This window comes from Pinus tabuliformis, chromosome 2_2 (assembly GCF_031772625.1).
Source record: "Pinus tabuliformis cultivar Carrire ecotype Pingquan chromosome 2_2, CPIR1, whole genome shotgun sequence".
In the NCBI taxonomy this organism is placed as follows: domain Eukaryota; kingdom Viridiplantae; phylum Streptophyta; class Pinopsida; order Pinales; family Pinaceae; genus Pinus; species Pinus tabuliformis.
In genome coordinates, this window is record NC_142300.1 from 1088226651 (window position 1) to 1088298739 (window position 72089).

Consider the following 72089-nt stretch of genomic DNA (forward strand, 5'->3'; position numbering starts at 1 on the left):
TTATATTAAGAATAATTTATATTCTTCTATCTAAATAAATTATATTTCTAAGTTGGTATATTTTATTAGTTTTAGAATAATGAGTCATTGTTCTAGAAAATATATGGATGAGTGATCTGTTATCGATAAGGAAAAAGAAAATCTACATTAAAAAAAGCATGGGAGATTTATGGATGATTTAGTGAGTAAATTTAAAATTTAGAAAAATATGATTTATGGAGTGATTTGTGGATGATTTATGGAGTGATTTTAGAAATTAGATAAAATATGATATATGGAGTGATTTATGGATGATTTCTGAAGTGATTTTGGAATTTTGAAAAAATCTTATTATGGAGTGATTTATGGAATGTTTTTAGGATTTAGAAAAGCTATTGGATTTTCTTAATTCTACTTATTGTAATTCTATGGGAAAATATGAGAACTAGTGACATAATACATGTAGAATCAAGCCAAGAGAGAGGAACGACGAATTCCAAGCATGCATTAAAAGATATGTAATTGTGCTCTTTGAAAATTATTATTGTGTTTCCATATGGTGCATGAAGAATAAGAATTAAATTTATTTTATTCAAGAAAATCATATGATAAAGGGTCGAGATTATTTTATTGGGAAAACCTCCATGGACTTTCATGCATAGACGAATAATTGTTTTGTTCATTGAATTATTAAAATATTTCTTGTGAGTTGAATTCTCAGAAGATGTTCATGGCTAAATAGTTGTGTGAATTGCATGAGTTATTGGAAAATGCGTTCCAAATATGTCTTCGTATCTCCCCAACCGTAATAGATATATAAAACATGAAAGAGATTTTTATAAATGCACTCATTCTCTCCAAAATTCTTATACATATTTGAAAAAATAGTTTTCAATTTCTTGAAAACTGTGTCCAAATTTGATGACTAAAACAAAAAATTATTTAATATTTTAAATTTGAAACAATGAGATGCAAATAGTCCACAATAATTATTTTATTCCTATGATAATAAATTATTTTTGGATTTATTATTGTTTTATGATGGAAAAACACACAAAAAAATACCCCACAATTCACAATTACTCGCGTGCCAGATTGTGTTCAAACAGTCTACTTAAGAAACCAGTGAGGAATAAATATTTGTGTAGCAGAAATTTTACATTGATTTTCAGATTTTAAAAAAACTAAAATCAATAAAAATTTTCTCTTTTGAACAAAATTTTGACAAATTTCATACCAATTGCTGAGCACTTCAACGGAGTTGAGTTTTTCCAGGATCTGATAGAGCTGGAATCTCCTCCTCAAATCAACTGCTGGAATCTCCTTCTCAAATCAACTGCAGCATTACCATAGCTCTGATACCACAATAATGGCAGAAGTGTCCTCAGACACGTAATTTTATTAATCAGAAAAAAAACAATTACATAATTGATTTGCAAGAGCTTACACCCGAACAACCAAACACTCTTGCAATGAGCTATTTATAAGCTCCATGTCCTAACTACCTCTAATTATGGATCACTTACAAGTGTCCATTTATAATAAATGTTATTCAAACCAACTAGCTAACTAATCTCCTATAATAGAGCCTAAGATACGACACATTTGGAGAGTCATATCTAGTTACAACAATATGCTAATTCTAAAAATCTCCATTAAATAATTAAACATTCTAGAATAATAATTATTAATTTAATATCTTAAATTAATAATTATTTTATTCCTATGATAAAAATTGTATTTTTGGATCATCTAACAATTCGAATCTTCCAAAACGTGACACCTCTATAAAACCTAAGAGAGGTTTCCTTAATGAACTCGTTCCCAACAAAAACCTCTTTGTTTTTTCAAAAAAGTGTTTCTAGATGTTCGGAAACCGCGTCCAACATTGATGACTAAAATAAGAAAAACACAGTAAAATAGAGTGCTTCCATTTGATTATTAAATGAGATAAGAATAGTTGTTTATGTACACACAGAGATAAATATTGTCCTAATGTTCTTCAAAGAAAATAAATCAATTGCATGCACAAACAAATAACTATTAAGGTTGATATTTCTTGAAAAGAAATAAGTTATTCACGTGAACACAAATAGAACAATTATGTTGATATTTCTTAAAAAGAAATAAGTTATTCGCGTGCTTAAAAAAATAGAGCAATTATGGTGATAATCCTTGAAAATAAATTAAGTTATTTCAGTTAAAATAATACCAAGGATGTTTTCATGATGCATATGCATTAAAGTTTTTAAGAGAAATATTGGACTCTTGAAGAGAATGCGTGTTTATGTGCATAGGAATAATGACTTGTATATTGGATATACCGGAAATGAATATTTGATTTTACATTCATGGGAAGCTTGAGTCGTGTAGAAAGATATAAGTAACCTTTTTGAGAAAGACTTAACATAAAACATCACATAAAATTCAATTGGTTGTGTTATTTGAGAAGGATTTGTTATTCATGTCATTTGTTGATGAAATATTACAAATTTGTCTCATGTGTTAAATGATAAGAGAATATTTTGTATTAAATTCATAATAGCTAGTGAGTTATCTAACTTTTGGAAAATGAATAAGTAGTGTGTTAAATTCCTTGGAAAATAACTATATATATTTGTATGCAAAGAAGTACTTCTTGTGTTAGAACTCTTCAAAAAGAAGAGAAGAGAAAAACATCTCCTTGTAGGAATTATTGAATTATATTTTTGTAGAGGAAAATTGGTAAGCGCATGTTTTATTTTGTTAAGGTTCCTTTGGAAGATTATTTAGAGAAACATATACACTTGCACGCATGGTAAAGTATAGTTTTGGTATTAGATTTCTGGAGAAAAAGAAGAATCAATCACATAAGATTGATTTTGTTAACCTTCTTTTGAGAAAAATAATATGCATTTGCACACCTAAAGGGATTAGCTATGGTATTAGCTTTCATTTGGGAGAATATTATGTATAGTTAGTGGGCTAGATATTTTGGTAAGAATAAAAAGTCTATTTTCATGCATGAAAGAATAAGTGTTATGTGTTTGATCCCTTGGAAAAGAAATGTGTATTTTCCATGCAAGATTTAGTTAGTTCCCTTTGGAAAGAAATATATGTTTCATGTTGAAATTTGATGACTAAAATGTTTCCTGCAATCCCAACCTGGTTTCAATTTCACCTTATCACTCCCATTCAATTAAATTCCCTTTCCCATAAACATACATTCAACATATAGAATTCTGGAATATAAATTTTCAGCTTAAAACACATGGGATTGTCAACACATGCTAAAAATAAATATGTACATAAATAGGCCAATACCACACATAAAAATACACACAAATTTTTGGTAAACTTAGACCAAGTAAAAACCCATTCAATCTTCTCGAGGGAAAACTTGTTAGAGAGTTCTTCAAATTTATTTATGTTTCAAGTTCAGGAAAAATACATTTGTAGACAAAACAAAACACAACTTATCTCTTCAGCCCAAAACTCCTTGAAAACTGTGCCCACTTTGCCTCGATTTCCATTCCCACTTGAAGCTGAAAAAATGTATTGTACAGATACAAATTGTACTGTATAGATTCCTATGGACTCTATGGATTTCTGTACCATTGTAAGGATTTATTTTTAGCTTTTTTTTCTCAAAAACCTCTTTTGAATGACGTGCAGCTCACAACACTAAATGTTGTTCGTACTATACCTTCTTATGTCCTCTATGACTCGATTTTTGTGGCCATCTTTGCCCATAAATCACTCCTTCAGCTTGTTGCAACAAATTTTTCCTTCAGAACTTTTCTCCAACTCTCAGCCTCCTTTCTCCAATCTGCTCATGAAGAATGAATGCAGCCTCTCTTTTCCTTTCCCCCTTTTGTTTCCCGAAATGACTTTTGGGCAACCCTAAGATCTAATGGCTCAGATTGATTTTGATCAAGGGATGAGAATAAATGTGCATTTAATTCTCACTTTTTATTTTTTAACTCACCATTAAATAAAGTACCCACATTGTACTTTATGTCTAAAGTCACTTTTCACTTTATAATTTAACATTGACTTTACCACTTATAAAGTCACTTTGATTTTATAAAGTCACACATAGGAAAATAATTATTTTCGACGCTTTTCCCTAGGTAGAGACAAACCCATGGGAAACCACTTGTCCAAGGTACATTAAAATAAGCAGTCCCTCTTACCAAGGAAAGTGTTTCTCACCACACACATCTTGTCCCTGAAATGGACATGCTTGCCTCTTGGAAAGGACTTTGTGAGAACATCAACCACCTACTCATCTGTTGATGTATACTCCAGCTCCATTTCCCCCTTCTAAATATAGTCCTTTATGAAATAATATATGATGTCAATGCATTTTGACCTGTCATGAAACACTGGATTCTCTGTGAATTTAATGCAACTTTGATTATCACAGTGAATAATTGTTGGTGTCTACTCCTAATAAAATATTCCATACAACAACTTGTAAAGCCAAATGGCCTCACAACTATCCTACCTAGCATCCATATACTCAACCTCAGAAGATCTCAAAGAAACTAACTTTTTCTTTTAACTAAACCATGGAACAACTACCGAACCCAATCTGAAGAAGCACCCTGAAGTGCTTTTCTTGTCATAAGCACAACCTGTCCAATCTGCATCTGTGTAACCTACAAACCTCACTCCATCTCCCCGCCTATAGTCCATACCATAATCAACAGTCCCCTGCATGTAGTGAATAATGTGCTTTGCAGCTACCCAGTGCACCCTCCTAGGCTCAACCATCAACTGCCTAAGCGTGTTCATTGCAAAGCATATATCTGGCATAGTGTTGACCAAATACTCAAGGACCCAATAAGTTTCCTATATAATGTGGGATCGACCAAACTAGAATCTGAAGCATGAAGCTTCTTCCATTTTGTGATCATAGGTGTAGACATGGGTATACAGTTTTCCATCTGAAATCTGCTCAACACATCCACACCTTACTGCCCCTGCACCAGAAACATATGCCCCTCCTCCTGCCACACCTCAAGCCCCAAAAAGTAATGCATCAACCTAATGTCCTTCATCTCGAACTCCATAGCAAGATCCTCCTTGCAACCAATAATCAATCTCTTTTCCCTAGTAATGAACAAGTCATCAACATATAGCATAAGAATGAGTGGATCATCCCCTACAACAATGTAGTATAGGTTCAGAACTACATCTCTTCGTGTAACCCATCTGCTGCAAGTAAGTATCAATCCTCGAATACCAATCTCTCGATGCTTTCTTAAGTCCATATAGTGCTCACTTCAACCGGCATATATGGGTCTCCTGCCCAAGTACCCTAAATCCATGTGGCTGCTCAACATACACCTCCTCCTCTATAACTTCATTTAGAAATGTGGTATTCACATCCATCTGATGGATCTGCAAACCCATTTCTGTAGCAATAGAAATAAAGGATCGGATATAAGTGTACCAACTGACGGGAGCAAAGGTCTCATCATAGTCAACTCCCTCTATTTGTGAGAACCCTCTAGCCACAAACCTTGCCTTGAACTTCTCAATATTTTCATCTGCAACATGCTTGATCTTGTAGAGCCACCTGGAAGTCACAAATGACTTTCCCTCAGGCCTAGGCACCATTTCCCATACATTTTTCTTAATGATAGAGGCATACTCCTCCACCATAACCTCTCTCCATACCTCCTAGCTGGCAGCCTCCTCATATCTAGTAGGCTCGGAGTCAACAATGTTGGTAGCCTTGGCTACATAACTGAAAAACCTCTCAGTTGCCACACTCTCCATGTACACCCTCTTCGGAGGACCAACAGACTATGCTTTCTTGAAGGTGTCTTTAATCCACTTGGGCCTCCTCTTCTGTGAAGAAGCTTCTCCATAGGGAACCCCATGCTCTGTCCCCTAGTCTCGCGAACCTAAAGGTATGCTAACTAACCCTGGCGTGCCTGTACTACCACCTATCCTCGAAGAACCTATACAAGAACATGTGCCTATGTCAGCTGAACTTTCATGTGAACTCTATACCAGTGGGCTCCCTAAATAAGTGCTCGATGAACTTGCCACTAGTGCCCTAGATGTCACTAACACTGAAGTACCTCCTCTACCAGTCGATCGAGAACCTTGAGGTCCTGCTCCCTGTACCGGACCTCCCTGTTGAGGAGAAGTATGTGACTCTCTCTCATCACACTCCCATGATCTCCAATAGGCCCTCTCCTTCTTGAACTTCACATCCCTCCTAATCACCACTCTCCTTTTAGACTGAATGAAGATTTGATCGACCTTCGAAGTCTCGATGTAACCCATAAAGATACTATTCTCTGCAATGGGTTCTAGCTTCATCCTCTGCTCCTTGGAGACAAAAGAATATGTGAGACATCCAAAGATATGAAGATGTCCCACATGAGGCTTCTCTCCATTGAAACCTTCCTCTGGAGTCATATTCCCCAATACTCTGTGAGGACTCCTGTTCTGAAGATAAACAACATTATTGCAAGCCTCAAGCCACAAAAATAAAGGCAACCCCTAATCATCAATCATCGCTCTAGCAACCCCAACAATAGCTATGTTATTCCTTTCAGACACCCCATTCTATTGGGTGTTGTAAGGAACCATGAACTCTCTCCTAATGCCCTCGTGTGCACAAAAGTCAGAAAACCCACCATCGGTGTACTCACCACCATTGTCTGACCTCAAGACCTAAATATTCCTACATGATTGCTTTTCCACAAGAGCTTTGAACTCTCTAAAGTGACTGAAGACCTCACCCTTGGTCTTCAAGAAATATGTCCAAATCCTCTTAGAGTAGTCATCAATCAATATAACATAATACTCATAACCACCCAAAGACACATGAGACATATGACCACTAACATCAGTATGGATCAAGTCTAGTATACTTGTAGATATTTTTTCGCTCGCTTGGAATGGTAACTTGGTGTACTTTCCCAAATCACACCCACTGCAGACATCATAATGCTCAACACTAAAATTGGGAACTCCAATAGTGATCTCCATTAGTACTCGCAAAGCTCCATGATACATATGCGCCATCCTCTGGGGCCATAAATCGCACAAGTCTCTACTGCTGGTGGTACTAGCGTGAGTGTTACCAAATGTGCTACTCACCAATTCTCATGCCGACTAAAAAATGAACCTATATAGTTTCCGAGAGAGGACTCCAATCACTTTGGCCGAAGTGATGGAAGCTCCCCTGGGATGCAACAATACCTTCCCTCTTGAGAAAGTGACTTCAAACCCCTTCTCCTCCATAACAGACACTAAAATCAAGTTCTTCTTCATCCTCACAACATACAAAACATCCATGAAATTCAAAGGAGTGAAAGCCTCCCTCTCAAAGGTCATATTCCCTACAACAACATCTCTCATAGTGTGGTCATCTCCTAGTACAATCTGAATATCAAACGCCCTCTCTACAAGCTATGAAAATAACTTTCGTGCACCTGTCATATGGCGGGAAGCCCCGTTGTCTATGTACCACACATAGGATGATGTAATCCTACTAGCTGTAGAAGTAATAAATGTAAATTCATGGTCAAATTGTGAAGCACTGATCCACCTTTGCTGAAGTTGCAGTACCCTTCTTCCCCTTATTCTTCCTCTCAGGACACGCAGCAGCTAATGTCCCATCTTCTGACATTCCCAACATTTGACTCTGGAGATATCCATATCTTTCTTCTTCTTCATCTCCTTTCCATTAGCCCAATTTGATGAGGCCCCTTTCTTGGCCTTACCCTTTTTCTCCCCCCTGACTGTCAAGGCTACATCCTCCTCATCTATTATCTTCACCTCACCATTGATAGTCTTATGTGTCTCATGTTGCACACAATCATCCCAAAATCTGTCCCAATTCGAAAGATTCTCCCTATAGGTAACACCATCTCCAAATACCTCCCAGGACTTAGGAAGTCCCGCTATTACTATCCTGACTAACTTTGTGGGTCCAACTGCCTCACCAATAACAATCGAATCATCATGTACCTGTTTGACCCTGCCAAGATAATGAACTACACTATAAGCCCTTGTCATCCAAATGTTCTTCAATTGTTCTTTGAGTACCATATTCCTGCTCTCATTGGTACTATCATAGAGAGTGGTTAGAGATGTCCACATCTGATATGAATACATGTTTCCTCTCACCTGAGGAACCACATGATCCTTCACACTGTCCATCAAAATCCTTTTTTCCTTTGCATTATTTTTTGTGAATTGAGCAAGTTCATGTGCAGCAGTAGGAGTTACAACCTCTTGCCGCACTATGTCCCAAATTGTTGCCTCCTCAAACACTATCTAAATTTTGTCCTTCCAAACGACATAGTTGGATATCCCATCCAATATGTCCTCTCTCCTTCACAATATGGCCATGACTACTATCCAAAATTTATAAAACCAAGAAAATGGAGAAATGAACTTTCCAGCACACCTTTCTATCCCAAAAGTTTAGTTTGTGTGAAATTTGACCTTTCTGTTAAAACTGAGTTTATTGTCAAAAAATTCAGTTTGTTTTCCAAATGGCTGTTTGTTGTCCCAAACTACTGTGTGTTGCTCAAACTGCAATTTTCAGCATGTAGCTCTGATACCATGTTGAAATTTGATGACTAAAATGTTTCCTACAATCCCAACCTAGTTTTAATTTCACCTAATCACTCTCATTCAGTTAAATGCTCTTTCCCATAAATATACATTCAATATATAGAATTCTGGAAATGAAATTTTCAGATTAAAACACATGGGACTATAAACACATGCTAAAAATAAATATGGAAATAGACAAACTAGCAACACACATAAAAATACACACATATTTTTAGTCAACTTAGACCCAGGAAAAACACCTTCAATTTTCTCTGGCGAAAACCTGTTATAGAGCTATTCAAAATTTATTTATCTTTCAAGCTTAGGAAAAATACATTTACAGAAATAACAAAACAACAAAATAAAACTTATCTCTTTAGCCCAAAACTCCTTAAAAATTGTGCCCACTTGAAGCTGAAAATATGTAGTGTACAGATACAGACTATACAGACTATACTATAAGGATTTTGTATGAACGCTATGAATGGCGTGCAGTTCACAACATTAAATGTTTTTCGTACTTAACCTTATGATGTCCTCTATGCCTCGATTTTAGTGCCCATATTTTCACAAAATCACTCCTTTAGCTTGGTGAAACAAATTTCTCCTTTTGAACTTTTCTCTAACTCTCAACCTCCTTCCTCCAATCTACTCATAAAGAATGAATGCAATCTCTCTTTTCTTTTCCCACTTTTGTTTCCCTAAATGAATTTTGGGTAACCGTAAGATCTATTGGCTCAGATTCATTTTGATCAAGGGATGATAGTAAATGTGAATTTAGTTCTCACTTTTTATTTTTTAATGCAATCATTAAATAAAGTACCCACATTGTACATTATGTCTAAAGTCACTTTTCACTTTATAATATAACATTGACTTTACCACTTATAGAGTCACACTAAGGAAAATAATTATTTTGGACAATTTTCCCTAGGTAGAGACTAACCCATGGGAAACCACTTGTCCAAGGTACATTAAAAATCAACATTTCACATACAAGAAGAAAAAAATATCACGTCATTTTTCCATTGGACATGACAAGTAGTTTCATGCAAGAAATTATAACTATTATGTTAACTTTGTTTGAAATAGAGCATGGATTTTTATACATAATAGTCATTGTGAATAGCTCTACCATGGAAAAGATGTTTTTCGAAAAGAGCATGCATTCATATGCATAATTATATAATCTGTTGTGTTAATTTCTTTGGAAAAGGAAACATAATAGTATGAACAAAGAAAATTGTTTGTTGGGTTAGTTCTCTTGAAATATTCTTATGCATTTACATGCAAAAGAATAATATCTAATATGCTAGCTTTCCTTTGGAAAGAATATGAAAGTTCATGCAATATTTTGTTAGCATTTCCTTAGAAAGATGACGTTTGATAGTGATTTGTCTTTTATTAATGCATGCGCAATGATGTTAAAGAAGACATCTCATGACTAACCCATGGGAAACCACTTGTCCAAGGTTGCATTAAAAATTAACATTTCACATGCAAGAAGAAAAAACTATCATGTCATTTTCCATTAGACAAGACAAGTAGTTTCATGCAATAAATTATAACTATTATGTTAATTTTGTTTGAAATAGAGCTTGCATTTTGATACATAATAGCCATTGTGAATAGCTCTCCCATGGAAAATATGTTTTTGGAAAAGAACATGCATTCATATGCATAAGTATATAACCTATTGTGTTAATCCCATTGGAAAAGAGAACATAATAGTATGAACACAGAAAATTGTTTGTTGGGTTAGTTCTCTTGAAAGCTTCTTATGCATTTACATGCACAAGAATAATATCTAATATGTTAGCTTTGCCTTGGAAGAATATGAAAGTGCATGCAATATTTTGTTAGCGTTTTCTTGGAAATATGGCATTTGATAGTGTTTTGGTTTTTATGAATGCACGTGCAATGATGTTAAAGAAGGCATCCCATGACTAACCCATTGGAAACCACTTGTCCAAGGTACATTAAAAATGAACATTTGACATGCAAGAAGGAAAAACTATCATGTCATTTTCCATTGGATACGACAAGTAGTTTCATGCAAGAAATTACAACTATTATGTTAGCTTGGTTTGAAATAGAGCTTGCATTTTCGTACATAAAAGACATTGTGAATAGCTCTCCTGTGGAAAATATGTTTTTGGAAAAGAGAATGGATTCATATCCATAAGTATATAATCTATTGTTCTAATCCCTTTGGAAAATGAAACATAATGCTATGAACAAAGAAAATTGTTTGTTGGGTTAGTTCTCTTGAAATCTTCTTGTGCACATGCAAAAGAATAATATCTAATATGTTAGCTTTCCTTTGGAAAGAATATGAAAGTTCATGCAATATTTTGTTAGCATTTCCTTAGAAAGATGAAGTTTGATAGTGATTTATCTTTTATTAATGCATGTGCAATGATGTTAAAGAAGACATCTCATGACTAACCCATGGGAAACCACTTGTCCAAGCTTACATTAAAAATCAACATTTCGCATGCAAGAAGAAAAAACTATCATGTCATTTTCCGTTGGACAAGACAAGTAGTTTCATGCAATAAATTATAACTATTATGTTAACTTTGTTTGAAATAGAGCTTGCATTTTTATACATAATAGCCATTGTGAATAGCTCTCCCATGGAAAATATGTTTTTGGAAAAGAGCATGGATTCATGTGCATAAGTATATAACCTATTGTGTTAATCCCATTGGAAAAGAGAGCATAATAGTATGATCAAAGAAAATTGTTTGTTGGGTTCGTTCTCTTGAAAGCTTCTTATGCATTTACATGCACAAGAATAATATCTAATATGTTAGCTTTGCTTTGGAAAGAATATGAAAGTGCATGCAATATTTTGTTGGCAGTTTCTTGGAAATATGGAATTTGATAGTGTTTTGGTTTTCATGAATGCACATGCAATGATGTTAATGAAGGCATCTCATGACTAACCCATTGGAAACCACTTGTCCAAGCTACATTAAAAATGAACATTTCACGTGCAAGAAAAAAAAACTATCGTGTCATTTTCCATTGGACAGGACAAGTAGTTTCATGCAAGAAATTATAACTATTATGTTAACCTGGTTTGAAATAGAGATTGCATTTTTATACATAAAAGACATTGTGAATAGCTCTCCTATGGAGAATATGTTTTTGGAAAAGAGAATGGATTCATATGCATAAGTATATAATCTATTGTGCTAATCCCTTTTGAAAAGAAAACATAATAGTATGAACAAAGAAAGTTGTTTGTTGGGTTAGTTCTCTTAAAATATTCTTGTGCATTTACATGCACAAAAATAATATATAATATGGTAGTTTTCGTTTGGAAAGAATATGAAAGTGAATGCAATATTTTGTTAGCATTTTATTGGAAAGATGATGTTTGATAGTGATTTATTTTTATTAATGCATGTGCAATGATGTTAAAGAAGGCATCTCGTGACTAACCCATGGGAAACTACTGGTACAAGGTACATTAAAAATCAACATTTCACATGCAAGAAGAAAAAACCATCATGTCATTTTTCATTGGATAGGACAAGTAGTTTCATGCAAGAAATTATAACTATTATTAACTTTGTTTGAAATAGAGCTTGCATTTTTATACCTAATAGCCATTATGATTAGCTCTCCCATAGAAAAGTTGTTTTTGGAAAAGAGCATGCATTCATATGCACAAGTATATGATCTATTGTGTTAATCCCTTTTGAAAATAAAAAATAATAGTATGAACAAAGAAAATTGTTTGTTGGGTTAGTTCTGCTGAAAGCTTCTTATGTATTTACATGCACAAGAATAATATCTAGTATGTTAGCTTTTCTTTGTAAATAATATGAACGTGCATGCAATATTTTGTTAGCATTTTCTTGGAAATATGACGTTTGATAGTGATTTGTTTTTTATTAATGCATGTGCAATGATGTTAGATAAGGCATCTCATGACTAACCCATGGAAACCACTTCTCCAAGGTACATTAAAAATCAACATTTCCCATTCAAGAAGAAAAAACTATCATGTCATTTTTCGTTGGACAGGAAAAGTGGTCTCATGCAAGAAATTATAGCTATTATGTTAAATTTGTTTGAAATAGAGCTTGCATTTTTATACATAATAGCCATTGTTAATAGCTCTCCCATGGAAAATATGTTTTTGGAAAAGACGATGCATTCATATGCATAAATATATAATCTATTGTGTTAATCCCTTTGGAAATGAAAACATAATAGTATGAGCAAAGAAAATTGTTTGTTGGATTATTTCTCTTGATAGGCTCTTATGCATTTACAAGCACACGAATAATATCTAATATGTTAGCTTTCTTTTGCAAAGAATATGAAAGTGCATGCAATATTTTGTTAGCATTTTCTTGGAAAGGCGACATTTGATAATGATTTTTTCTTTATTAATTCATGTGCAGTGATGTTAAAGAAGACATCTCATGACATTATGTTTATGTTTTATGCGTGCACACAAAATGATGTTGATGTGTCATTAATAAATATAGATTATTGGTTAATTAATATTTTATGTTTTATCTAATCATGATATTAGTTGTGCTGACAGTCATCAATGGAAGGAAAGGATGGTACTTGTGCAAATGATAGCTCATGTTTAACATTGTGGCAGATAAAGATTTGTTTATCCATGCGGATTGAGGAATTCCAGCTGTAGGATGATCGAATGATGGAAACAGCGACCACAAAATTATAAAAATTGATGATTCGCAGGTAAGTGATATCATGATGATTGTAATAGCTTATAGCTATTTATGTTGCATCTAAGATTATTTTTATATGTAATATTTTATGAAAATGGTCAAGGGGTGGACTCCAGTATAACCATTGAGTGTGAGGTGAACACCCTTACGAGTGTTTAATAATAAAATTAAAGGTTTGTCGGTTTGCACCCTACAGGTTTCGAGGACATATCAATGTCTAATGATGTGATTGTTCATTGTGTCATTTTTATGATGTTAATTTCTTTCATGATGTGATGTTTATATTATCAAGTATGTGATTTACTAATTGAGGTAAAATAATCATGGAATCTATGCATAGTTATAGTAGGAAATTTAAGTTAATATGCTACAACAAAGAAATTTAATGGTTGTGTAACTCAGTATGTTTTTATTAAATATTTCTCTTTGTAATGATGATGGTTATTCTAGTGATCATTGAGGGAATATAGAAAGTAATTTAGGAAGTTACATGTTTTTAAATGCTGAACAAATTTCCTAACTCCATGCATTTTCCTGCGAGGCTACCAAGGGATGTTACATCTAATTCTTCATAGCACCACATATTCTCATAAATTTTAGATTTAATGATAATTTTAATATTATTTATTTTAGGCATACTTCCTTTATTCTCCAATAATTTAACCCATGCTTTCAATATTTATTCCATTTCTATTTGGAGAGTCTTTCTTTATGTGTTAATTATATTAAATACCTAATCATAACTATACTTATAATGAAAGAAATTTACTAAAAAGAAAAATAAAATATGATATATTATTTTTCATTTTCAAATTATAAATTATAAAATTCTTTTAAACTACTCCTTAAAAAAATAAACACCTCCTTCGTAATTTTCATAAAAACAAATAAAAAACCCTTAAAAAAAATTCATTTACTATTGATATTATTTTAAACTACTCCCAAACAACAAATACACCACTTCAAAACCTTCAAAACCTCACAACTTCTTTTTGAGTTAATACTAGGCTTTCAATCTCTAATATCTCTATCAATATATATACTAAAATATTTCCCTTACCTTATTATTATCAAGGAACCTATGACCTAACCTTTTAAGTGAGATTAAAACCTAATATAATTAAAATCCGTGAACTATCCCCTAACCATGGCCATCAACCATATACATTAATTTGGAACAACATTAAATAACACATTTTTCAAAACTCCACTCACTGCCATTCTAATTGATTTGCATAGCATTGCCTGAGCATCACTAAGAAAATGTCCCGAATCCATTTTAAAAATCCATATCGGACTCCACATTTTTCATGAGTTACGCTTAATGAATATTGCAAGTGGAGCGAATGATTAAATTGTCTATTCGAAATGTGTACAACATAAACTCTGATGACGAATACAATTGCAAATATGTTGCTGCAGCAGAATTAGTCTCCATACAAGAAAGCAACATAATTTATTTTTCATAAGCATGACAATGAATTATTTTATGGATTATACCAAAGCCTACTTATCAGAGAAATACAACATCCTAATTATCCCTATTTTCAATCGCTTTGGTGCAAGCTTTATTAAATCTTCCTCTAAACTTGGTGTTGGTAAATTAAATATTAACTTCACCCTATTTTCAATCGCTTTGGTGCATGCTTTATTGAAGCTTCCTCTAAACTTGGTGTTGGTAAATTAAATATTAACTTCTCCCTAGTTCAAAAGTCTGATATCCATCTTTAAATTTTTCAATCCTTAGCCTCGGGGACGTGAGAACATTTTTTATTGCGTCTGACAATATAGATTTGGTCACCTACGCTTCCATATGCATCTTGATTCCGGAGCCATGTCCACAACGCATGTGTTGAATTGTGTACCTGCAACACATATCAATTCATTTGGGAGTAGTCTACCCAGGCATAAGAATGGCCCGGTTTCCGTCACTGCCCAGAAAAACCTCCGGCTCCAGCCACGGGCAATTCCTCCACCGTCCGCGGCCTCTGCCCTGCTCCGCCACCGTCCGCATTAATGTGGACGACTGACAGGTTCCTGACAGACATTCCGATTTTCGGATTTCCATCGCGTCTTGTCGGGAAGTTAATTCACCATATTCACCTGCGAAAGGGGACGGACGGGCTCAAGATCAGAAACTCTTTGCCGGGAAGTTAATTCACCATATTCACCTGCGAAAGGGGGCGGACGGGCTCAAGATCAGAAACTCGTTACATACAGGAGCACGACCATGGCAGCTGGAGGGCTCTGCCGGAGAAAGCTGCTGATTAGGAATTTATATTTAGTGCTAGAACTTGCAAGAAATTCTCTGTATTTTTGTTTTTTTGGGTAGTTTTCATGGGGTGATTTTTATGCAGGGTTGCTGAGATGCGGGAAGAGCTGCAGATTGCGTTGGGCTTACTATCTAATGCCAGATGTTAAGTGGGGAAAGTTGACTGTGCAGAAGAGCAGACTATTATTCACCTTCATGCGCTACTGGGAAACATGTCAATTGGCCTGACAAACAAAACAACGTTGGATGAATTAGTTTTTTGTATCTTGATTCTGTCACCTGTGCACTGCACTGGGAGCTGATCTTGATTATAATGTGACAGGTGGTCCGCCATTGCTACTCACCTTCCCAAGCAAACCGACAATGAAATCAAGAACCACTGCAATACCCACCTAAAGAAGCGCTTGCTGCAGATGGGAATCGACCCCATGACGCACAAGCCCAAAGCCGAATCGATTATGGCACCTGGTGTTCAGTCGTCCAATGGGTTCTCGAATCTGAGTCATACGGCGCAGTGGGAGAGCGCGCGCCTGGAAGCCGAATCGAGGCTGGGGCGCGAGTCCAAGCTCAGGGCCAGGGGCCTCTGGTTTGCCCAGTTGAGAAACGTTAATGCGAGCTCAGATTTATTCAGCCGATTGCAGAGAGCCAGTCCAGGGTTCGAATCCGATAGAGAGGAATCAAAGATTCCCGGGTTGAGCTCTGTTCTGGGCTTTGATTGTATGAAAATGACACAGAAATGGGACAAGTTCCAGGATTCGAGGTCGGGAACCAAGTTAGACCAGTGCAATTTGTCAGCCTTGGGAGGTTCACTGGGAGTTATAGTCCACTGGAGAATGAGGAACGAGCTAGTAAGACGAGCTATTTGGGCCTTCTGCAACAAGCTATGTGCCATGCTGGAATATTTTATATTCTATGCCAGTTTAGACCTGAATGTCTGTGAAATCTCAACTCTCTTTGAATTGTTGGATTTCATAGAAACCATATAAATGGTTTTGTAATTAAATTGGATTGTTTGAAATTTACTGATTAATTTGGTTTTGTAATTATATGAAATAGCCTGAAATTTACTGATTAATGAATTATTGTCCAGAGAAACCCTGTTATTATCACCTCAGGCTTTGGGTTTTTTGTTAGCATGGTGGGATGTATTATGTGATATATTAGTTTTGGAATCCAATGTGTGTTGCTTTAAAACCTTTTATGAAGCATTGGATTTCAATATTTGAAACTCAAGGACAAATATGAAGTCTTGTCTAAAGAAAAACTTGTTATTTCCCCTCATTATCCTTTTAGTTCTCTTGTTAATCTGTGTATTATATATCTTGCCTTGAAATTTAACCATTTCATTTTACAATTACTAACATCACTTTTTATAATTTTTTGAAAGTTGAAGAATTCAATTGGTTATTTGGCAGTGGCTTGGCTTTGCTTTGCGTCTGTATAATTTTAAGAATGTTCCACTTTCAAAACCTTGAATGTAATGAGTAGGTTTTTAGCTCCGTTCTCTGTTTATTTTGGTCAAGGGTTTTAGCCACGTTCTGTTTATTTTGGCAAGATATGGAGTGTTCTACTTCATTTTACTAAGTGATATTCTAATAAAAATTGACCTTGGATAGTATGTTCATACAATCACTTCCTTATTAAGGTTTTACAATCTGTCTATAATTGCCAGTGATAATTTACCAGAAGAATGAAACTACCCAGATATTTTATGCCATGGGATTGAGTTTTTGTATGTCAAAAATTGAGTCAACGTGTTTGCTAAGAGGGTTAAGAGACCTGATAAGAGGGTTAAAAGACTTGATTCTATAGAATAACAAATCAACGAACTATCTTCTGGCTCTTCCAATGTTTTAACTTTAACAAAATAGTTTGTTCTTTTGTTTGATGTTTTGGGTTAACTATTAATTTAATGTAATATACTTTCACTTAGAGTTTGCAATTCTATATGTTATGTTAATTAGATTTTCTTAAATAATCAAAACCATACTATTGTAAAAGCTTTGTATGTAAACTCAAAATAAGTCCGAATTTGTTAAGCTAGTCTTCAATTTCATTTTGAATTTGGAAGATCTGCATAATGAGATTTTGTTCTTATTTAATATTTTGAGGATTTGTTCGGTTTATCTTCGGTTTAAGTTTGCAGGATTCGTTCGGTTAATCTTCCATTTAAGTTTGCAGTGTAATATCTGCATATTCCAGAGCTATTCCCCTTGAATATTTGAGTTGGGTAAATGTATTTGCATTTGCAAGATCAATGCTTGAGTTGGGTAAATGTATCTGCATCTGCCAGATCTGGATATTCAAGAAATGTTTATCTGGAACACTGATGTTGGGGAAAGTGTATTTGGTTTTAGTGTATTTGGGGAAAGTGTATTTGGTTTGTCATAGAGGTTGAACATATTCTCATTGATGTTAAATAAGATATATGATAGTTGTAAGAAATATACAAAACTTTGAAAGTATAATAAAAAAAGGGTGCATGTGAAAATGTAAAAAGTGAAAATGGCATAACAAAATAAGGCGCATATAGAAAAGTGAAAAATCATTTTTACTTCTTTAAAAGTACACAAAGAAGTTAGAAATATTTTATAATTGGTTTTACCATTGGTGGTTTCAAGTCCATTGATCTATAGATAGCCATGGCTATTCCACTGGACAATTCATCAGAATAAATCTGATAAAATTATACTTAAAATTCTAAAATCTATAATAGGAGGGTTATTTTTGCTTATAAAATTATACTTAAAATTCTAAAATCTATAATAGGAGGGTTATTTTTGCTTATATTGTTGGATTTATTAAGTTATTATTTTATGTATAAATATGTAAAATGTGGAAAATAGAGAACATGAAAAGATACAAACACTCACAACCATGATTTGGAGAACTTGGGAATCAGACATAAATAACAATATTAGCAAGACGATAAACATCATTGATGATATTTCAAGATTTGCCGATCATATTTAACAATGCAACCAATCATTGAATCTAGTTATTGCTGAAATAGCAATTTCTTTGAAAATTACATTTCATTCCTCACTCATCCAAATAGGGAAACTTCTAAGTCCACCAAACAACATGTTAGCAAAACAGGACTATTGCCAAGATGTAATATCAAGGTCACTCCTTTTCTTGTCATTCTAATCTCATCAAAGACACTAACTGTCGAGGGCTTTCCAAACTGTTATTCGTATCAAAGACACTAACTTTCGAGGGCTTTCCAAACTGTTCAGAATAAACAATTTATTCTAGTATAATCAACAATGTATTTGGTTTAGCTCGTAATGCTAAATGTATCATCGAGCTGGATCTGAAACTCCCCAGCGTGCATGCTGGGCCAGTAAATGTATTCATGTAACTTTGCCACTTCCATGATTACAATGGACAATCTTTTAAAGACCAAAGGAGAAAACGAGTGCTAGGAAACTTCTCCAAGGTTTAACATATGTTGATTGCAGGATTGATGAATTTCTTGCTGTAGTTACCCTAGAGGAGATTCAAAGCACACCCGTAGCAAGCACCATCTGATTAGATATTTTTGGATCTATATTTATTCCTTTGCCAGGACAAGGAATAAACATTTTGTCCCTCATAAGTCGGCCACCTCAGAAGTTCCATGATACAGTTAGGGCATGTCATATCAGTGATAAGTCAGAGGCGAATTAAATAAAAGAATGGTATCTGACCCTGGTAGCAATTTAAGAAGGTATCCATGACGGGATGTCTTGCAGAGTGAATGAGAAGGCTATTGACTGGAGTTGAATTATTTGACAGTTATGATAACAATTTCATTTGTTTGATTAAAACATGTTGAGTGAAAATTCTTGCTCCTTGTCTTAAGAATGAAGGTTATCTTTACGTTTTGAACAATGCAAGGTGGGCAGAGGGAATTCATATCTCTAGTTTTGCAGGCCACTTGGGCTTTTGATTGAGGGAAGTATGGAAGTCGTTTGCTATATAAATTAAAGTCTGCTCCTCATTTTTGCATACAGCTTTGAAAACTAGATCAGAACATACCCTGTTCACTTCATCTCTGAAATGGTTAAATTTCAAGCAACATATATAATACACAGATTAACAAGAGAACTAAAAAGATAATGAGGGGAAATAACAGGTTTTTCTCTAGACAAGACTTCATATTTGTCCTTGAGTTTCAAATAATGAAATCCAATGCTTCATAAAAGGTTTTAAAGCAACACACACATTGGATTCCAAAACTAATATATCACATAATACATCCCACCATGCTAACAAAAAACCCAAAGCCTGAAGTGATAATAACAGGCTTTCTCTGGACAATAATTCATTAATCAGTAAATTTCAGGCTATTTCATATAATTACAAAACTAATCCAATTTAATTACAAAACCATTTATATGGTTTCTATGAAATCGAACAATTCAAAGAGAGTTGAGATTTCACACACATTCAGGTCTAAACTGGCATAGAATATAAAATATTCTAGCATGGCACATAGCTTGTTGCAGAAGGCCCAAATAGCTCTTCTTACTAGCTCGTTCCTCATTCTCCAGTGGACTATAACTCCCAGTGAACCTCCCAAGGCTGACAAATTGCACTGGTCTAACTTGGTTCCCGACCTCGAATCCTGGAACTTGTCCCATTTCTGTGTCATTTTCATACAATCAAAGCCCAGAACAGAGCTCAACCCAGGAATCTTTGATTCCTCTCTATCGGATTCAAACCCTAGACTGGCTCTCTGCAATCGGCTGAATAAATCTGAGCTCGCATTAACGTTTCTCAACTAGGCAAACCAGAGGCCCTTGGCCCTGAGCTTGGACTCGCGCCCCAGCCTCGATTCGGCTTCCAGGCGCGTGCTCTCCCACTGCGCCGTATGACTCAGATTCGAGAACCCATTGGACGACTGAACACCAGGTGCCATAATCGATTCGGCTTTGGGCTTGTGCGTCATGGGGTCGATTCCCATCTGCAGCAAGCGCTTCTTCAGGTGGGTATTGCAGTAGTTCTTGATTTCATTGTCGGTTCGCTTGGGAAGGTGAGTAGCAATGGCGGACCACCTGTCACATTATAATCAAGATCAGCTCTCAGTGCAGTGCACAGGTGACAGAATCAAGATACAAAAAACTAATTCATCCAACGTTGTTTTGTTTGTCAGGCCAACTGACCTGTTTCCCAGTAGCGCATGAAGGTGAATAATAGTCTGCTCTTCTGCACAGTGAACTTTCCCCGCTTGATATCTGGCCTTAGATAGTAAGCCCAACGCAATCTGCAGCTCTTCCCGCATCTCAGCAACCCTGCATAAAAATCACCCCATGAAAACTACCCAAAAAAACAAAAATACAGAGAATTTCTTGCAAGTTCTAGCACTAAATATAAATTCCTAATCACCAGCTTTCTGCGGCAGAGCCCTCCAGCTGCCATGGCCGTGCTCCTGTATGTAACGAGTTTCTGATCTTGAGCCCGTCCGTCCCCTTTCGCAGGTGAATATGGTGAATTAACTTCCCGGCAAAGAGTTTCTGATCTTGAGCCCGTCCGTCCCCTTTCGCAGGTGAATATGGTGAATTAACTTCCCGGCAAGACGCGATGGAAATCCGAAAATCGGAATGTCTGTCAGGAACCTGTCAGTCGTCCACATTAATGCGGAGGGTGGCGGAGCTGGGCAGAGGCCGCGGACGGTGGAGGAATTGCCGGTGGCCGGAGCCGGAGGTTTTTCCGGGCGGTGACGGAAACCGGGCCATTCTTCCGCCTGGGTAGACTACTCCATTCATTTGGGTACATTGTAAGATTCGTCATTGTTTAAAAAAGAAGAGGAAGCCCCTAATGTTACCGGATATCTTATGGCCTATAAGGTTAGAGTCAATGTTTTAATATTGTAATTTAGGGCTGACCTCAAGTATGCCATGATCGAAACTAGATTTTCTGTAAGCACTCCATTCTGGTTGACTGTCCCAGTACAACTTGCCCTTGGTTGGACTCGAGGTGTATGTGAAAGGATGTTATGTAAAAAAATTAGTTAACTTTAGGTTTATTATTTAATTTTAATTTTAGTTAGATGAAAGGGCACGATCATAAGATCATGCCCTTTCCCAAAGTGTGCCCATGGCAGTATATAAGCCAGGCAACCCATTGTAAACAATCATCATCTATCTATTCATATTTTTTAATAAATATTTATATATAAATTTTTGTGTATCTTAAGTTTTCTGCTTCATTGGTATGGTTAGTTATCCCCCACTTCTGCTGTGTTCATAGTCCATCTCTGCAGTTCACGCCAATTTTTCTTCCGCCATACAATTCTCCACACAAACCCGTCCACCCCAACGCTGTCTGTACCCACGTCCCTGTCTTCATTCCTATTCAAACTTCCGTTGTTTGTCATTCTTTTCGTACACGGTCTCAGCTCTGCGGCTCACACTTGGTTTCCGGGTGACCAAAACCTCATACAAACCAGCTGCGGTGGTTCGTGTGGTGGACCCGCGGCTGCGCAGAATAAATCTCTGCGGTGATTCAGCGAGGGTGACCTGTAGCTGCGTGGAATAACCTCTGCGGGAGCTCTGCCACCACGATTATATTAATCGGTCTGCTGTAAGTGTCATTTGCTGCCGGAGGTGACCCCATCGGCGGACGTGACGGTCGGCAAAGACTTGAAATAGATATAACGTGACATATATTATATATAATATATATATATATATATATATATATATATATATATATATATATATATATATATATATATATATATATATATAACTTGACATATATATATATATATATATATATATATATATATATATATATATATATATATATATATATATATATAACTTGACATATGATATATATAATTATATTATATATAATACATACAGTTTAATTAATTAAATTTATTTTAATTAATTAAATCTATTTTAATTAATTAAAATTTATATATATATATATATATATATATATATAATTTATTTTTGCTTAAAAAAAAAAGGGAGAGGAAAAACATTTTAGCTGGCAAATAAATACACTCCACCGCAAATCCTCTCAATGCCGAAAATGACAATGGCGGATTTCCAAAAAAAATTGTTGGACGTGGAGCATAAGATAAATAGCAACCACGACAAGGTCAGTAAAAGGTTAAATGAATTCCAAATCAAGCTTGGGGAGCAAGCTAATGAAATCAAAAATCTTCACGATACGACAAATCAAATAGGAATAAAGATGGAAAATTACCATGTCCAAACATAAGCAAGCATCAGAGAGGTCTTAACAATGCTGAAAATTCTGTGTACAAGGTCGAATTGTACACCCGAACAACTACTAAAAGAAGGTGAAGAGAATCAAGAACGAATCTCGTCAGATTCAACAAAGTCTACAGACTCTCATGAAAAAGTTGAATCCCCAAAAAAATCAGCGACACCCCACCAAGAAGTGAGTAACACAGCCTTTACAAACAAGCAACCCTGGGATAAATTTACCAATCAATACCCTTTTTTTTCTCAACCATTAGCAACATACCAGCGAAGGGCAAAAGTTGAGATGCCTAAATTCGATGGAAACGAAAAAAAAAATGTTGCATGGATAAATAAAGCAGAAGAATACTTTGAGATATATGACATCAATGACGATGATGAAAAACTCAGGCATGCATCCATGAAAATGGAGGGAGAATCATATAACTGGTATATGTGGTGGAAAAAGTCAACACACGTCATTAGTTGGAGGAAATTTAAAGATGCATTCTTCAAAAGATTCCAAGGTGTAAAGGAAGAAGAGTTCTTTTCAAAACTCATCAAACTACGACAAAAAGGAAGTGTGGACGAATACACTCAAGAATGGGAGACCTTAGTAACACGAGTACCTGGGTTATCAGAATCTCGTCTAATTCAGTCATACATCTCGGGACTCAAAAACCATTTACAAGAAGAACTTGAGATGCATGACATTACATCTATAGAATTAGCAAGCCGAAAAGCAAAAACAGCTGAAAAGAAATCCGAACCAATATTTTGGTCAAAAGCGGAAAAAACTTATGCAAGACGAAGGATACCCCAGTATGTGGACTCAAATAATACAAGATATGTTCCACCACATCGTCATGAAGATGAAAAATCTAATGTGGAAATGCAAAGGATAAAAGAGGGTAAATGTAAGCGTTGTGGTGAGAAGTGGGACCCCAAACATAGATGTGCTAAAGGAAAAGAACCAAAGAACATATATAATTGTGAAGCAACCAATGATTCAAACAGTGAAGATTATGACATAGAAGACACAGAAGACACCCCAGAATTCTCACTAGAACTAGATGACGGAAGTATTCTGCAAGTGTCATTATCAGCTATGACAGGTATATCACAACCTCAGACTTTAAAGTTAAAAGGACACATAAAGAAGAACAACGTAGTGGTTCTCATCGACTGAGGTAGCACACACAATTTTTTAGATGCAACCGTGGCAAGGAGACTCAATATTTTTTCATTTCCCTTACCAAACATGAAAGTGATGGTGGCTAATGGTAAGAAGATTGAAAAGGTAGGGAAATGCCATAAGGTCAATTTGCAGATTCAAGACTTTAATCTAGAGTCTCCATTCTTCACGGTACCGTTAGGAGGAGTAGATGTAGTCCTAGGTATCCAATGGCTACGAACTTTAGGCACTTATGCCGCCAACCATCAAGTACAATTTATAAAATTCAAATGGGGAGGTCATAAGTACAAACTACACGAATTCCAAGCACCAGAAAATCAAGTTGTACCATCATCTCAGATGATGAAGCTGAGTCGAAGAAGAGCACCTGCTTATGCAATACAATGTCACCAATTAGAAATGTTATCTGCAAATATGACTAGAGAAGAGTCACCAAGGATACAAGATTTGATTTGGAAGCATGAAAAAGTAATTCAAGACCTACCTATGAAGAGGCCGCCTAATAGGGAAATTGAGCATACAATAAAAGTCAAGGCAGGGTCAGACCCTGTCAACATCAAGCCATACCGATATCCACATCACCAAAAAACGGAAATTGAGAGATTAATCCAACACCTTTTAAAGTGTGGGACCTTGATCATCTTGGAATATATGATCAAGTGGAAGGACTTACCCGAAGAAGACGCTTTCTGGGAGACTGAATCATTCTTCAAAAACATCCGTCGTTACTTATGCTTTGAGGACAAAGCATTCTTTCGAGAAGAAGGCAATGTTATGTAAAAAATTAGTTAACTTTAGGTTTATTATTTAATTTTAATTTTAATTAGACGAAAGGGCATTATCATAAGATCACGCCCTTTCCCAAAGGGTGCCCATGGTGGTATATAAGCTAGGCAACCCATTGTAAACAATCATCATCTATCTATTCATCTTTTTTAATAAATATTTATATATAAATTTCTGCGTATCTTAAGTTTTCTGCTTCAAAGGACACACCCCTCCATATTCTGGATGTATACTTGTGATATTGGGACAGTACCCAGGCTCATCTGCATGATGTGTAGCAAGCCTCTCAATGTTTCCTCCATCCCCAATAGTGATATACACAGGGCCACAAGGATCCAACCCATACCTGTAAACTCAGTTCATTCTCTCGTATGCATGCACCTACATTGTGATACACATGGTTCATGAGCTTCAGAGAACATATAAGAGAAATTAATAGCTTTTCTATGTTACTATGGTCATATGGATAAAGAATAAGAATGTTGACAAACTATTCTAAGTATTGGGTTTCCTTTGCTGCGATTTGTCTAGTGATTTTGGTTATTTAAAATGTACTTTTTTAAATTAGGTTTTGTGTATTACACCAATAAAACTTATAATTTTAACACTTTTAAATTTCAAACAAAATTAACACACGGGAAAAAAAACCTAATGGCTTCTTACATGTCCATGAAAGGCAATGTCCACTCCATACTTGTAGAGCAGGTCTTCCATCTGCTATCTCAAGCATTCGAATTCCTGATAAGGGCTGTTGTAACTATTATACCAAGGGTTGTGCCATGATGCTATTAGCCACGGAGTAACACTTCGATCCACATGCATGAGATCTCCCTTCAGCCACTTATACTGCTGGCCTAAATACGAGAAAAGCTACAGTTGAGAATCGGCAAATGGCAATATTATCACAAAGTTAATGGAGTATAACATTAAATAGGTAACCTACTGGTTCTGTTGTAGTCAGTATATGATGCTAGAATCACGAAGTGTACTCCTTTTTTGAAACAGTAATAGAGATTATTGTTGGATCCGGATTCCTTAGATAGGACTGCAAACCTCGCTTTGTAAGATGCAAATTGGATGCTTCCACCTTGATTTTCTATGTCATGATTTCCCGCCAATACCATCATAGGCACTCATGAAACCAGTGGCTCCATGAAATTTCAAATAAATTGAAATCGAAAATGAATAAAGGAGGCTTTAATGAAAATGAAAATGAGCGAACTAAAAGTTACCTACCTTTCCCATGCATCCCAGTGAGGCTGATACATTTGATAGAATGGACCATTAGGGAATGCACACTTAAAGCAAGCCGCGGATTTATCGCTAGTGGTAATATAATTAGTTGCGTATGACATGTCTCCAACCACGAGAACCATGGAGGGGTAATTCTACACAAGATGATTAAATGTTGTGGAGGAATTATAAGAGAGACCGAGATCTCCCACCACTGCTATTCTGGGGAAATACTTATTTGGGCTTGGAGAAGGCAGAGTGAAAAATTCATGCTCTTCGCTTAATGCAGATAAGGATTTGTCTCCACATACATAATAGTATCTGGTGTTTGGAAGAAGATTTGTTCAACAATAAATGGTCTTTCCCATTAAAAGTGAAATCAATGCAATGACTACCAACGCATTGCAGCCACATCATGTTGAGAAAAAATTTCCCATCCTTCAGAAAAATAAAAGAGGACTACATTTTAAAACTCTGGCATTAGTAAATCGAAACTATATCGATGTATTTAATAATGTTTCTCACCTTTGACGAGAACATGGTGGATAATTTCAGAGGTGTAATTTAAAAGGCCTTTGGCTGTATATGTTTGGCTATAGATCACAGATGTCCCTTCAGCTTCAAGGGAGTGTACGCCAATTTTAGTGCTGTAATACACTTCACTCCTCACTTAGGAAGGATCCAATGGCGTTACCTTGGGTCTGATCTGGGCATCACCTGCACAACATTTTTAAACCCTTAAACTCAACATTGCTAACCACGACAATATTTAGGTAGCAATCATTATTGTTGGAATATTAATTCCAACTGCTGTGCAGCGACAACAATTTGCTACTTCACGGAAATACTCTATCGGGAGGCAAAAAGACTCCAGAACCATCAAAAATCAAAATCGAAAGCTTAAAGGTTCAATTCGTGACAGCCGTTGGATCTGGCCGATCAACGATCCAGATCACGTCGGTAGATCGCAATCGGAGGAGGCAGGCTGCAGCAGTAGCGACGCAGGACATCGCCGATGCGATATCACAGATGGGCAAATCGGTGTATTGGCGAGTCGGCATATCGGCGAGATGGAACATCAGCATATCGATGGTAGCATTGTGATATCGCATCGTCGATATCGCATCAGCGCTTTCAAAAGGTGGTAGGCCCTTTGCACAGATATGTTTGCGATCCGATAGCCGGACCCGACGGGCATATAGCATTGTGCTGTATAATATTTCAGTTCCGCCAGCGGCCAACTTTCTCGTGTTTTGTAATGGCGCAATGCGATGGTGCGATATTGTGATAACCCTGCATTGAATGTGGATAGGATATTTTCAGCCGAGTAATCAATGTTATTTACTGCGGTTCGTAAATGCAGGTAGGATATTTCTTTTATCTTATCGTTTAGAACCAGATATGATTTTAACCTATATAATGTCTAATGAATAGCAGTTCTCTTTTCAAGTGAGTAAGAGAGAAGTTGTTGAAGAATCTGAGAGTTTTGTAATTATCTGTAAACGCAGAGCAGTGCTAAGATAGTTGAAAACAGATTCTGGAACTGGAGCGTTCCTGTTGTAACCCCTCTGTAGAGGAAGAAAATTCTGTAATAGCTTTGTTTTATGATTAAGATCTTGTATTGAAACAGAGCGTTGTTCTTTGTGTAATTTCTTTTGTGTTTGAAATTATCAGAAATTTTCAACATGGTATCAGAGCTAGTCTAGGCACTCAGTGAGTCAAAAACAGAGTTTGTTTTTCACTGTAGGAGCTGTAAGAAGCTTATTGAGGAGAGAAAGTTTTTTGTTTTTTTATACAGTCAGTATCTCTTCTTTACTTATACAGGTTAAGATGGCAGATGCTGGAACTGGTTTGATAAATTCCCAACTGCCACAGTTTTATGGGAAAAATTACATTTATTGGTCCATAATAATGAAAGCATTGTTTGCTTCTCAAGGAATATGGGAGTTGGTTGAATCTGGCTATGCTGAACTTGCAGATGCAGCAACGTTGGCTGCTTTGAGAGTAGCAGAAAGAGACCAGTTGAAGAGCGACAGGAAGAAGGATTCCAAATCCCTATTTTTTCTCTTCCAATCAGTACATGAAAGAGTTTTTCCACGGATTGCAGCAGCAACAAAATCCAAGGAGGCATGGGATGTTCTCAAAACTACCTATCAAGGCATGGAGAAGGTGAAGACTGCAAAGTTGCAGATGTTGAGGAGAGACTTTGAAACACTCAGCATGAAGAAATCGATACAATAGATTCATTCTTCACTCAGGTTATTGGTTTGATAACCCAGATAAGATCTCATGGTGAGATTCTTGAAGAAAGAAGGATTGTAGAGAAGATCTTGAGATGTTTACCCTCAAGGTTTGAAGCTGTTGTGGTAGCACTAGAAGAAACAAAGGATCTCTCACAGTTCACAATAGATGAACTGAGTGCTTCTCTTATGTCTCATGAACACAGACTGAGTAGAGGAACAGATTCCTCTTTTGAGCAAGCATTCAAGACTCAAATGTATTTTGGCCAAAGAAACGGTCGAGGCAGAGCAAATAACAGAGGTTGTGGAAGAAGCCAAAACAGAGGAAAAAATAATCCTGCAAGCACAAGCGGAAGGAGCTGCAATCAGAACTAAGATGAAGGTTCAAGCAAACAACAAGCTCATGGATAAAGGTATGACAAATCCCAAGTCCAATGTCATTATTGTAAGAAATATGGGCACTATGCCAATGAATGTAGAAAAAAACAAAATGACATGAATAGTAGGCAGAATGCTAATTTTGCAAATGAAGAAGATAAGAATCCAAAAATTGTGCTATTAACATGTAATATTGCACAAGGCAAACAAGAAGATTTTTGGTTCTTAGACTCAGGTTGTAGTAATCACATGACTGGAAACATTGAAATGTTTGCCAATCTGGATGAAAATGTGAAATCTGAGGTAACAACTGGAACTGATAGTAAGATATCCGTGAAGGGTAAGGGCAGAGTCAGTATCCAAGAAAGAAATGTAGAACAGATGATTGTGCCAGAGGTATATTATGTACCTAGTCTGAAATATAATCTTTTGAGCATTGGACAACTCATTGACAAAGGTTACAATGTGTTCTTCCAAGATGATATGTGTACAATCAGAGATACACCTCCAAGTAAGAAGATCATCGCACAGGTGCAGATGACTAGCAATAGAATGTTTCCTCTCAAACTCAGGGCAAATTTGAAGGAAGGTAGAACTATTGCAGCTGTAACACAAGAAGTCTTTCAGGAACAAGTGAAAGATGAGAATTGGTTGTGGCACTTGAGATTTGGACATCTCAATTTCGGAGGCTTGAATCTGTTGCATAGAAAGGGAATAGTAAAGGGATTGCCATTGATTGAGAAACCAGACAGCCTTTGTGAAGGCTGCATCTTGGGCAAGCAACACAAAGAAAGCTTTCCAGTAGGAAAGAGTATAAGGGCAAAAGCACCCTTGGAAATTGTTCACTCTGATGTGTGTGGACCGATGCAAATACCATCATTTGCCGAAAATAAATATGTTTTAACTTTCATTGATGATTACACCAGAAAGACATGGGTGTATATGCTGAAATAGAAGAGTGAGGTGTTTGAGAAATTCCGCCACTTCAAAACTCTTGTTGAAAAACAGTGTGGGCATTTTATCAAAGTGCTCAGAACAAATAGAGGAGGAGAGTACATCTCCAAAGACTTTCTGCGTTTTTGCAGAGAGAATGGCATACAAAAGCAGTTCACCGCGAGGTATACACCTCAGCAAAACGGTGTGGTCGAAAGAAAGAATAGGACCATTCTTGACATGGTCAGAAGTATGCTGAAGGCAAAACTCTTGCCACATGAGTATTGGGCAGAAGTTGTTACTTGCGCAGTTTATATCTTGAATAGATGCCCAACTAAAGCTGTCATGAATAAAATACCAGAAGAAGCATGGAGTGGTCAAAATAAAACTGTCACTCACATGAGATTATTCTGTTGTGTAGCATACGCACATGTACCGGATCAACTAAGGAAGAAGCTTGACAATAAGGGGGAGAAGTGTGTCTTTACTGGCTATTGTGAGGAGTCAAAAGCATACAAACTCTATAATCCATCCACCAAGAAATTGATAGTAAGAAGAGATGTGCAGTTCATTGAAGATGAAGCTTGGGATGGAAGCTTAGAGAAGACAGTGAATGTGAAGACAATTGTGTCTCACGAAGAAGAAGAGGAAGGGACAGCAACAAATAATCCTTCCTTGGTGGCTCCTCCTCCACCACAGCAAGTACAACAAACCACACCACAAGCTAGAATTCGAACAGCCTTGAGAAATCAAGGTAATGCTTCTCCAAGCACATCACAGGGATCAGAAATACCCTCAAGTTCGGATGGAACTCCAAGCACACCAAGAAGACCAAGATTCAGAAATCTGAATGAGATTTATGAACAAGGAGAGGTAAGTAATAATACCGGTCTGAATTCATTATTCACTTTGTATTTTCATGTTGATGACCCAGTTCATTTTGAAGATGCTGTAAATGAAGATAAATGGATTGAAGCAATGAATGAAGAAATTGGTGCAATTAAGAAGAGCAAGACATGGGAGTTAGTGGACCTCCCTGAAGGCAAAGATGCCATTGGAGTTAAGTGGGTCTATAAGACCAAAAGCAATGTTGAAGGCAAGATTGACAGGCACAAAGCAAGACTTGTTGTGAAAAGCTACAATTAGCGACAAGGCAAGGACTATGATGAAACCTTTGCACCAGTAGCAAGGATGGAAACAGTCAGAACAATGTTGTCTATTGCGGCACAACACAAATGGAAGATTTATCAGATGGATGCTAAATCTGCATTCCTAAATGGAGTGTTAAAAGAAGAGGTTTATGTTGAACAACCTCCGGGCTATGAAGTTGAAGGCCAAGAGCATAAAGTCTGCAAATTGAAGAAGGCTCTTTATGGGCTGAAGCAAGCTCCAAGAGCATGGTACAGCAGAATAGATGCTTATCTAATTGAGAATGGGTTTGACAAGTGTGATGGTGAACCCACACTCTACATAAAGGAGAATGACGGTAAGATTCTGTTGTTTTATATGTAGATGATTTGATTTTTACCAGCAATGGTGCTTCTCTCATTGCTGATTTTAAAGCAGTCATGAAAAGTGAATTTGAAATGACTCACTTGGGCTTATTTAGATATTTTCTTGGAATTGAAGTAGACCAAAGTGAAAATGGTGTTTTTATTTCTCAAGTTAAATATGTGGAAGCAGTGTTAAAGAGATTTAACATGCAGAACAACAAGGCAGCTGTGACTCCAATTGTAATGGGGTTGAAATTGACCAAAGAAGACATCAGCAAGGATTTTGATCCAAAATTATACAAGAGCATAGTTGGCAGCCTTATGTACTTAACTGCAACTAGGCCAGACATTATGCACGCTGTGAGTTTAATCTCCAGATTTATGGAAAGACCGAAAGAGACTCATTGGCAGGCAGCCAAGAGGATTCTAAAGTATGTGAATGGAATGAAGGGGTTTGGTATTTTATACTCCTCTTCTGAAAGTTTCATGTTGACAGGTTACACTAACAGTGATTGGGCTGGAAGTGTTGATGACAGGAAAAACACATCTGGATATGTGTTTCATATGGGATCGGGAGCTATCTCATGGGCTTCCAAGAAGCAACCAGTTGTGTCTTTGTCAACAACAAAGGCAGAGTATGTGGCAGCAACAGCAGCGGCATGCCAAGCAGTGTGGCTGAGAAGAGTTCTCAGAGATTTGTGTCATGAACAAGAAAAGGGCACAACCATTTACTGTGACAATAGCTCGGCAATAGCATTGTCTAAAAATTCTGTCCTTCATAAAAGGACAAAGCATATTGACACCAAATTTCACTTCATACGTGAATTGGTTAACAATGGTGAGATTGTTTTGCAGCACTGCAGAGTAGAGGATCAGTTAGCCGACATCTTCACAAAACCATTGGGAAAGAAAAGCTTTGATCATTTCAGGAAATGTCTGGGTATGATTGAACGCCCAGTAGTTGAAATTAAAGGTGAGTGTTGGAATATTAATTCCAACTACTGTGCAGCGACAGCGATTTGCTACTTCATGGAAATACTCTATCGGGAGGCAAAAACACTCCAAAACCATCAAAAATCAAAATCGCAGTCTTAAAGGTTCAATTGGCAACAGCCGTTGGATCTGGCCGATCAACGATCCAAATCGCATCAGCAGATCACAATCGGAGGAGACAGGCTAGAGCAGTAGCAATGCAGGACATCGCCGATGCGATATCGCCGATGGGCGAATTGGCGAGTCGACATATTTGGCATACTCTGATGTTGCTGCCACATTCAATGCACGCTTATCACAATATCGCACCATCGCTTATCACAATATCGCACCATCGCATATGTGCCATTCAAACACTCTTCCCGGCCGCAAGCGAAACGTGGGTATTTATCTTGCTAGGGTTTTCTATGATATCTAATCTCTCCCGAATCTACACATTTTCAACAAATCACCGACCCGCAAACCGTTTCATATCTTATCTCTCTCGAATCTCCACGTTCTGAGCAAATCACCCACCCGCGTTTGATAATTTGGTGGATGCTCATAAATATATGAGCAGGGTGTTTGCTTTTTATTTTTATTTTTATTTTTTTTTTAGTTTTTTTGAGTTGTTTTTAGTTTAATTTTTATAAAATTTAATAAAAATTCACTGAAATCACAAGTTTTATGATTATGATTAATCTTTACACAATCAAAATATTTAGAAAGTTTTTCAAAATACTAAATCAATTTAAATAACATAAATCAAAATTTCAAATCAAATTCTTCCACAATTCTAACACCAAAAAATTATAAAAAACAACTCTATTTCCATGCTCCTAAACATGTGCTCAAATGTTGTCAAAGTAGTACACCTCCTCCCTGTGTTATAAATGACATCTTTGAACTCGATCAAATATGGTTTTAATTTTTTAACGCCCTCGCACATGAAAATGATCACCGATCGAAAAATAAATATATTGAATATTTCTTTTAAATCTTACTTGTTGATCTATATTATTAAACAAAAAATACACTGTTTTAAATAAATAAGGAACTGCCAAAACTACTCAATAACCATTTCGAGATTTAGTATTTAATTTAAATTGCAAGTAACGTGCCGGATTGTTACAAAAGGAATTTGGTATCCGTTCATCAAATATTTCAAAAGGTTTGAAGTACAATCCAACATACGTTCTCGTAAGTGCATGGGTTAAATTTGTTCGGTAATTATTAGTTTAATTAATTATTTATTTATTTAATGGTTGGTTTGAATATTTTAAAAGATTGTAGATTAAGAATGGTATTGAAATAGGTAAAGGATAGTTTATAGGAGTGGGGAAATGTAAAAAATAATAATAAAATGAAATTTATGGATAATGAAATATAATAGAAATTTGATTTTTTATATAATTTTTAAAGAATATGGTATGATTTTAAATTTATGAAGAAAATTATATTAATATAAATGTGTCAAAATAATGATAATTTTTGTAAACACAAGGTATATAGATGAGGAGTTTAATTTTTTTGGGTTTTCTAAATGGAATGAAATAAATTTTAAATGTAAATCGGATTGCATAAGGTTGGACAGGGATTCAAGGTTCTTGAAAATGTGTTTTAATACAAAGGGTGAAAGGAAATTACAATGTTTGATGTTGACAGAGAAGTCTTTGATAGATTCTTGCTCGCTTAAAAGTGTCAAAAATAGCAGAATCTCATTTATTAAATCAAACCTGAGCAGCTCACAAGTGTGGAACAACACCCAGAGACTGCCTCTGTAGTGCACGCTCTGTCTTACATGCATTACATGAGAAATATATATAATTTACATACAATTAAGGAAGTTGAAACAAAACCCTAGAAAAAATAACAAACTCCTAATCTAAGGTTTGGTTTGAACTGTCACTCCACTAAGATATTTCTTCATTAATCTCAACACTCCCCTTAATGGAGAAATGGATTCATAGATATGACTAACACTTCCCTAAACAACTCAAACTTGATTCTACCAAGAGGGTTCGTAAAAATATTAGCAGCATTGTCACAATTATTACAATACTCATTATGGATTTCTTTTCACTGAACTTTCTCCTAAAAAAATGAAACTATGTATCGATATGCTTTGTGCTTTTATGAAATATTGGGTTATTTGCAAGTTTGATGGAGCTCTTTTTGTCAAATTTGATCATTGTTTCAACCTTTTGTTCTTCTCGAGCATCAAGGAGAAGTCTCCTCAACCAAACTGCTTCACATGTTGCTACACACATGGACTTTTAGCCCCAAGGGCAGTTTTGGAGCTAAAAGCCCATATTAATTCAATTTTTGTAATATAATTGTAAAGACTCTGCATTTTGTGGTCGCAGAGCGCGAAGGTGTATGTGTCAAAAAGGGTAGTCCGCCCTTAGTTTTGTAAAGTAAAGTCAGCTGTAAGAGACCTACCCATGGTATGCAGACAATGGGATTGTATAAAAAGAGCTAAGCTCTAAGTAGTTAGGGAAATCAGAATAGAATGGCAGATCATATAATAGAGTGATAGCTATGAAGAAGAAGTCTAAGTCTTGGGTCGTAACGTAGGTAGAGGCTCTACAGCTGAGTGCACAGAGGCCTAGGGTAGAATCTATAGCAAAGTGCGTGAACCCTTGTAGCTGTGTGCGTAGGGTGGACAGAGTCTCTAAAACACTTAGAGGATATTAATAAAAGGAGTTATTCTACCATTTTCTGTGTCTTGTTCTGTTGATGCAATTGGATATTTTATGTATGAACTTTCTTTATTATGCTTATATGATGTGAGAATGAATGGAATTACATTGAATAATTTAACACAATTACAAATATGTGCTTCCGTGGTGTTAACTTTAAGTACTTGATGAAATAAGCGAATCACTTAGGATAATTTGGGAATATGCACGACACACTTCCATAGCAACACGAAAGTACCTAAGCCACAGGTTAGGCCTACGCGAAGGTTAACCGTATACTTTCGCGAAGGTATTGAAGGCTACAATAGAGGGTTTTTCGTGCAAGCCCTAGAGTGAAGCCACATGCACAAAGGTAGTGATAGATAGAATCAAATGACATCACAACCATCTCAAGGTGCAAAAAAATTGTTCCAACATTCCCTCATATTGCTTCGAGTGAGACTTTAGTCCGCGTTATGTGGGGTGATGCCGAAAGGGCTAGTAGTGTAGGGATTTGTTTGGCTAACTAACACTAAACCTCGATAAGGACCCCTCAAGCCAAAAATGACTTTCCAACACATTTACTGAGACATAAAGACCATCCAATACATTTGAATGCAATATGTATCAGATGTCGTCATTACAATATTCGCTTGAATCTGCATAAGTGTGTTTTCTATGTGTAATATGATCGATAACTAGGATATTTCATTTCAAAGGAAGGCATTTGTGTTGATCCGTTGAAGGTTGAGGCTGTTTTGAGTCTTCCTCCTCCTAATCTATGCCAACTCCAAAGTTTGCAAGGGAAGGAAAACTTTCTACATCGATTTATCCAGAACTATGCCAAGTTGACTAAAGACTTTACTCAACTTTTGAAAAAGAGAATATCATTTATCTGGGATGAAGTGGATCAAAATGTCTTTGATTCATTTAAGTATGTGTTTACCTACACACCGTTGTTGCATCCTCCCTATTATCACATAGACTACTTTTTATACTTAGCCTTGTCTGATGCCACCATTGGCATGGTTCTAGTTCAAGAAGACGAATCAAAATAAGAGCATGTGATATATTAGTTAATTCATAATTTGATCACAATTGAAACAAAATATACACATGTGGAGAAATTGGTCTTGGCAGCTATTCAAGCTGTCCAACGTTTTCGTCACTACATTCTATTGCACAAAAATATTGTCATTTCCGATTGCAACCCCATGGTTTACATTATTACCACACAATTGATGGGGGGAAATTATTCTAAATGGATAGTGATCCTACAGGAATTCAATTTGGAATTCATTAAATCCAAATCTAAGAAATCATTGGTATTTGCTGAATTATTACATGACTTTCCCTGTACGGAAACAGAAAATGTGGCAGAGGATTCACTTCCATATGAATCTCTCTTTCTAATCAGTACTTCAGATCCCTTGTATGGAGATATATATCATCATTTATCTTTCAACCTAGACATTTTGGCCAGAACTGAGTCAAATTGATCGTCGTTATATCTGATATCAATCCCAACAATAAAATATTGTTGGCGATAAAATTAATCATCGTGGTTCTCATTCTATCTTCAGATGATGTTTAACTCACAAGGAAGATGAAATGGCATTTAATGAATACCATTATGGAGCTTCTGGCAGTCACATGTCACAGTTTTCCACTACTCAAAATATCCTGTGCGTGGAGTATTTCTGGCATTCTATGATCAAAGATTGTATAACTATAGTTCAGAAATACCATAATTGTCAAATATATGATCGAAAAATGCATTCACATCCAACTCCTCTTCACCCAATCGTTGGTGTCTATCCTTTCGCTAAATGTGGTATCTATTTTCTTACATGTAACCCTCACTCGGTTGAGGGACATGGGTACATTATCCTCGCGGTAGATTATTTTCCGAAATGGGTAGAGGCAAGACCTACATATAAGGATGATGGTGAAAAAACATCCATTTTCATTTTCAATCATGTAATTGCTCGGTTTGGAGTTCCATAGGCCATCATCATGGACCATGGTTGCCAATTTTGAAACTATATCATCATCGATCTTACTACGAAGCTAGGTCTACGTCATGACAATTCTACTCCATATTACCTGGAGGAAAATGGAAAAGTGGAATCACTTAGCAAGGCTTTCACCACCATGATTAAATGCATTATTGAGACTCATAAATAAGATTGGCATCTAATTATCTATTCACCCTTGTGGGCATACCATACCACAACAGAAACTTTGACTGGTTTTACTCCTTTCTAGCTCATTTACGACATGGAATCAGTTCTACCGATTGATTGCAACATACCATCTTTGCAGCTAGAAATTGAACTATTACCAGCCACTTTTGCTGAAGAGGAACATTTCCTGTACTTAGCACGCCTTGATGAGACTCGTCGTGATGTTGCATTAGTTAGGAGTCCGGAAAGAAACAAGTTAAAGCACAGTATAATCAAAATCTCAAACCTCCTTCATATGCAGAAGGTGATTTAGTCTTCATCTATGATCAAGAGAATAATAAGTAAGGCGTTGGTAAATTCGAGCCTATGTGGCATAGCCCTTATGTTGTAAAATGTGCACTTGCAAAAGAGGCCTATGAACTAGTTGGTTATGACAGAATTCATTTTTGAAATACCATAAATGGTCTTTTCCTAAGGAGATATTATGCTTATATTGTTTAGTGAAATATTTGTATATCACTATACCATAGTTTACGTGTGGCAGTTTTTAGCACCTTTTTATTATTTTCCACTACCTCCCGCTCATCTTGCGTTAAACTTGATTGTTAGATGTTGATGCTCGCTCAAGATTACATTGCCTTCATTCATGGTGCTAGTTGCCATACTCATAATTTATCTTCTGTGGCCTCGACCATTTATTCACTCACATATGAGTTAGTTTATATTCACGGGATATGCCATGGTCAAACAAAGAAAAATATTGCCGAATATAGCATAGTCATTGAGCTAATATCTGATGCCATTTCATTTGGAATTTTTTTATTGATCATTAGTTTAGATTCACCACTCGTGGTATTAAATTTGAATGGTGTTTATTCAGTTAGAAGGGCTTCCATGTTAAATATGTTTCTACAGGTTCCTCTCTTGGAAAGAGAATTTGATTATATTGAGTATCAACATATTCCAAGAAATTTAAACACATTAGCAGATGCATTAGCTAATTGTGTTGGATTGGAACTGTAAAACATTTGTAAAGAATTCAATGCAATATTCATTCATATCTTGTACAAGATATATTAAAATAGAAGTAGTAGTTTTCATTAGATAAGTGTTTGTAAAAAGTGTGGCTTTTACAAAAAATGTCATCCAAAGACATGAGGCCTCATGGCCTTTATTTTCTGAACATGTTGATACATAATAAAAAATAGAAATTCTCGCCCTAAGACTAGCAACTATGCATGATGATTATCATGGTAGCATACAATAGCACGTTCTACAAGTCGTAGCAAATGGCTAGTAGGTTGAGGAGCCCCTGTCGTATACCTCTAGTAGTAAAGAGTAAAATCATCTATCGTAGCATCCAACATGTCCAAGGTCAACCTCTCAAGGTTGTGCTCTATCTCTGGCGACGTCTTTGATGCATCTGGGTTCGATATTATGCGAGCTATTGGTTGCTCACCACGCATATCATATCTATGTCATCAAGTTGGTCTCACTGGGGCCACATCTGCATGATCATTTCAAATAATTAGTTTTGGATGCCAATAAAATAACAAAAAATATCAAATTTTAAAAATCAACCAAAATGTGAAGTTTTACCTACATCACACCACAACATCCTAGGAGGTAGTGGCATGACCTGAACTCCTATGTAGTCCATCCCTGCATATGAAAAATATCCAATCATAATGATCTAATTTTCAGGAATAAATTAATCATTTGTCCTTCGCCACCTCCATTGCATTCCATAAGTGTAACCCAATTCAACATGCGACAGTCACAAGGCCCTCCTCTCTGTACAACTACCTCTGGAGCTAGAAGAGGAATCTGTTCCAAATAAAATGAAATAACAAGGGCACCGTAACCAAAATTTTTGAGTTTTTGAATTCTAACCCTGGTTATTTTCCTCTTCAGATTGGAACCTACAAACTCATTCCAGTTAAATATGGTAGGTTGCAAACACTTTACATCAGTTCGCATCTGAGTCTTTGTGAGATGCACTATGATGCAACCGTGCAATAGTGAACCTGAAAGCTTTCAAAGGAAGTTGTGTTATGGCCTTGATGTCAATCCTACCATCTTCGAGAGTCGCCCTTGAGTACAATGTTGTAGCAAATAGGTGACATTTGTTTCACCACCTTGCTTATGCCCATACAGATTGACTTCCACCCCATGGCATGGAATTCCACTCAAGAATTAAATTTCATCACCCTCAATGACAAGTCTATTGTCTCTGACTACGAAACATTCTTCTTGAATGTTCCACTTTCCCATCATCCATTCTATCAAGTCTAATGGGGCCTCCGTGGCCGGAATGGTAAAAAACTTGTACAAGCGAGAATTTGTCAAGGTCTATATGGTTGTTGGGTCATCTAGAGTAGATATGTCTTGCTCTCCATACTCACATTCTCTCCACTCCATATTTGTGGTTCAGAATCCTACAAATAAACATAAAATATCATTAGGAGTAATCGAGGAGAAAATTAGCAAAGAATTTGGGCATTTTCTATGTTATTTTTATGCCCTTCACATTGTGTGCAAACCAATTTTGTGAATAGTATGCATGTGTGTGGTTTCTTCCTTAGGAGCTACACACATATAGATAAAAAACTACTCGATGTGTGTAGGCCCGATAAGGGCAATGTGCGCACATCGAGGGTAAAATTTATTTTGAAAACCCTCCCCAAAAAACCAAAATCTAGACTGAAATGCTAAATAAAAGGCATCAAAATGAAGATATTGGAGTGATAATCTACCTAGAGAAGACGACTCATGTTTTGGCCCAATGGTTTGTCTAGAATCAGCTTCACAAGTTTCTCATAAAAATTACCTCTATCACTCTCAAATGGTTAAAAACACAAATGGTGAAAACGCTTTACTTTTTGGGTTTTTTATAAGTTTTAAGGCCTATTTAAATATTATTTTTTCTATTACCTTTTTAAAATCCAATTTTACAATGTTTTTAACTTTATTTTTTAGCAGAGATAATTATTTCAAGTTTAAGTGTGCAAGTTAAAGGATATTTACGAAAACAAACCATTTTGGTATTAAGTATATTTTTATCACTTTTTTCAAACTCGTTAAAAATTACGAAAAAGTGAAACCCTAAAGTTCTTTTTACGACCTTTTCAGACTCCTTAAAAATGAAAAGATCAGTGAGTAATTGATTGTTTGAACTTGTAAAACGAAATGAACAGCCATCTATTCAAAATAGGTTTACCCCTTTTACAGAGTCAACTAGGCTATTTATAAAAAATGTATATGTTGACTAGTCATGTTCAATAGAGTTCTCTTCTGCATCATTTTATCATTTTTTAGGATTCAGTGACTAAATTTACAAAAAAGAACACTCTGGAGTTTACTTATGTTTTTTCCTTACTCCCTAAAACTAAAAAACATTGAGCTTTTATTTATCCAAGCTCATTAAAATTTACGCTGAAAGAACTAAATGAGCTTTCTTTTTATGTCTTATCAAACTCTTTAAACATAAAAATGACATCGAGTTACCCCTTCACTTGACTCATCAAAATTAAACAGTGCAGGACTCGTTAAGCATGACAAGACCAAACCGCTCCTTCTTAGGGTTCGTTATAAACTACTTGGAGGACTCATCCGTAGGATGAGCTTACACGACAAGCATATGTTATCCTCCTCAATATTGTAAAAAATAAATAGGTACTTACGAGTAATGGTGGGGGAAAAGTGAGAAAGAATCTTTATTTTATATTTATAAAAGGTAGCATGTCACTCTTGAACATGAAACTTCATCACTTTCATGTCCAGGTTGGGAAATCCATTTGCCTCTCAGTTGATCATACCTCATTGAAAGTCTTCAATTGGTTTGGGTTAAACAAATTTATTTGAATGATGTCAAGTCATTGTGTCATGTCTCTATATGTTCAAGAGAAGTTCAACCTCAGTCAAATTATGTTGCCAATAGCCTTCAGTTGCATTAACCATCCCTGATTCAGTCCTAGATTACTCTAAATTTTTGTTCTTCAAAACTACACATGAATTTTGTGTTGTAGGTCATCCTGCAACGGGTCGCTTCCTGTCGACTTCAGCTCACTATCTAGGAAGTTGATCTAGAAACCTTCAATACCTTCAAGCCTTCATGCATTAATGACAGGTTTCTCCAATTCGATGACAGGTTCTCATCATTGGCCTTTGATCGAACGATTCTACGAGTTTTCGACATCATCACATCTATTCACACTTCATAGATTGTACTGGAAGTACCTTAAGATCCACTGTCATTATTGGTGGTTTCTCTCACACTTATTAACACTTCACATCACTGACCAGTAATCAAGTGCTTCCTACCATGTTTAACTATGAGACATTCACTCGCATGGCTAGATTTCTACTACAGATTGAGATCAAGACCCTCGATCTAGTTTCATCCATCCAAGCTGTGTGGAGTTATTAAATATTCATTATTGTGAAGATATATCCATTGATGGTTGCATCCATACTATGTCGTCTATTGACATGGATCTTCACATGTATTTCCATACTGTACTTTGAGACATTTATGTTCTGAGTATGGGAATTCATATCTCAACAATTATATTATGTATTACATTGTAAATTTGTTTGATTGTTTCAGGTCTCTGATTGCAATATCTAACCCAAACATTGGCATGATAAAATACTTAAGTCATAATAATATCTTTTTTGTCTTTGCGCTTTAGGGGGAATCTATTACACGTCATTTTGTCACATTAGGTAGATGAACATCAATTTAGAACTTTCACTATCCACAAATGTGTCCCAAAAACATTCTTCTGCAAAGTTAGAATCTAAATCATCCCAAAGAAAGTGGAATTCCTAGATCCCATTGTACAAAACCCTATTTTTGGCTACCTACGTAGTTCGCTAGTTGACTTATGCGCATATGTAGAGAACACCATTAAAGATACACATAAGTACGCATTGTCTTACATTGGGACCTATGAACATGACATAATGAATGTAGAAATAAAAAGTAAAGTCTAGAAGCATTTTTGGAGCATCTATCCCAACCAATAAGCTTCGAATAGGTGCCTATTCAATATTGATCCCTCCCATCATGCATTAAATCCTATTCCTTTGTGGAACCTCTCTCCCTCTATTAGTGGATCTCATCCCTTGGAGAATAGATCCAAAACTTCCCATTTTGGCCTATAAAGCTACTATAGGTCTAAGGATTGGAAGAGGATTGTTGGAAGTAGCTTTACGATGTTGATATTATTTTGGAACTCTATTCTTACAAGGGAGAGGCTTGGAGATTGTAGAAGCAACTTGCAACATCAAGGCTATATGTTGTAAGTAGTTTCTTGAGTTTGTTAATATAAAAAAAATTGTTATTTCTCAATTACATCTTCGTTGATCTAATTTGTAGGATTCCTTGATCATCTACATACATTGTGATTTCATATTAATCAATTTATAATATATAATTGGTTAATTAGTATATTTATCTCTTTGGTTATAATTTTGATGCTTTAATCTCTTGTTTTTCTCTGTTTATGCAGAGATCTTTCAATACATTATGGAGAAGTAATGGGGAGTGATGAGAGGACATCTAAAGCATTGAGGAGTGAATGGTGGAATGATTTGGAGAGTAACCCATTAATCATTTCATTTAATATGTAAGAAGCCTATATCGTTATATTTGCTTTCAGTCAATCAGAGTCCATAGAAAGTTAGAAGTTCTTGTTTCTTTGTTACTAAGGTTCTTTGAAGTCTAGGGAGATTGCTCTTGTCTTCAAGAGAGATAAGTCCGCATAACACAATTATTCATGGAGCATGTTCTTTATAAAATTAGAAAAAGAAATGCCATCTCAACTGAAATATATTTAGCAACAATAAAATGAACACAAGTCTATTAATATACTAATATTTTGAGTATATCATATATGCCATATCTATCCCAAAAGAAGTTTTGGTTTCAAACGTTATGGTTAATAACTATAGTTCTTATCATTGTTTACTAATCAAGGTTATGAATTTTCAACTCATTTTTTTATATATAATATTTTCACAATTTCACAACAACAAAGAATGATATAAAGTCAAAAATTGAAGTAAAAGTTGGTGATGTTTAATAAGATTATGGTATTGTATGATACACTCTTTTCACCCGCCTAACAAAGTACTGTGATGTGATTTCTAGTTATAATATATTTAAATAAAAATGATACATTTATTTTTTTCCCAATCATAATGCAAAAACACCATTCTACTCTATAGAGGTTGGTTGCAACTAAGATAAAATTTTACAAATTTAATTATTTTTCTGACCAAAATAACATTAAAACAAGACAGATTTCAAATAATTATTGTTGATTTTCATGCGGGAACATGCTCTCAAACTAGTTACTACAGCACAGGAAAATTGCTTTGAGGTATATGCCATCAAATATTCTCTTTGCTGATTATCAACCATCAAAATAGTCCAACATTCAGAAATGATATAATACATATTTCTTTATATAAAATCGTAGGGATCGATAGGCTCAAATTCAGTCACCTTTTTCGTCGATATCTAATTTAACTTCTCAAACTTCAATAAATTTTAGATTTATTAAATCATACGCGTAAATAGGACCATAGTGAGCCACCTTGATCCTTGAGAGCATATTTTGGGCCTCATTCTTCCAATCCAACGTTCTTTAATCTGAAACCCTAATCTTCTACGTTACGCTGACGTTTAAAAATTCTATCGATCGGCGAATCCTCCATTTACCCTACGTGTCGCGACACTCCGGCAACCCTAGTTGTCTCGACCCTCGGTTTCCTTTGCAACTAACTCCCATTTCCCTTCTGCGTTTTCTTTCAACGACTCCACATTTCCTCTTCTGCCCACCGTCTCTACGAAAAATGATAAATTCCCAATAAGATGATAAACTCTTGAATATGGTCACATTTATATTAATGAGCGCTTTAACCAACTATATTTAAATTTAAACTCGTGAATGTAATAATCATATATTCTATATAAATACCATACTAAAATCTTAAATAAATATTATTGAAAACTTAATATGTCAAATTAGATATTACAAATCAAGTTAATAATTATAATATATTTAAATCATGATTTTTTATTTTTTTCCATTCAAAATGAAGAACACTCACTATGACACCACCATCTTACTTAATATAGAGATGGGTTGTAATTAAGTCAAAATTTTATAATTTTTTATTATTATCCTAACATTATCAGGTACTTTTAATACATTTTGTTTAGAGAATAAATTTTGTTTGTTTTAAAATGTGATTTTTATTTTAGTTATTTTACATTAAAACTTAATATTCATTGAATTGTTTTATTCATTGAATTGTTTTAAATATAAAATTTAAGGTCAAAACAATATAGAAAAGTATTCTAAGATAAAAATATTTAAAGACAAATTTTTATATTTAAGACAAGTTTGGGACAAAAATATTTTAAGACAAATCTTTATATTTAAGATAGTTTGAGACAAAAATATTTCAAGGCAAAACTTTATATTTGAGACAAAGTTTGAGCAAAAAATATTTTAAACAAAAATTTATATTTAAGACAAAAATATTTTAAAATTTTATATTTAAGACAAAACTTCATATTTGAGACAAAAGACAAAACTTTATATTTAAGACAATGATCACTTAAGACCATGGAAATTAAGAAGAAATATATTTAAGAAAGTTAACAATTAAGACAAAACCATATCAATTTAAGACAATATTATCTAACACCTACAAAATTGACTCTCACTATGTGCTTGTGTGTGCCCTAAGTTTGGGAGCTTGCAGACCACTACTGTGTCGCACCTATACCGAGGTTGATATTTCACTTACCATTCACACTATGTTATATAAAGATAACAGTTTGTTGGGCTCTTCATTTTGTGGGGGTAACCAACTTTGAAGAAGGAAACAACTTTTCTTAGTAAGATTTCCTTACATCAATTCCTCTTTTCTCCCTTCGATCTCTATTGATACGATTAGAGACAATTTGTCTGTCGTTGCATTCAGGTAGTTTGCATAGAGATTCCATGACTAGATATGGAAGAATTATACTATTAATTTTTGGAAACAAATATTCAAACCATACGAAATTTAATCATATCATTTTTTTTCTTTTATATTATATTTTTCCTTTTTCATTAATCATTTTAATTAAATATAAAATTAGATGCTAATCATATTATTTTTTTAATTAATTATAAAATTAAATTATAACATTTTGAAATGTTAGAATATTTTTAACTAAATTTTAAGTATTCAATTTAACACATGTTTATTTAAAAATTATATTAAAAATTACATAAAGAATAAATTAAAGATAATTTGATTTCAAAAAAATTACAATATACATACCACATTCTAAAAATATAATAAATAAATAGATTAAAATTATTATGGTTTTGTTGGCCTAATTCACATGGATTTGAACTTTGAATCTTATACTTTTACATAATACTTCATAATAAGCAGATTGTCAATTGAATTAGACTCCATGAAATATTTTTTTTTAAATATGTGAAAATCTCCTTCATATAATTTGCAAGAAATTAGATACAGTATAACAATAAAATAAAATAAAATACTCTTAACTTTTTTCTACTTATTTATATATATATATATATATATATATATATATATATATATATATATATATATATATATATATATATATATATATATATATATATAAAATATAATATGCAGTTTAGTATTTTTTCATATTAATTTCTTGTTAGGTATTAAGATTTTGGTAAATATTTTCATCTAGTAATTAGAAAACCATTAATGCATTATTAAGAAAATATTACTATTAATAATTGATATCATTTCAAACTAGGGAATTATGACTATGTGATTTAATTTCCTCCCTTAATAGACATATCTATTAATAAATTATGAAGGAGGTTGAAAGAGTAGTTGTAGCATAAACTTTAATTTAACCTAAAAGCCCATTTTCATGCCCCTACAATCACCCATACCAGAGGTTGACTACCAAGATGGCCGATCAATATAGGTTTGTGGTGCATCGTGACTCATTTCACTTATCGATTTTATCAATTTGAAACTACATGATTCCATACTACACCTCGCTTTTTATATTTCACTATTATTAAAATTCATAGGTTTTGCACTTATTGAAGTATGTAGATAATCATTCCATACAATTATTCCTTAATATAACCAATATGAAAATGATATGAATGAAAAATATCTTATACAATCAACAACCCAAATAGCCTAACAGTTGTCAAGTATTCAAATGTGTTACAACCAAGTGAACTCTAGTCCCATATAGCAAATTAAAAATTATAAGAGCACATAATTCATACAAACCTATCCCCAAATTCCCTATTTGATTTGTTGTCATTGATCAAAACTTTGTCATAGATAATAAAAATTAAAAATTAAAAAAATTCACTTGATAGAAATAGTAAGTAATCTTGTATGCATGCAATGTATGAAGAGTTAATTTAAGTAAATGAAAGAAAGTTAAGTCTAATATTAGAAGTCAAGTGAGCTAGGGTTAAAAAGTTAATGCCTTGTCAAGAAAAGCTAATTTAAGGAAAAGAAAAATGTTGATTTATGCTAAAGTGAAGTTAAAAAAGTTTAGTTAAAGTGTGAAGTCATAGTTTGCATGACGAAAATAGACTTAGAGTTTGTATGATTCCATATTTAGAAAGTTTAGTGCTTTTATACTCATTGTTGGATCATTATAATGTGAAGTAAGAAGAGAGAATAACAACAGCTCGGTGGGTGTATATGAGAGAATAATTAATGAATAAAACTTCTTTATTCAAGTAGAATCTTCTGTACTTATTTCTTGTGTTTTCATGTTTATCTCTACCTCTAAATAACAAAGTTTGCATCCATTAGTCCATAAATAGAAAATAGAGCTCTTTGAGAGTTTGTAAACCCAACTCCTAAAATATTATGATGAATAGCCTACATAGCCACCAACATATCAAGAGGAAAGAGCCACCACCATTGACCAAAGAAGGTGTCTCCACTGTAAGTTGTAGCCATGAGCCTCCATAAGAACTTGTGTAGAAGATCTTAGCAAATTTGCTAGCAGTTTCTGGGAGCCAACGTTCAATTAAAGGTTAAAATTTATAGTTTTAAAGATAATCAAGTGTATGCGACGTTCATTTCTAGAAGTATGATACAATAAGGAAAGAGGACAAAAGACAAAATAAAGATGACAATCATGGGTCAGAAAAAAAGATTGAATCAAACCAAGAAAAGAAATCAAAAGGAAATGCTAAAGTATTTTAAAGAGCTCATAGAGGTTCTCACAAAAATCGGGGAATATAAAAGACAAGTAGATGAAGTAGAACAATTCAAGGATGAATCAATTAGGATAAATCTGGTAACACTTCCAAAATTTAAAGGTAAAAATTTTCATTTTAGGGAATTGTCAAAATGAAAATTTTTCTTTCATGTAAAGAGTTGATTGAGTATGAGTCTAATAATCCATATCATGAAGTATGTGATACCTTAGTATTGGATCTTATAAAACATGCATTGGATGAGAAGTCCTTATGTGAGGTATAAAAGGGTACATCTTCCGAGGAAGCATGGAAGACCTTGGAAGTAGAATTTGCTATAAAGGAGAGTGACATAAAACAACAAATTTTGTTACAATTTGTTCCATGTGGAGAAATATTTTTTAACCATGGTGTTGGATGTTCCATTTGTTTTTATGATAATTAATTTGATATTACATTAAATATTCAACATGATTTTGTCAATTGTTACATCCATGGGCTCATGTGTAGCTAATATGGCATTCTCTCTCCAAATTGTACCATGGTGGAGTCCTCATTTGAATGTAGATTTATATTTCGTTCTCTACAAAAAGAAATAGTTATAAACAAAATGATAGTACAAAGTCCTTTGCCTTTTCTCTAATCATCAAAATGTATCTTCACAATGCCCCATTCCATCAAAGCTAACCAACAAAAAGCAATGAAAATTCTCTTGAAATGTATTCTCTGAAGTACCAAACCACCTTGCATCCATTTGCTTCATTGTCCTCTTTCTTGCAATTAGATAATACATCAGTTAATTAAGAATAATGAAGATAATATTTAACCATCATTGTACATTTTCTTGCAACTAGAAGAGATATCAATTAATTAACAATAATGGAGATAAGATTTGACCAATGAGCTATGGTTAAGATTCATTTATTATAGAATATAAGATTTAAAGGAACTTCTAATTTTCCATTTGGAATATCATTTTTTTATACAAATATGCCTAGTATCTTGTGCTCTCCAATTTGAGGTTTTGGGATATTCTTATGATACAATTTCATAGTATCATAAGAGGTCCACAAAGTTGGAAAAAACCTTACAATGTAATCCAATGTCCATAATTTCAATGGGCTGAAGCAATGGCCCAGGCCATTAAATTAAATCTATAATAAACTCTACCATTGTGAAGCATCCCAAAGATGAGAAGATCATAGATTCAAATTTTTTACCTTGTTTATTAGAATTTTATTTCAATTGACCAAAATTCACAATCCCATAAACATTTTCCATTCTATCAGAGAACCAAAATAAGTAAACAACATAGGGAAATGAATGTGAACTATAGCAATATATGTATGCAAAGCTTGATACAACATGGTTCCACATAAGTGATTCTACAAATCTTCTGAATTTGATGTGAGCATTCAAAAAAAAAAATTGTGTCAAATTTCAAGCCAACTGTCATCCATGTTGGATATGATTATTTCTCAATGAACAGACTAAGGTCATGTTTTTCATGCATACACAATATATCCTTGGTCATATTCCAAATTCTAAAAAATTCCATTTTATTTTCCTCATTAGCTCCAATCAACTTCATAATCTTTGGAAATGAGACAGATGTAAAATATCGAATTTGCACGTGTTACATTGTTGATTAGCAGACATACAACCTATATAGATGAAGTAATTTCATAAGGAGTATGATTAGGTAGAAAATATCTAAGTTACATTGCACAAACATGTAGAATGTCTGATGGAAACAATGCAAGTTTCAACAAGCTAAGAAGCAATGCAAGTCTAAACAAGCTAGGAATTCCCTTAGCATCAATGACACCTATATGAGAAGAAATTATAAGGTAGAGTAGTCAAGGCTTCTTCTCAAATGGGACAATTACATTTCAAATTTCTTTTATGGATCAAGTCCATACAATTCCCGTAACTGGAATGAGCCTTTTCCATCTATTGGGTTATCATATGAACCCATGTTAAGCAAGGTGGAATCAAAATTCATTGAAAACTAATATTATGAACATAATTGGGTGTTTCAAAAATGAAGAAATCCTTATCTAGTCCTTGTCATCCTTTTACAGACACCTCTCTTGGAATCTAGTGAAATTTTCATGAAAAATATGGAAAAGGGTGATGTAAAATTTCACTTTCAATAATGGTAAGGTTAATAAATGAGTACATTTCTAGAATACTATGTGAAGAGGTCCAGGGATCAATAAGTGATAATCCTGGCATTGATAATTTCTAGAGAATACTAGTCAAATATGGTATCCCTAAAGTTTAGAACTTATACAATGCTAATGAGTCCAACTGGCTTGGGAAAAGGGACTTATACAAAGTAGAAGATGGAACAAAAGGACTCCTACAAAGTAGAAGATTGTTCCATGTCACTGGCCTCATTCCAATGAAAATATCTATACTTATAAGGATGTAACACACCATACCCTTCTTAGGAGAATGATAAGTAATATACATTTTATGGGTGTCAAAACAACATGTTGAAACATTTAATAGGATGTTGAATGCAAAAGTATAACATGCAAGACAGACATAACTTTATTCTCTCTCCTAATGTGAGATAGACAAGTGTCCAACAAGTACTAGGTAAGCCCTCCAAAATTTGTTGACAAATTTTCTTTTAACAGTCCACAATGAACTTGAGCAAAGCCTTGAATTAGATTTATACTAGGGCCAAATTTAGGCCTTCTTTAGTGTCCAAAAAATCTTGTTCTTCACCACATAATAGAATTTGATTTCAACTGTAAATTGGCTCGGATATTATCACATATAAGGCTTGAACTTCACCCTCAAAATGGGCTCAAAATTAATCAAAAAAAATGCTTGGAATTTATATTATATAGGCTCAAACTTCACAAATTTCATAGATATTATGTTCCAATGGAGTCTTGTTCAAGTCTTGACCTAGTCACCATAAGGTTTCAAGACCAACTATAAAATGAGAGGAGTTATCATTTTCTATTGGTGGAGAGAGGCAACATATTACCTCCAATTTGCATGAAATTTTTTCTTCTCGGTTAAACACTTTACCCTCTATGATGGCACCATATACAGGGATACCCGTGATCTACTCTTCATCCTCTAGTGTAGGTGTCATCTTTCCCAGCGAAAACACAAAAATGTGTCTACTAATATTCTAGTATGACATTACCTATACTAACTACATATGAGATGTATAAATAGCTTGTACGTGGATGGCCCTCTCTTATCCTATCTTTTGTAGTGTGATCCTAATCAATTTTCTCCCTAGGATCCATATACTCTATATCTAGCCACTAACCAAGATGGAATTACCTCTCTACCTATTTTCTCTGCTATGAAACTAGATCACAAAAATGTAGAAAAGATAGATCAACGCCTTAGAATTCAGCCTCTTCGAGGGGGAAACCTCCTTTACGTTACATAAATGAAGAATTCTTGGATGATTCAAATGAAAAAACCTCCTTTCTATATATAGGAGTCTAAGGAGTCACAATATAACCAAACCGACCTAACAATAATAATATAACGGCACAAAAATAACAATAGAGGGACTCTATGGGGCACAGTAATAACAATATGGGGACAATAGGGGAAAAACAATATTAATAAGGGATAAAACTACAATAGCAATGGGGCATCATTAGTATTATAGGGATCTAACATGCCCTTCTCCTTCAAAAAAGTGTTGTCCTCAACGCTTGAGTAGTTATGGATTCTTTTGTATAAAATTCTCATCCTCCCATGTTGAATCTTCAGTGGATAACTTCTTCCACTTGATGAGGTACTCCGAAATGGATCGATTTCGTAGCTACCAAGTTCTTGTTTCTATGACTACTTCTGGTTCCAATATAATTTTTCCTTCCTCGTCGAGTTCTGGCAATATTGTTTGAACTAGGAGATTGTGGCCTATAACCTTCTTTAAACATGAAACATGGAAAACTGGGTGCACTCGAGAAGCTGCAGGAAGCTCCACTTTGTATGCCATAGTACCAATCTTTTGCAACACCTTGTACGGACCATAATACTTTGGTGATAATTTGTTATTCTTCTTAGCTTGCTTGAGGGACATTTGTTTATATGGTTGTAGCTGTAGGAATACCCAGTCACCTACATCAAAACTTCTTTCGCTACGATATTGATTTTCTTGTTGTTTCATTCTACTCTGTGCAAACACAAGGTTATCCTTTGAGAGTTGGAAAACTTGTTGTTGATGCTCGATGTGATGTTCCACTACTTGAACCATAGAATTTTCTCTTAAATATGATGTGATGGATGGTGGCTAATATCCATAAAGTGCCATAAATGGGGTCATTTTTGTTGTAGTATGGAAGGAAGTGTTATACCACCATTCAGCCAGAGGAAACCATTTGACCCATTGTGTCTATTTATCATATACAAAGCAACGAAGATATCCTTCCAAACATTTGTTTACTATCTCGGTTTGCCCATCAAATTGAGGATGATAATATGTGCTATGAGCTAAGTGAGTACGAAGACAAGAAAATAATTTTGTCCAAAAATTTCCAACAAAAATGGGATCTCTCTCACTTACAATAATCTTTGGGTTTCCATGTAGCTTTTGAATTGTGTCCATAAATGCAGTAGAAACTGTACTGGATTTAAATGTATGCAATAATGCACAAAAGTGTGCATAATTGGTAAGTCTATCAACTACCACCATGATGATACTCTTTCCCTCTGACTTGAGTAAACCTGTGATAAAATCCGTTCAAACCTCCTCCCAACGTTGGCTTGGAATGGATAAAGGTTGTAATAAACCTGGTGTCTTAATTATTTCAACTTTATTTTTTTGGCAAAATAAACATTCTGCCACAAACTTTTGAATATCTGATTTAAGGCCATCCCAAAAAAAATTCCCTCTTAACCCTGTGGTAAGTTTTTAAAAATCTTGAGTGCCCTCCTAAGGGAGAAGCGTGCAATTTCAGAAGAATCTTTTATTTGAGTTGGGGGTTCTTACAGAGGTATAAGCGATCTTTGTACCATAACAAATCATTTTTCCAGCTAAATGTATCAGATGTATTGGAATATTGTTGTAATTTTCGAATAAGTGCCCACACTTCTTCATCATTCTTCCATTCCCCCCTTGCTTCGTTTATCCAATCTGGTTGGATAATAGAAATGGCACACAACAATGCTTCCACGTCCTCATCCTTTCTTGAGAGTGCATATGCCACAACATTTTGCTTCCCTTTTTGTAGATGATTTCAAAGTCATAACCCAACATCTTTGTGACTCAATTTTGTTGTTCTTCAGAGGATAATCTTTGTTCTAAAAAGTATTTAAGGCTATCATGATCTATTTTTACCTTGAAGTGCCTTCCCATTATGTAGGGTCACCATTTCTTAAGTGCATGTAGTATTGCGAACATTTCCTTCTCATGAATAGCTTTGTGTAAATACTTTCCCTTGATTGGACAACTTTCGAAAGCAATGGGTCTTTCATCTTGCATTAAAACAGCACCAATTCCATTCCCTGAAGCATCACATTCCAAAATAAATGTTTTTGTGAAGTTTGGTGTAGCTAAGAGCGATGCTTGGCACATTGCCTCTTTAAGATGTTCGAAGGCATTTGTTTCTTCTGGAGTCCATGAAAATGCGTCTTTTTTCAATAATGTTGTTAGAGGTGCTGCTATTTTCCCATAATTCTTAACGAACTTGCGATAATACCTTGTCAACCCGAGAAATCCTCACAAATGCTTGATGGATGTGGGGATTTTCCATTCCTTAATGGCTTTAGTTTTGCTAGGGTCTACCTTAACTCCATCATGAGATACAATATGACCTAGATATTCCACCTCTTGTACTCCAAAGAAACAATTGGATCTTTTTGCATATAATTGTTTCTCCTCCAATAGTTGTAGCACCCTATCAACATGTTCAACATGATCCTTCCAAGACTTGTTGTAGATTAATATATCACCAAAAAATACTAACTCAAATCTTCTAAGGAAGGGTTTGAAAATGGAATTCAACAAACCTTGAAATTTAGAAGGTGCATTGGTAAGGCCAAAAGGCATGACAAAAAATTCATAGTGACCCTCATGAGTTCTAAATGTTGTTTTCGGAATATCTTCAGTCTTCATTCTGATTTGATGATATCCTGAACAAAGATCCAACTTGATGAAGTAAATTGATCCATGCAATTCATCCAATAACTCGTCAATGATAGCAATGGGAAACTTATCTTTAATAGTGAGCTTGTTGTGCTCCCTATAATCCTGACTCATGTGTCATGATGCATCCTTCTTGTGCACCAATAATACTGGAGCAGAGAAAGAACTTTGGCTAGGTTGAATTATACCGTCCTTTAGCATTTCTGCAACCATATGTTCAATTTCACTCTTTTGGGAATAGGGATATCTATACGGCCCGATGTTTGGAGGAACACTTTCTGGAATCAAATGAATAGCATGATTGTGATCACGAATAGGAGGGAGACCTTTGGGAGTCTCAAATATCTTGGAATGATTGTCTAAGACTTTTTAGAGATATAGAGAAATAGATGATTTCGATGTGGAAACATCTAGTGAACATAATTGTATAATTACGCCTTGTTGTTCCTTTTTTAGAAGCTTTGTCATACCGTTAGAGCTGATTATCTTTCCCGATTTCCCTGTAATACCCTTTAATTCAATTTTCTTTCCTTCCTCATAAAATTTCATGAAAAGTTCTTGAAAGTTAAAAGCTATTATACCCAAGGATTGTAGCCATTGAACTCCTAGTACAACATCAGCACCTCCCATTGGAATGGAAAGCATTGGGCTATTCAATACATATTCTCCCATGGATAGCTTGATATTTGGCACTTTCCAGAGAAATTTATCGTTCCTCCACTTGCAACCATCACTTGACACTCTAGTGCTAGACATAGGAAGCAATTCAATTCTTTTGCTATCTTACAATGAATAAAATTGTGGGTACCTCCTGAATCAATCAACACTATTACCTTTTTCTTCTTGATATGTCCTTCTATCTTGATGGTTTGAGGAGTGGTAATTCTAGCCAATGCATTACAAGATATGGTCGGATTCATTTATTCTTTATCTGGGCTTTGTTCCTGGAGTATATCCTCTTCTTTTGACCTTTCTTGTTCCTTTTCTTCTTCCTCTTCACAATCTATGTAGAATAATTTCTTCTCAGCACACTTATGACCTTTAGTGTATTTTCTATCACAACTGTAACAAAGCCCTTTTGCTCTTTTTTCTTCCAATTGTTGTGGTGCCAACCTTATAGGTTGTGGAAGGCTAGGGGAAACAACACTTCCATCTTTATAGTTGTGAGTGGTAGGCTTCCTGGTTGCCATAATTTTGTTTTCCATTTTTCTTGCTTACTTGAATGCCTTCTCCAATGAATCAGGTTCCAAAAGGCAAACATCATGTTGGATATTCTCCTTTAAAGTCCCTATGAACACATCAATCCTACGCTCCTCTGGAATATTTTTTTACCCTTATGTTCAATTTTTGGTACTCCTCAATGTGCTCCATCATTGAACCCTTTTGTTTGAGACTTATCAATTGGCTAAAAAAGGTCATTGCTTTTTTTATCCTCATAATGTGCTATCATTTCTTCCATAAAAATTGCCAAAATGATAATTTGTATACGAGAGAAAAACCATTGATACCATACAAATTGATTTGGTTCCAAATATAAAGTTTCAATATGTACCTTTTGTGTGTTTTGCACATTATTGAGATCGAAAAATTGGTCCATCTATAGTATCCATGTTGTGGGATCCTTGCCATCAAAATTTCTCATATCGATTTTTGGAATATGGTGGGTCTTCTATCCAACATTAGAGTCTAGGAAATCATGATTAACATTTCTTTTGTTCTCATCATGAGTTTCCTTTACTACCCCTTCACCATTAGTGACCATTTCTTGTAGCAACTTATTCAAATTTATCTTCCATTCTTCCATCTTATCATCCATGCCATCCATCTTAGCATCCATGCCATTCATCTTAGCTTGCAAGCCATTGATCTTAGTTTCCACACCATTCATCTTAGCTTCCACGCCATTCATCTTAGCTTCCATGCCCTTTATCTTAGATTCCACGCCATTTATCTTAGCTTTTGTTAGCTTTTGTGAGAGTGACATTTGTTGCACTTTGTCTTGTAATTTTGATATATCATGTAGCATTTCTTCCTCTTCTTCATGAGTCATGCTAGAGCTTTCATGTTGTTTACTAGGTTTTTCCATTTTCTTTCTTCAGGGCATCAATTACCGATAGTAATTCTTCATTATTCCTTTGAATTCCTTCAAACTAATTTTTCAAACCAAGCTTATGCAAATATTAAAACAAATACACACATTTTTTCACTTTGTAGGCACTTGATATTGAATATGATGTATCTCTATAATTTCAAATCTTTCAGTTCTGAAATTACGATCTGCAATAGCTCTCTATGTCCTCTTTCCAATGCCACCAGTCTGATCAAATTTATATTCTCCAAGAAAGATTTATGCACAATCTCCCAAGATGACCTGATTATAAACCTTTTCAGAAGATCAAAGTTGTATGAGGTGCCACGTGTCATTGTTTTGACCTTCGGGTCTAAAAATTATACACAGGAAACTAAAGTTCTTCCTCTTTCTATAACTTGTTACGAAATTTCAATCTGATGCTCAAAATAAAAGTTATTACGATTTTCCCAAGGTCACCTATTTGGAATGTAATTCAGGAGTCTATAAAAAGACCAACTTCCATAGATCATATCTCCGCAAGTATAGTGCTAAAATCTCTAAAATTAGCACCTAATGTTCAACGCGATTTCATCTCAAATGGGTTTTCTTGTTCGCTTCTGAAACATTGCAGAAAAGGAGTTATAACGAAAATGCCACGATGACCTGTTTGGAGCAGTGAAACCCTAGAATCCAAATCTCTGATTCCAAATGTTATGAAACCATCTCACAAAAAGATAGAAAATATAGATCAACGCCTTAGAATTCAGCCTCTTCGAGGGAGAAACCTCCTTTACATTACATAAATGAACAATTCTTGGATGATTCAAATGACAAAACATCCTTTCTATATATAGGATTCTAAGGAGTCACAATATAACCAAGCTGACCTAACAATAATAATATAAAGGCACAAAAATAACAATAGAGGGATTATATGGGGCACAGTAATAACAATATGGGGACAATAGGGGCACAAGAATATTAATAAGGGATAAAAATACAATAGTAATGCGGCATCATTAGTATTATAGGGACCTAACATTCTCTTAGGTCAGTGGAAAAATAGGTAGTGTCTCTCTCACCTCTCTTGTTCTCTCAATTTTATCCTTTATTGGCTTGTCCTCTTCTCTACCATCCTCATCATCACCTCTCAAATTATCAATTGTAGGTATATACCTCTCCATTAGCATGTCCCATAAGCAATCCAAAGAGGCTAATATGAAGAGACTTTCCAACTCACCCCTACTAAACACTTATGTTGGACACAACTTCTATTTTCCATACTAGTCACCCTACCTTTTTTACCTTCACCTTGACTGTAGGCATCAAAAATGAAATCGTAGATACACCTTCCTTTTCTAGTGGTACATTTTTATCTATCTTTAGAAAATATGGTTCATCAAATGTCTTTGCATTTAAAAATGTAACTATTATTGGTTTTTGTAATGACATATGTAATCATGTTTTTATATATTTGATGTAAAAGGAAAAATAAATTTGTTATTTTTTTGTTGAGGCACGCGTTTCATGCTTAAGAGGAATTTATTTTATAGGTTAAACTCCCATTGAGAGCTTATAGGGTTTATGAATCATTATCATGTGTAAATTACCCATTTGGGCATGTTAGATATTGTAAGAAAATTATTTGAGTCTAAAGATTGTCAAGGAAATCCTTCCAAGGCCAAATATACAAGCTATAAGTCAGTTCAGCCTATATGAATTACCAAGTCAGCCTATGGGTGAAGTTGGACTATTTTGGAGCCAAAAAATACCTATATAAAGGAGGACTCGATCTCTCTCAAAGGGACTCACTCAAGCATCAAAGAATTTTGATCTAGAGACAATGATGAGCCTAATAACTAGAAAAGGAGGAGGAAGGAAGAGCGGAGAGTGTTCAGACCACTTTTAGGGGAAAATTCCTTCATGCATGAGAATATTAGGGCATCTTTCTATAGCAAGAAGACCAAAAAAATTACAATCACTCTAAGAGGACTAAACTTAGGAGACAAATAGTTCATGTTGCAGTCTGAATTGTTGAAGAGGAAGTATCTTAGTAAGTGACGAAGAAAAGAGGAAAATTACTCCATATTCTCACTCACATGTGTGTTATAGGGTTTGTGTAGTAAGGTCAAGTTGTAGTCAAGAAGTTGTGCAAATGAGAAAGAGGTCAAAGGAGCAACTATGACCATTAGAAATCAAGTTTGACTAAAGTTGACTTTGTGAAAGGGAATCACATCTAGGAGAAGGCTTTGACTTGGTCTTGGAGGGGATATTGTTCAAGCATATAGGTCTTGAAATTTGTCATTTGAAAATTCTATAATAAGAAGAATTCTTATAGGTTTTCTTCTCAAGTTGGAGAGGTTTGGCCTTGGATGATAGCCTACATACTATGTCCTATTCTCTCATTGTTTTATATGTTTTTGTAATTGTTTGATCAAATAAAAACATGAATAATAATAAGTACAAGAAGAAGCTGAATAAGTTAAATTTAAAACATATCACAAGCAATTATCAAGAAGAGAGATCACCCTTCATTGCCCCTAGATTTATCAACATGGTATCATAGCTAAGGTGACAAGTCAAGGAAGGGCAGTTCAATAAATGACACTCAAGAACCAAAGTTCTAGAATAATATCAAGGGCTTCAAAGCATCAAGAATATCCTCTCATATCCAATACCTTTCAAAGACAAGGATTTCATCATCATCTTGAAGGAATTTTCAAAACCCTACATCGATCAAAGAAGAATCCAAAACTAGAAGAATTCTTTGGAACCTCGCTCAAATCATCATCTCAAGGAAGAATATCTCAAAAGACCCTTATATCTACAGAAATAGAAGATCAAAAAATCTTAAAGTCTACTCATCCAAAAGAAGCAAGAAATGAGTTGTTAACATAATCAAGAAGTCAAGGTGATCTACCCCTAAGACAAGGATCATTATTTGAAGGAGGACATCTTGTGCAAGAATAAATATTCTATTACCATATCATCATCAAACTCAAGAAGGAAACATATTGAAGATATCATCATCAAGGAGTATCTTCACTAGTAAGTATCCTTATGTCCACATTTGAATCTATCAAAATGTATTTTTGCAAGAAGAACAATAAGTTGGTTTGGTCATCAAACTTTCTTACATGGAAGAAGAGAACTTATTTAATCCTCATATAAAATTAAGTTGTGGAACACGTTAAGGGCTCAATCACAAAAGCTCCAAAGGAATAATCTCAAGCTCTTGAAAAGTACATGAAAGAGGAAGTAGGGGCTCAAAGTAATCTCATAGAATCCATCAAGGATCCCCTCATTCCTTATGTATCAAAACTAGAAACATCAAAAGAAATATATGACAAACATGTAGAATTATTCTCCATAAGCACTACGAGAGAAGTGATCTTGTTAAGGAAATAACTCTACATGATTAAGATATCAAAAAAATAAGGAATAGCCTAATACTTTATGAGGATGATAGAAATAGGAGATGAATTCCAAGAATTGGGAGAAATAATGTCTGAGAAGTAAATGACTAGCATAGTGCTCAATGCACTATGAGAGGAATGGGTAAAATTCACATAAAGAAGCTATGGGAAGAAGGAAGCTACTCCATTCAATGATCTATGGTCATTGTGAAAAATCAAAAAAACCAAGTTGAAGGAAAAAATCAATGTAGGATCAAGCAAGGAAGCTCAAGCATTTTCTTCCATGGCTAAAAGAAAAGGAAAGCTTGGTCCTCAAAAAAACAAGAAGAACATGTCGAAGGTTCAAAGATATGGATGTCATGAATATGGGCACTACTTGAGATATTGTCCAAATCTCAAGAAGAAAAATAAAAAAAAGACAAAGGGAAGAGTCCCATATCATTGAATAAGTGGAAGAAGTTGAAAATAAGAAGTCCAAGAAGGAAGAAGTAAAGGATCTCTACTATGATTCAAATGATCATCTTCAGCTAGTTCTTTTCAAGTCATTGTTATTTAGTTATTGCATATCTACCATGGTAGGAAACATTATAGGCATGATAGGATTCATCATTTTAGGGGATTGCATAATAAAAATCATATGATATAAAGGAATAGCTTGGGACATCATAAGAAGCTTGCTAAAGGTTTGAAGTAGAAGTCTATGGAAATCACCTATAATGCAGAGGAGCTCTTGGTCACCTCATTGGAAGAATAAGTAGTACTTACGGATAGAAGAAAGGCATGTATTATAGATTTTGTCATACATTACTAAAAAGAAGCATTCGAAAGATAAAAATAATGAAGATCCTCCATTGGAATCCTCATTGGAAGATTCACCAGTTGAAAAATGAAAATGTCTCGCTAGGAATTCCACCTTGTGAGGGATTCATGGGATGGTGGTATGATGACAAGAGAGTAAAGAAGGTCAAGATGATTGAAGAACTTTCAATCTAGGAAGTCGTTAGAGGAATTCTTGATGATCAAAATGAAGAAATGAGGTATGTATGCATGTGTTTTATAAAATTGGGTCATGCCATATGATTTCAGGGAGAAATTATTTACCTCATAAGCATGATCAAGAGACAGGGATCTCCTCCTTTGGAAGGAAGCATGAAGGTATGGTTCACATAGTAACTAGATGAAATCAACATAATATCTCGTGATATGGAATATGAGGTGGTTGATAATAAAGGAGTAACTAAGGATGAAAGTTCATGAGGGTCTATATCTGAAGAAAAGAAGAAGAGATCGTGAAAAATACAAGTATGGAACATGGAAAAGGAAATAAACATCTGATGACTAGAAGAATTGACCATGACATCTCCATTGAAAAGGTATGAAGATTCCAATGAACTCTGGAAAAGAAGGATACCCTTGACATTTAATATCATTTTGGAGATGTGTCAGTATATCTGCAAGATGTTGATGCAAAGAATAAGATGTCATTATGAAAATACCATCGCAAATGTAATGTTAATTTGATGTTCATTTTTAAAAAATATTTGGCTAGGCTAATGCAAGGCCACCAAAGGAAGAGGTGTGGATGTCACCTACAAATAGTACTCATGTGTTGGATGAAACATCTTGAAGGAAATATGATGTGAAGAAGGTAGCAAGGTATGAAGTAAGACCATATATGAACTAGTGGACAACTTTCCAATGAAATAAAGGATGACATGGCTGACATGATTCAAGAATAAAAGTGATGGATGGTGTATTACTTACGAATAAGTCCCAATGATGAAGGATCCATATCAAGGAAGATCAAATTCATGACATCAAAAGAGGGATCCCTACAAGTAGATGATTGTTCCATGATCTCCACCTAAGATAGTTTCTGGAAGTAAGTCCCTAGTTAAGAGGGAGCTTGGACACGTCCTTGGTTAAGAGGGAGTATGGGTACATTCCTTTATATGAATGGGTACATTCCTTTGTTGGAATGCATATATCCTCCTTGGTTGAGAGGGAGAGATAGACACATCATTCTTGTCTTCACTTGGGAAGAAATAATGGAGGATTGGGAAAGAATCTAAGATATTATACTATTTGGGGATGTGGTAAGGAATCCAAGATAAGAGAGGTTGTAGAGGACCAATATTCTTAGAGGACTGGGAATCCAAAATAAGAATAGTCCTAGTGGAACATACTCTGAGAGAACCTAAGTGGGGTATGTTCTGAGAGAGACAATGTTGATGGTGTCTGTCACTCATTGGTATTGCCAACATTGTGCTTTGATCTTGTGGAAAGATAGTTCTATTAGTGAAGGCCTTGGTATGTGACAATGCTAGAGGATATGATGCTAAACATATGGGTTAGCAATCCAAATCTTCTTATGATAATTATTCAGATTGAGAATGTCCAAGTACCTTGTATGGATTATGAATACCTCCCTAGTTAAGAGGGAATGTTGAAATATGTAACTAGGTTCGCTCTTCATAATGACATATGTAATCATGTTTTTATGTATTATGTTATCACTCAGGTTGTCTCTTGGCTCCTTAAGGGATACGGTCGAGGTAACCGCAAACCAATCTTTGGACTGTAGGTCCTAGCCTACCAGCAGTCAGAGAGGGTTCTCTCTTTAGGGTTTATCTTTGTTGATGATGATTTCAGGCTAGTTATTGAGTACAAGGGGTTTTGTTTGAGTTTTAGTGGGAAGGATGATGCTTTCAAGTAAGGAGGCAGGGATAGCATGAAATTTTTAGAACCATTGGGCGTGGTGTTATGGAGTGGGACTGCTAGTGCATTTTCTTGGTCGCAAGAGTGAAATATGGAGTAAGCTAGCTGCACAAAAAACAATGATTCAAGCTTAAAAGGATGGAATGAGGGCTAAGGAATGAGAGGCAGTTAAGAATCTCTCGTTCAGCTTAACAAAGGGAAGGTGAATGAGCTCTATCTAGGAGAAACAAAGAATCCCTAGATAAATATCAAACATGGGTGAATTAGGGTAAATATGAGCCACAGGGAATTCATATTCATTACTAATCTTGATGAAAACATAAAGAAACAACAGAAATTGAGCATAGAGGGCAATTAAACCAAGTCTAAACTATTCATTCTTTCTGCTATTTTAGATGGTACATTAATGAAAAACAAAGGTAAGAAACACTTATTGAGTCATGTTGCAGGACAAGAATTCCACATTCAATTCTTCAAAACATTAATACACAGCACACAGTCATTCCTCCAAGCTTTTCAGCAGTCTTTGATTAAGTAAAACATCAGGTATACAGAGCGAGTCTCTCTTGGAGCTATACAACCAACCAACCCTTTAAACAGTGAATTAGGGTGGTTTTTATAAGTAAAATATCTATAAAAATCAGATCTCAGATAGATCTGCTGTAATAAGTGTCTTTAACCTAGCATATTTCTGAAATAAATGCAGAAAAATATCTTCGAGCTGCGCTAGGGGCAGCTGTATCAAAAGGAATTAATGGCTCTGTGCTGATCACTTAGCCATAACTGTGCTTTGGGTTTTGATCCATGCTCTTGAGTGGTTCTGAGGTGCATTAACTGTGATGGGGGAGCCTCAATATAGCTCCACCATTTTTTTTGACTTTGTTGGAGGGCATTCAATGTTCACCTGCATTGGGAAATAAAGATTTCCATTAAAAACTTTGACTGATACTCTTTTCCGCTTCCTTGATATGCTTTGGCACTGAATGTGCGCCTTTCTCACTTCTGATACTCTTTAAATTGTTGCATCGACCTTTCATGGCTGTTGTTCGGCCCTCTGTTGCTTTAAAAACTATCTTTGCCCCTTTCCTGAATCTCTGCGAAGAAATTTATGTCATTTTGCGACTTTCGGGCCTGCTGGAGGCCGAGCCACGAAAGGGATTTCCATTTTGGCCTATTTCCCTTAGCGATGCGCGATTAGCGCTAATCGCACATCAAAAACTACCTAAGATTTTGATTTCGGGCTTCCTATGCTGCGATTTGCGCCCTTCGTGCTTTTTGAAGACGACGTCAACATGACATCAGCGGTGGGTCCTAGTACGGCGGTGACGTGGCAGGGTGACGTCAGCAGGGTGATGTCGGCAGTACGGCTGGGTGACGTGGCGGTACAGTGGAGGAGATGACGTGGTAGTATGGTGGCAGCTATGTGGCAAGGACACAGTGGCAAGAGGCCGACGCAGGAGGATGACGTCAGCATGACGTATTGCTGACGCAGGATGGGGGAAGGCAGTTTCAGGCGCACCGCTTTTGTGCACAAGCGGTTTCGGAGGAGGGGGCTCCGCCATAGCCGAGAGGGTGACGCGTGGCGGGAGTACGACAGGAAAACCGCCCATCTCCCGGGCGCTAACCCTCAGCATGTCGTGGCACAAAAATACCCACCCACCATAGATCTCGGGCGCGCAAGATCTGACAGTCGGTGGCACTGATAACGTGGCGGATGATTAAATACGGGGCCCGCAGCATTTTTATTTAATTGTTTTAATCCCACGGGGGGGGACTTTAGGAAAGTGGGTTTTTGGGTTGTATACAGGCGGGGTTGAATATTTACAAGCTTGATCTTAGGATAAGGGGAGGAAATGAGTGTTGTAGGGTTAGGACTTAGGGGAAATGATTGTTAGGGTGACCAGATGTCAGACTAACTCCAGGTTAGGACATGGAAGGGTTAGTAGGAGCCCTAGATGGACTACTATTTCCCGGACTTGATAAATATGGCTATAATGCCAAGGGGAAGGGGATATATAATATTTTGGGATTTTATGTATTTTTTGTATAATAGGGGATGGGGAAATGATCTAGGGAGCTAGATAATAAAGTTAGGAGTTAATATGAATTTGTGAGGTGAAGTGTAGGGGAAATACTAAGTTTGTGAGCTGAAACTTAGACATAAAAAGTGCATGGATTGTGGAGACATGTTTTTACACAAGAAATGTGGGTTCTTTTCAAAGAAGAAAGTCAAAGCTTGACTTGGTACTGTTACAAAAATAATGTTATAACAGGACTGGTTGGGCAGATCCCAAGGTCCTCAAGGGGATGCTAGTGATTTATTTGGGGAATGAGAAGAAAGGGGAGTTAGACATGCCTCACTTGAGCTCCTCCAAATGGAAATTAACTTGCCTTGTGATCTGAATATATATAACACTTCGAAAAGATGAAATGGATCACACAGCATGATTCTGCAACCACAAAACTACTTACGTATCCTACTTACCTAACATTTTTTCTTCTTTTTGCATGGGTGCACTTGGACTTGCAGACCCAGATTATCCTTTTTTTCTTTTTGCTGTCCTCCTATCTAAATCTACACTTATTTCTTCCAAGGGCCCAGATTAAGCAGTTGGGCTCCTTTGTTTCTCTACCTATCTACAAATCTGCCCAGATTAAACTGTTTGGACAGATTATGATTCTCTATATTCTAAAACAAGAAATTGAAACCTAAGGAGGCCAAGATTAAGCTGTTTGGACTTCCTTTAACAGAAACTTCTTCAAAAATGGTTAACTCATCAAAATTGGGATACAGTAGTGGCATTTAGACTGGCACACTTTCATGGCCTCTTCTTTGGCCTGTTTTAGGAAATATGGAGCATTGCAGCATGCAAAGTATGACATATTTGTCATGTAAAAATTTCAATCATGAAAGATGAACACTTGTTGCAACAGGAGGCTAACAGTGGCTCCACTTGGGGATGGCTTTTCCTTGTGAAAAGCCAAGAACAGCAAGTCAGGCTTCCTTGATCTTCTATTTTTGCTGTGGACTGAAGAATTTCTTTATGCTGGCTGCTAAAAGTGTGAAACTTTGAAATAGGAGCAGCCGTCTCCTTCATTGAAATACTGTGAAATACATAGCACTACCTGCTTTCTTCTGCGTGCTTGATATTATATACAATGTTGCTTGAGCATTGTCTTTGAAATAGAACCAAAACATGGATCAAAACTGATGTATCTCCCTTAGCCTTGCTCTAGAAACAGTTGCTGATGTGAAACTAAAAAATTATCCTCTCTTATTAATATTGTTGGACTGGAGACTGCAAACTGCAAACAGTTTCTTTTTATCATGAATTGTTTCGTTGAACCTCATAAGGGCTCATCCCAATGGATTTATTTGTTGAACGTCTATCTGCCCATAGGGCATTTGTGAGCTTTTTATGCCAGTTCTTCTTGTTTTCTTCCAGCACTTTCTTTATAATGTTGAGGAGGCTTTTGTTGGATGATTCGGCCAAGCCATTACCTTGGGGGTAATAGGCTGTGTAGTGGCCCAAGGTAATGTTAAATTTATGGCAAAAATTGACCATCTTTTTGGATTTGAGAGCAACGGCGTTGTCAGTGATGATCTTCTCAGGGCAGCCAAATCTAGAAAGGATATTGCACTCAAGGAATTGGATAATAATGGAGTCATTGGCTTGCCTACATGGGATGGCTTCAATCTATTTAGTGAAATAGTCGGTGGCTGTTAAAATCCACTTGTTCTGGCCTGAGGAAGAGGGATGGATTTCTCCAATGATTTCAAGACCCCATTGTTGAAACGTTTTCTCGGTTGAGATGGGCTTAAGGGGCAAGGGTAACAGCTTTCTTTTGCCCTCAAAGATTTGGCATTTATAACATGAGATAGTAAACTTCTTTACATCTGCAAATAAAGAGGGCCAATAGAAACCAGCCCTTAGAATTTTATCAATAGTGGACTTCCAATATAGATGTCCTCCACAGTCCCCTGCATGGAATTCTTTCATGACATTGTTAGTTTCATTCATGGTTAAACAATTAAGTAATATACCTTCATGATTTTTCCAAAATATTGCACCATCTATGACACAAAACTTTGAAGCCTTCATTTTTAAAAATCTTTTCTTGGTTCTAGACAATCCTGGGGGAGAAAACAGGTTTAACAATACAAAGCATATATCAGCATACCATGGGGATCGCAAAAAGGTTTCACTGATTTGTGGAGTCGCTAGCTCCTGTTCATTGTCCAGTTGGTTAATGTCTAAGACTTGAAAGTTTGTTTCGGACATCAGTTTGGCTAAACCTTGTCCCTTTATGAGCTTGGTTGGTTTTATTTCTATGTCATACTCAAGGATGTTAGCAATCCACTTGCCTCTTTTTCCCTCTAACCCCTCTTGGGTTAATATGTCTTTTACAACTTCATTTGGGACATAGGCAATCACGTGTGAATATAAAATGTAAACTCAGAAATCTTTGATTGCTTTAACAAGGGCATAAGCCTGCTTCTCCATGATTTGGTACTTTAAAGGGGAATCTCTTAAGGCTCGGCTAAAAAATGCAATTGGCTTTTCAGCTCCCTGATCATCCTTTTGCAAAAGGACAGTAGCTATGGTGTGCTCAGATGCAAATGAAAATATATTGAAATCTTTGTCAAATTGTGGACTGGTGAGGACAGGGGCTTGGGTTAAGGCAGTTTTGATACTCTCAAAGGCTTGCTTGGTCTCAAGAGACCATTTTACCTTAGCATCCTTTTTTAGCATGTTTCTTAACAGTCTTATCAGCTCGGCTAGATTTGGGATAAATCTCCTTAGGAAATTGATCTTTCCAAGGAATGCTTGCAACTCTTTTATGTTTCTTGGGTATGGGATTTGCAAAATGGCTTGGATCCTTTCAGGATCTATTCTAATACCATATTTTAAGATGATATGGCCAAGCAGTTTGCCTTCTTCAAGGCCAAAGAGAGACTTTTTGGGGTTCAAGGAAATGCCATATTTCCTACATGTCATGAATATTTGCCTCAAATGTTTTAGGTGCTCTTGATCAGATTTGGAGAAAGGGTTTAAGTCATCAAGGTAGACAACTAGGAAATCATGTATTTCCTTGGCTAATGAAATATCCATTGCCCTTTGAAAGGTAGCACCAACGTTTTTATGTCCGAAAGGCATCTTCACATATTTAAATGTTCCCCACGGTGTGGTAAAGGTTGTCTTGTCTTGATCATCCGGGTGAACCAGTATTTGATTGAAACCTGAAAAGCCATCTAGCAAAGAGATTCTAGATGACCCCACTACTCTTTGTAGAATGTGGTCCATTTTTGGCAAGGGGTAGTGGTCCTTTAGGGAGACTTGATTTAAATTTCTTAGGTCTACACATAACCTAATCTCACCTGTCTTCTTTCTTGTAGGAACAAGATTGGATACCCATTCAGAAAATCTGATGGGTGCTATGATACCTGCTTCAAACATTCTTTTCACTTCCTTTTCAATCAAAGGAAGGAGCATAGGATTAATTCTCCTCAGTTTTTGTTTGAAGGGCTTTTGGTTGGTTTTAAGGGAATGGTGTGTTTGATCACTGAGGTGTCATAGGACTTCAAGTCCTCATAACTCCAAGCAAATACATCTTGGAATTCTTTGAACAAATCAACATATTTGGGTTTTTGATCGGGTGGCAAAGATTGAGATAATTTGATCATTTTGGGCTTTTCTGCTGTCCCAATGTTGTGTTCTTCTATATCAGTGTTTAAGGGTTGCATTTTTCGTTTTTTGGGAACATCATTTGCATCAAACATATCTTCTAATGGAGTGAGGCCGGCAGGGAGAAATTTATCTTTCAGATCAACCATCTCGGCCTCTGTTTCTACTATTTCCTCCATATGCATCTGTTTCAGCTCTTCTATGTTTGCATTGTCAAAAACAGTAGGGTTCAACATTTGTTTGGCTGTTATAGCAGTTACAACCTGCTGATTTACATTTGTTTGCTGTTGTTCATTTGTCATAACATCCATGTCAATGTTAATATTTGAAAACTCATGCTCAAGGGTGAGGAAATTGTTAATCTGGGCATCATTTTCAAACACTTGCCAATCTTTAACATTATTTGGGACAGCAGCCTATGTTTTATCTCAGCAGTAAATTGGTGATTTGGCTCAAAGGGAATCTTGCATGTACTAGCAAAAGTAGCTAGGTTGTGCGCATGAATGTTATGATCTCTTGAAATCTTGGCAAGCTTGGATTCAGTGAATGCATTGAGTATATTAGTGGCAGCAGTCCTATAGGCCCTCATTCTATTGTCATTGGTAACAAAGTTGCCTTTCATTTGTTGTATGATTAAATCAGAGTCACCTAGAATAGACACTTTTGCAGCTCCTAGAGCTTTGAGCAGTTTAAGGCCTAAAAGGAGAGCCTCATACTTTGCCATGTTATTGGTGCATTTGAAATTCAATCTGTAGGCATGGCCTTCTGCATGATTTTTATGTGTATTGTGAATCCATACACCTGCCCCTGCTCCTAACTTGTTAACAGAGCCATCAAACTCTAAATACCATGTGATTTCTTGCTTGTGGTTAGTATCAAGAGTTTCAGTCATTCTTGTAGTGGGCAGATTTAAATTTTCTGTTTGAGGAGGTTCTTCTTGTTTGTTGGTTGCCTTGATTGTTTTGACAGTTTCATCAGTATGGGCAACATATTCTTCATTGATGTGAGTGTTCAGTTCTAAAGCCAATGGCTTGTCATCAGTGAGAGGATTTGTTTCATCATTAAATAAAATAAAATAATCCATATCAGAATTGATTGAGTGAATAAGAAAATTTTGGGGCTTGTCCTCACTAGTTACCACGTACTTCATCAGCGTTTCTCTATATAGTCTCTTTGGTTGCCCAAAGACAGATATAGTGGCATAAGGGAGTTCTAATTGAAGGGATCCTTGGAGTTTTGCTCCCCAAGATCTTGACAATAGCATGCCATACTTTGGTGGAATGTCAACAACCACCACATCCGTGAGGATTGTCTTGTTGAGATATTGGACTAAGGAGACACACAAGTCTTTGATGAGGCCTAAACACTTGACTTGACTTGAGCCAAAGGAGAATAGATCTTTGTAGCGTCTTGTAACATCAAGGTTCAGCTTTTCCATTACAGCTTTGGGCATAAGATTGTGTGAGGCACCTGAGTCAAACATAGCATTGTGCAAGACTTTGTCATGTATGTGCAAACTAACATAAAAAGGTAGAACATATCCATATGTTGATTTTCCATTAACTTCTGGACCGAACAGGAGTTCAGGTTGGTCGTCAAGAACATTTACATCATCCTTGACCTCTGGCATTTGAAGTGATCTTTGAATTTGTTGCCTATACACATCATGTTTGGCAAGTTCAGATAAGGGGATGGATATCTTCAGTTTACCTATTTCTGCCTCTAAGTCAAATGATTTTTCAGATTGGGTTTTAGTATTTTGAGAGGCAGGCTTCCCTTTTTCTATTGGAGTATCAGCAGTTTGGTCTTGTTTATTAGCGTTAAGGGAAGTAACTGCTTGTTGTTTTTCAGTTTTAGGAGGGCTTATTGGAACGCTCTTCAAATTCTCTTCCGAGGAAGGAGGTGGCAGAGGCTGATCTTTAGAGGACTGCATGTGTGTGACATCCTCTATGGTGACATCCTTTGGATTAGGGACTGTTTTATCAGCAGTTTCTATGAGGGCAACCTTTTCTTTGATCTTCTTCAGCTGCTTGGTATCATTTGGTTTAACCTTTTCAGGCACATCTATGGTTCTTGTCCTCAGCTTATATTGTTTGTGGACCTCATACACAACAGTATCATAGCCTTGTTTAAAATCAAAAGACTCACCAGATTTAGTTTGAAATCGATTAAAGTCATGCTCATCTTGGTCTTGTTGAGTTAGGAAAATTTGTTGCTCAGCCTTCAAATCCACCAAGTTCATGTGAGTGTCTTTCATCTGTTCACTAGATGTAGACGCTTAAACATAATTTTCTTGAAAAGGAGGCCTTACATCATGTTCTGGGCTAGACCTACCAGCATTTGTATTCTGAGTTTTCTGAAAATTTGGGTTCCTTATGGTATTAGGTTGTTGTCCTTCACATGGTGATTTCCTCTCAACACTCTCTACTCTGTCTCCCAGCCTATGCATGCCACTGATAATAGCATCCAGCTTTTGATCTAAGTCTGAGGGTTCCTCTTTAAAGGTGGTTCTTATCTCAGTTCTAGCTCTGTTTCTTTTGGCAATTAGATTTGCCTCTACGCTAACAGCAACATTTTGCATGTTTGCAAGGGTTTGAGGGCTCTTTCCCTTAACTGATAAGCCATGTCAGTGTCAAAACCATCAGGAAATTTATACAAAGCAAGATCAGGTGGAGGTCTTAAGTTCTGTGGTATTGCATTATAAACATTATTAAATCTTGCACAATAGTCTAAGACAGATTTTTGAGGGCCTCTTTTGATGGTGTCATATTCAGATAATATGTGCAAGGGGTCTTTCTTTTTCTCCCATCTGTTGATAAATGACTGGTATAAGGCTTCTCGGTCTGCTATGGAATTGGCTGCGAGTGCTCTAAACCAAGTTCTAACATCACCTGTCAAACTTTGGACGAAAATCTTCATTCTCACGCTATCGTCGTCTATCTCGTAGTTCTCAAAATAGTCTTGCATCTTCTTTGTATGCTGAAGGGCTGTGCAAGAACAAGTTCCATCAAAATATGTGATTTTAGTTTGATAATCCTGAGGCATAGCCCCTGGATTAGCAGGTAATTGCAGGGTTGCATATCTATTAGTCATGTTTACAGGGATAAGTAGAACAACAGGGACAACTGGAACAGTTGTAACAACAGTGGTGGTAATGGGAGTATGTGCAGTAAATGGAGGTGTGGAAGGAGTGCTTTGAGAGGTGGATGATGAACAAGGGGAAGTGGGGGTTGAACGGAATAAAACCTTGACAAGGGTTGGAACACATATTGGCTGAACTGTTTTAGCGTTAAATCAACAAAATCTTCTCTTTGCTCTAGCTTCCTGAGGTTCCTTGGGATTAAATTGGGATTTTCAAAAATAGGTGGGGGGTTTGGGTCTGGATTTGACCTTGTATATGTGAATGCCTTTTGGGAGCTAGATTCTGAACTCGTTTTGGTATTTTTTGTGAATGTTTTTAGAATTAGGAAGGAACTGATCAAATTTTGGAATAGCTATCTATAACTTAAAACTAGCATGAAGTTGACTGAAGCAGCATTTGTTTACTCCTGTAAATGCAAAACAAGAACAGTTTCAAAGGCTTCCTAGCTAACATTCAGGCTTCATCTGTAGTTTTAAGGAATATGCAGCAATTAGAAAATTCATTGTTGTCCCCAGCAGAGTCGCCATTATGTTATCACTCATGTTGTCCCTTGGCTCCTTAAGGGATACGGTCGAGGTAACCACAAACCAATCTTTGGACTGCAGGTCCTAGCCTACTAGCAGTCACAGAGGGCTCTCTCTTTAGGGTTTAGCTTTGTTGATAATGATTTTAGGCTAGTTATTGAGTACAAGGGGTTTTGTTTGAGTTTTGGTGGGAAGGATGATGCTTTCAAGTAAAGATGCAGGGATAGCATGAAAATTTTAGAACCATTGGGCGTGGAGTGAAGGAGTGGGACTGCTGGTGCGTTTTCTTGGTCACAAGAGAGAAATATGGAGCAAACTAGATGCACATGAAACAATGATTCAAGCTTAAAATGATGGAATGAGGGCTAAGGAATGAGAGGCAGTTAAGAATATCTCGTTCAGCTTAACAGAGGGAAGGTGAATGAGCTCTATCTAGGAGCAATAAAGAATCCCTAGATAACTGTCAAACATGGGTGAATTAGGGTAAATATGAGCCACAAGGAATTCATATTCATTACTAATCCTGATGAAAACATAAAGAAACAGCAGAAATTGAGCATAGAGGGAAATTAAACCAAGTCTAAACTATTCATTCTTTCTGCTATTTTAGATGGTACATTAATGAAAAACAAAGGTAAAAAACACTTATTGAGTTATGTTGCAGCACAAGAATTCCACATTCAATTCTTCAAAAACATTAATACACAGCACACAGTCATTCCTCCAAGCTTTTTAGCAGTCTTTGATTAAGTAAAACATCAGGTATACAGAGTGAGTCTCTCTTGGAGCTATACAACCAACCAACCCTTTAAACAGTGAATTAGGGTGGTTTTTATAATTAAAATATCTATAAAAATCAGATCTCAGACAGATCTACTGTAATAAGTGTCTTTAACCTAACATATGTCTAAAATAAATGTGGAAAAATATCTTTGAGTTGCGCTAGGGGCAGATGTATCAAAAGGAATTAATGTGTTGTCTTTATGGCTCTGTGCTGATCACTTAGCCATAACTGTGTTTTGGGTTTTGATCCATGCTCTTGAGTGGTTCTGAGGTGCATTAACTGTGATGGGAGAGCCTCGATATATCCCCACCATTTTTTTTTACTTTGTTGGAGGGCATTCAATGTTCACCTGCATTGGGAAATAATGATTTCCATTAAAAACTTTGACTGATACTCTTTGTCGCTTCCTTGATATGCTTTGTTATTGAACGTGCGCCTTTATCACCTCTGATACTCTTTAAACTGTTGCATCGACCTTTCATGGCTACTGTTTGG

The 72089-nt window shown here is 35.7% G+C and overlaps 3 pseudogenes across 1 annotated transcript; 1 reads left to right on the forward strand and 2 right to left on the reverse strand.

The window, feature by feature from the left end:
* Positions 1–15013: 15013 nt before the first annotated feature.
* LOC149197174 (purple acid phosphatase 15-like) lies at positions 15014–26851 on the reverse strand (annotated as a pseudogene).
* Positions 15294–16658, forward strand: LOC149197175 (transcription factor MYB17-like; annotated as a pseudogene).
* LOC149197176 (transcription factor MYB106 pseudogene) lies at positions 19974–21028 on the reverse strand (annotated as a pseudogene). The gene is made up of 3 exons (XR_016254805.1): positions 20923–21028; positions 20700–20828; positions 19974–20591 (listed from the first exon to the last, which is right to left on the reverse strand). The product of XR_016254805.1 is annotated as a transcription factor MYB106 pseudogene (transcript).
* Positions 26852–72089: the final 45238 nt, after the last annotated feature.